The 72,089-nt window shown below is 48.7% G+C and overlaps 1 protein-coding gene across 1 annotated transcript; it reads right to left on the reverse strand.

The window, feature by feature from the left end:
• Positions 1-23,067: 23,067 nt before the first annotated feature.
• Positions 23,068-53,321, reverse strand: LOC144805864 (uncharacterized). The gene is made up of 3 exons (XM_078672343.1): positions 53,191-53,321; positions 34,824-35,008; positions 23,068-27,618 (listed from the first exon to the last, which is right to left on the reverse strand). The coding sequence occupies exon 3, from the start codon at positions 26,980-26,982 to the stop codon at positions 25,789-25,791; it is 1,194 nt and encodes a 397-aa protein (XP_078528469.1). The 5' UTR covers positions 26,983-27,618; positions 34,824-35,008; positions 53,191-53,321; the 3' UTR covers positions 23,068-25,788.
• Between the last annotated feature and the right edge of the window lie 18,768 nt (positions 53,322-72,089).

Below are 72,089 nucleotides of genomic sequence, written 5' to 3' on the forward strand. Positions count from 1 at the left end.
TCTGCAACTCTGGGCAATAGCTTGCTTAATCACCACAACGGCCCCTCGTGGTGGGATGCCTGGCTTTCACCTTGCGGATACCCTGCCGGGGTTATCTCACAGGGGAATACCAGGACGGGTTCCCTAAGCAAGCGCTTAGAAACCGCATGGTGATTTGCGCTATATAAATTCCTGTACATTTACATTTACATTTACATCAATGTGTGTGTTTTCCCGATGCACCACTGCGAATACCGTCTGTAGATGAACCGCTGTGGATTATGGATTTTTTTCTTTTTTTTAATATGGCGGGAGCCAATTTAGAATCGACAGGCTCAAGCTCCTTTGTCATAAAGTACCCAACTAACATATCCATGAATGCAGCCAAAAAATTCAAACACAACCTAATTTGAAAACACCCAGACACGCTGATCTCTGACCCCTACTTCAATCCAAACAAAGGCACAATTATTAATGACCTCATATTTTTCACCAGAAAAACCGCTAAATAAAGATGCTTACTGTTAAAAACACAAATAACATCCCTCATGGCACTAAATTTATGACCATTCCCTCACCAAGTCTAAGAGTGGATCTATGCATAACTATCTACAAGAAAGGCATTGTAGTATTACAAGCAACTAACAGCGAGCTAGAAAATCTCGACAACCTATTCTCAACGCTAAAAGAGTTTGTACATAACTCAAAACCCCCTAATTAACAACGGATCACACAAGAAGCCACACTATTCACCCACAACCATACCACCTTAGACGTTGCAACAATCAGAGACCCTATAGATCCATGAACGATTATGATACAAGGAGACACAACACTAACAGAAGGCTCATTAGAAGGAAGTAATACCAAGACAAGTGAAAATTCTACACCTTACGCGAATACAACCCTGACGCCACTTCAGTGAGAAGAATCAACGCCTATATCTTGGGATAAGACTTCTCCTCCGCGTAGGACAGCCAACGGGAATGTCCTCCCAGAAAGAAATGATTTAAAATCTAACACCCCTTTCATAACCCACTCAACAACATCTCAAAGTACGCCAAGGACCTTACGAAACTCATAGCATAAGACCAAGAGCCCAGGTCTCAGAAAGTGCATCCCACTTCATTATTAGAGGAGGCACTAAATCCCGAACCAAAGACAAAAATAGGAAAACTGAAGAAATCAAAGTTCTAATACATCGGGACACAAGCAAAACTCGCAATAGGCGTCGCATACTTCCAAAATATCTTCACAATCTCAGAAAGAAATCAAAACTCTTCAAACTAAAATAGGTAATATGTCAAAGGACATTTTAAACGCATTACAAACTTTGGACAAAACAATATAAATCACAGTAAGCACCCACGCCAAAGTCGGAGCCGTCCAAAAATTGGTGCATAACTCCCAAGAAAAGGGTAGAGAGTCAATTATACAATTATCAAATCGGCTTAACCGACTGGGCAGAGATCTTAAATACCTATTAGACGATGAAACCTTAATCCTAATACGATCATATGAGCCGGAAACTAGCAGCAGAGGGGAGGAAATTAAGTCAGTCCAGATCAATGCCAATAGAAAATCCTGGCCTAAGAATAGGAAACCCAACCATAACAACCTACAACAAGTCCAAATAACCGCCAATACTGTAGAAATGAACTCTAGTAGCGCAGGGAAACAACTACTGTGCCTACTACTCAACTGTTGGTCCGCAGCAAAACATGCCTCAGACATCGCTGCCCTCATCGTTAATCAGGAAATAGACATAACAATCCTAACAGAAACATGGCTTACGGAATCATCTTCCCCGATCATGGATCTTCTGGTGCCCCCTCACTATAAAATTATTAGATTAAACAGACAAAAAAAGACAGGTGGCGGTATAGCATGCATACACCGATCGGATATAGACATCAACCAAATACAATCCGACCCTCTCGAATCTTGTGAATACCTAGGACTCAACATAAGAACAGCAAGCAATCAAAGATGCAACCACCCGCCAGGTAACAATGCTACTTTCAGAGAACAGCTAATGGAGATCATCCCGGCTAACTCTAACAGTCACACTAATAACATATTTCTAGGCGACTTCAATTTACACTGGGATGACAATATTGACAAACAGATCAATGCATTGAAAGACTTTCTAAGCGATACCAAAGGGGATGATGGAGGGAGCGTCTGACCAAATCAAACACTCCAGTCTAGGGAGGACCTGGCTTGGCAGTTCGGCCTGGACTGTTACCATGGGGCAGAGGGTCAACACTGATTTTCATATGGCTGGGTTCAAACTGGAATGGCATGGTGAGCAAAAAAACGATGGATTTAGGCCCGGATCTCTGTACTGGGGTGAATGTATGACATTGTTCTGCATTCTGTCCATCAACTGTTGTTTTTGCATTTGAAAGACGTACTGGCAGATCTAAACCTTATTCAAGCCTGCACACAGCCAACCCACTCGCAAGGGGCAACCTTAGATTGGGTAATAGCTAGGAGTAAAGATGTTTCAGTCCAATCAATTGTTCCTTGTGATTGGTCAGATCACTACAACATAACCTTCCTGATACCCACAATAATAAAGAGAAAAAACGCGCAGCCTGTCAAACTGAAAAACTGGTCCAGGGACATTAAAGAGCCTAATATGGAACTGCTTATAGCAAGATGTGAGAAGGAACTAAATCCGCCTAACAGCTTGCTAAACGCCAACAAACTCACTGAACACTACACTAAGTCAATGACGAATATAGTCAACTCCACTGTGCCACTAAACTTAAAAAGAATAACTGAGAAGGATAAAAACCCATGGTGTAATGAGACACTGAATGAAGATAGGCGTAAATTAAGACTGGCCAGGAAGAAAGAAGATGGAGACAGCACCCATCATCCCCCCAGCTTAAAACATTCAGAAAGATCAGAAACGAGACTTTAGGAACTGGTTGAGAGCCCTCAGATCCAGAATGGGTCGCCAATCTCCGTTCTTCTTGAGTATGAGGAAAAAACGAGAGTAAAAACCCTTCCCTCTTAGATGTTTTGGGACCACTTCGACTGCTCCTTTTAACACAAGAAGACGGACCTGATGGTAAAGCTCCTCGAGATGTGGAGAAGGAGGACCACGAGGTGGGGTGCAAGGAGGAATCTCTGTGAACTCCAGGGTATGCCCCCGTTTGACAATGTCCAAAACCCAGCGGTCCGAGGTGATCGAGGACCACTGGGAATAAAACAGAGAGATTCGACCTCCAACACGTTGAGAGTGGCAAAAGTCATTGTCGTTTCTGATTTGCGCCACGATAGGATGACTTTCCTCTGAATGTTTTGGCGGGTTGTTGGCGAGACTGCTGATTGGGCGTGTAACGTTGGCCGTTCTGATTGTATGAACGGTATTGCTGACCACCCCGAAAGTTGGAAGAAGTACCGCGTCCGCGGGCACCTCGAAAGGACTGCTTACGAAATTGTAGCGTGCCTAAGGACTTCGCCGTATCGGTGTCCTTCTTGATGGATTCAAGGGCATCATCAATATGGGATCCGAATAACGATTCTCCATCGTATGGCATATCCAGTATTCTGGCTTGGACTTCCTGCCGGAAGGAGGTCGACTTTAGCCAACCTGACGTCGAAGTGCAGCCGCACTTGCCAGGAGGCGGAAACCTGTATTTGCAATATCCACTGCACAATCGATGATTTCTTCCGCTGCTCTTTGTCCATCGCGGAGAATCTGCTGTGCATCAGCCTTGGAAGCAGCAGGGATGAGTGCCATGTAATCTGCAATGTCTGACCACATCTGCCGGTCATAACGACCCAAAATGGCCAAAGCATTAGCTGCTCGGACAGATGTGGAGGCCATGGTCGAGAACTTGCGGCCAATTGCATCCAAGCGTTGACCCTCTCTATCCGGAGGGGCTGTGATTTGGGACGCCGGATTACGTGCTCTACGTTGTGCTGCCTGAGTCACGACAGAATCCGGTTTGGGATGGGAAATCAGGCAAGCTGGAGAACCTGTACTCATACTTGTACTTCTTTTCAAGGCGCGGAATTTGAGCAGGTAAGCAGTTCGGAGCATTCATCAGTTTAATACCCTCTTTCCATACAAATTCAATTATAGGGATTGTGTGCACCTGCTTGAGAGGTTTGTCTTTAAAATCGTATAGAAAACAATCCTCCTCCCGTTGGGAACGGGGGAGTTTGAAACGTTGAGCCGCTTTATCCATTAAAAGATGGAAGCTGGCGATATATACTGGCGGAGACTAACTCGAGGTACCAGGTTGAGGAGAGGGCGTCTGCGCCCGATAATCATCCCATTCGGCCATATCCTGGTCGCCTGCGTCATCATCCGTGTTGTCAGGGACTTCACCTTCCTCGCGTTCCGCATCCGCCTCCTCCTCATCCGCATCTTGCGGGTATATAGTGGTATGGATGCTTATAGACCGATGAACCTGAGAAGGTGCAGGTGGTACTATAGACGGCAATGCAGGCGGAGGTTGAGCCACAGGAGTGGGAGACAGCGCAGGTGTAGTCTGCGGTGTTGCAGGAAAACGGCGATTATAATCGTCCAGCATATGTTGGAGATTAGATATCAAGGCCAAAGGAATGGTAGCCACAGGAGCTTGAGTGAACTGTTCTCCCTGTTGAAATTCTGGGCCATTGCCATCATCAGAATCTGTGTCTTGACATTTAATTATCAAGTCAGAGGGACTACGTGCTGCCCCAAACGTGTCCTCATCTTGCTCCGAATCAGTGTCTTGCTCCGTACTAGTTGCAAACATTGGAGATGGTGGTTGAGCCTCCGGATGAGAGATCTGTTGACAGGGTACCTTAGTGCGAGGGTGTGAAGATTTGGCAGTCTTCAATGGCACTAACGGTAATGACGCAAACGAATTTGGTTCCGCCGTCGACGGAGCCGTCGTCGGTAGCGTCGACGAGGCGGATTTTGGCAATAGTAAGTTTGAAGAAATCTTCGTCGACGGAGTGGTCGTTGACGGGGTCGTCGACGGTAACACCGTCGACGGGCGATCAACTGGAGCTGTAGTTGTCGACGGGGACGTTGTCGACGTGGCGACCGTCGATACTGGTATCGACTCCATAGACGGAGTCTTCGTCGACGTCGACCAAGGTTCCGTCGACGAGATCTTCTTCGTCGACGGAACCTTGGTCGACGATGGCTTCGTCGACGAGGCTTTAGCGTCTTCGGGCCTTTCGTCGATGAGGACTCACTTTTCTTCGTCGACGAGATGGGGATCGTCAACGGGACAGGTGTAGACGACGATGAAACCCTCGTCGACGTCGAGGCTGTCGACGAAACCGTCGTCGACGATGAAAATGCTGATGTGGTAGTCAGCGTAGTCGTCGAAAATGCAGGCAATGCTGCTCTCGCGTCGGAGCGCTCGTCGACGCTCCCGTCGACGGTGGCACTTGAAGATGTGTGAAAACATCTCGAGAGGTAGCCACATACGCCTGAGAGCAAGGTCTCGTGGGCGTAGAGGTGGTAGGAGTGGCAGAAGACATCACAGGAGCCATAGGCAAAGCCAATTTAGGTTTCTTGAGGAAAGGTGAAGGAACCTCATGAACACTACCACGTTTTGAGGCTGCTGAAGAGAAACCAGAATGTAAACCTTCTGCGTCGGACACCACAGAGTCCTTGTCCTTAAGACGCTGCAGCCAAAGGAGAAGACGGCCTTCCCTGTCCTTCAAAGTTTTAGTAGAAAAAGTTCTACAGTACTTGCAGTTGGCAGCCACATGATCAGGATATAAACAGTAAATACACTTCTGGTGGGGGTCCTTCTCAAAAAGGCGCAGCTTCCCACAAGAAGAGCAGGGTCTAAATAAAGACTTCTTACTTGACATGCTGAAGAAATTGCTGGAAGTAGAGATTTTGAGACAAAAAACTGAGCAGAGCTCAGGGAGACTCCCTTCACACGACGTGCGGTATAAAATCTGAGGGCTTGAGCTTCTGAGGAGAAGGTTCTAGAGGGTGCTGGCGCCTGATTGGCTTCAGTTTGGACTAACATAATGACACTAATGTGTTACAAATGGTTTTTTCTCTTTGCCTTGCATTCCTATGTAGGAATGGTTTTAGAGGATTTCAGTGTATTTCCTTTCTTTTCTGGTATTATGTTTATGTATATATATATATATATTTAGCATTTATTGCTATTTTATTTACCGTGGGACTCCCACTTCGACGACGGGGAATATTCAAGCATGTGAATCTATGAAAGACACCCCTAATACTGGAGAAGTTAAAGTAACAATCAAATATGTTGGCCAAATCTGCACAAGAAACTACTAAAACTCAACTGAGCTGTGAAGAATTCTCTACATTCTTCACTGACAAGGCTAACACGCTAGAAAGAGAGCTCATGTTGGCAGCCAATAACCTGCCTAGATACCTACCAATTCAAAACAATGACACCACAACAAACAATCACGATAGATTGAAAAACAATGCACATTGGGCAACCTTCAAGCTATATGACCAGAATTCCATTGACAAAACTCTCTCAAATATCAAACCCAACAACCACTACAATGACCCCCTCACATCTAAATACTTAAAAAGAATCAATCATATCATCGTCCCAGTATGGACAAAGATAATAAATGCCTCACTTTCTCAAGGGAACCTACCAGAATGCCTAAAAACAGGTCAAGTCCTCCCCATCATCAAAAAAACCTACAGCGGACTCAGCAGAGCCGAATAACTTTCGCCCAGTATCCAATATCCCAATACTTGCCAAACTAATTGAGAAATGTGTATAAAATCAACTGAGGAACCACAAGCAGCTGGACGACTGCCAATCCGGATTCAGACCTGGCCACAGTACGGAATCAGCAATCCTACACATAATGGATGATGCGCTGCAGGCCCTAGGCCACAATCAAACATGCCTATTAGTACTTCTTGACCTGTCGTCTGCCTTTGACATGGTAAACCATGAAATATTGCTAGCCAGGCTTCAAGGCAGGATGGGACTATCTGGAGTTGTTCTGAAATGGTTTGAATCATTCCTCCAGAACAGAACTCAAAGAGTCCTAGTCAACCAGACACTTTCCCCATCATGCCCAAATTCAATTGGAGTCCCACAAGGTTCAAGAATATCCCCTTCACTATTCAACCTATATGTCGAACCCCTCACAGAAATTCTCCGAGACGCATGCATATCTTATCACATGTACGCTGATGACACTCAGATATACATCAAGATAACATCACTGGAAGACATAAAGAAAATGAATGAGGCCTTAAAGATGTCATTACATTGGCTAACTAGTAATCATCTGAAACCAACCGCACAAAAAACAGAATTTCTATTAATATCACCACCGAAGAAACCCACAGAAGTAAAAGAATGGACCAAAATTATCACAGCACTAATCTGCATCCCTACACTAGTTGAATCTGCAAAATCTCTGGGAACCACGCTTGATAAGAACCTAGACATGAAAGCACACATCAAATCAATGACAAAAAGTGCCCGGTTTCACCTGAACTATATTAGAAAAATGAAACCTCTCATCGCCACGGCAGACCTCAAACTAGCAGTCCAGCCCTTAGTTATTTCAAGAATTGAATATGGATGGACAACTCTAGCAGGTCTCCCAAAAATGTCCACAGCTCCACTAAAAGCGAGTCTAAATGCGGCAGCAAGACTCATTACTGGGTCCAGAAAATATGACCATACCTCACCTCATCTGCAAGCATTAAACTGGTTACCTTACGAAGCCAGAATTCAATTCAAACTGGCATGTACTACTCACAGAGCGCTCCACTACAAAACTCCAAGGTACCTAGCTCAGAAAATAGAGCTTTCATGAAGAAGCAGACCAGCTCGGAGCGCCAGAGAACTGCTGCTTAAACCACCCATCTTTCGGAAGAAGAAAACATATGACAGAGCTTTCTCCGGAGCAGCCCCCAGAATCTGGAACTCACTCCCTCCAAACATTAGAAAAATTCCAAACATAGCAACATTCAAGAAGGAAGCGAAGAGCTCGCTAATGAGCAAATTCCTTCCATAAGGCTAGATTGCTCTTTAGCATTTTAATACCAAACGTCGATCATGAACCAGTCCTGTGGTAGAACTCACAGAAAGCACTACAGAACCTTGTATACAAAATACTGTTACTTTGCTGAAACGGATAAGAATGTCTTGTACAGGAATATTTTATATAGTAATGCTCCTGTTTTTGCTGAAATTGATGAGAAAATATTGTACAGGATTTTCTTATGTAGCCAATCGCACTGTATCACAAATGTTCCATATGTAACTGTGAAGAGCTCTGATACCCAAGGATCAAGTCCACGCTATATAAAACTCTACAAATAAATTTTAAAAAAATGTGGGACAAATTCCAACTGTACGGGGGAGACTATTTTCTCTAGTAGGAGGGATAGCCGAGTCGATTCACCTCAGGCAAGAATTTATTATCACTGATAAGTAGTGACAGAGGGCGATAAGAGGTACAATTAGCCGGGTCTGTTAAAGGCTTGGGGAGCGCTGATATGATTGCGTCACTTATAGACGGCAGCGACACACCACCCTTCAATGCCTCGGCAAACACGCCTAGCAGAAGTGGGACCGGTATTTGTTTCTAAGCTTTGTAAAACTCTACACCTGACCTTCAGATCCCGGAGTCTTTCCCCCTCCTAGGGCGTCTATAGCTGCAACGATCTGTTGCCCAGAGATCGATGGCTTACGACTGGATGTCTGAGCCAATTTATATAGCGCTGCACAGTTAGTTCAGGATAGATGAGTCCTGGCACTAGTATAATCAAATAAGTATCAAAATCACACAGCCCCTGAACACGAACAGAAAGGTTTTGAGTTGTTTCCAGGTATCTGCAGTCTCCACCGGCAGAGAGCAGCATCTATTTGGATTTTCCTAAACTTAAAAGACTTTACGCAGAAAAGCACAGTGGGATCTCAGCCCTCGGCCAGCTAATACCAGGTAAAAATCAAAGACATATATGAATGAATCCCCTGACTGTAGAGCGTTTATGACATCAAGTGCTATAAATTGACATCTTTTCAGTACAGGAAGCCGGTGCAATTCGGCCAGTCTGTTAGAGATCGGCATTGATTTTTTTAAGCCCAGAACCAGCCCAGATGCTGTGTTTGTAGCGCTGATCCCTGGTCGAAATGTAGTGTGCCAATTGCATATATTGCAATAAAGACTCGCAAATTCTTTATAACACTAAGAGCATCAGCCGAACGCTGGGGCCAAACCCACAGGAATCTAGAGCATGAATCTACTGCCACCAAGATGTCCTTGGAAGCCCGTCTGAGTATAAGGACCCATAGTGATCCAAATATACACATGGGAGAGGTTTGTCTGAGATCAGTAAATGTGTTTCTGGTGGACGTTCTATGGTGGAGCCCTTCATCTGCCGGTAGAGGTCACATTTGAGGACAAAGTCATTGGTCTCCGCATAGTAAGACCCAGCCACAAATAGCACTGCTTTAATAGTGAAACTGTAGTAATGATCCCTGCATGGGCTGAACTCAGACCCTCATGTGCAGCTAGTATCAATCCCAATCTGTGATCAGTGTTTGTTATTACTCTATCCCCCACTCCTGGAATTTGAGAATATGGAATATTCTGTTCATCTAACTTGTTGGAGTAGTTGAGTGGAAAGCCTTTCGGAAGTGTCGAGCTCTTGTGTGTGGAATCGACAGCTATCATAGTTGCTCCATCTATCCTTGTACTAGAGCAAATTATTGCAGTAACTGCAGCAATACGAAGTGTTGCCTTGGTGGCCTTATCCACCATTGAATTCCCTTCAATGTGAATGCCAGCACGTTGATGACTCAAAGTATGAATAACATGAGCCTGTGGCAGGCCTTCTTTCAGCTTTGCCACTTGTACCCAGAGCATCTAGTACTTTAATGCACAACCTTTGGAATCCCTAAATCTATTCTGCCCCAATAATGTAAATATTAGTTATGAAACTTGACACAATACGTTGAGTCACACACTATAAGTGTGGGTAATTCAGGATCCATATTTTATAATGCCAGTATTAGGGCTTTTAGTTCAGCCAGCTGTGCCGTACAGTCTCCTAGAGACCGTGTGAGTGTTTTCCCAGAAAGAAATTTCCATCTTGCATGTGTCTTTTCACAACTGCACATGCCGCAGAATATTGCTGTTTCATTTCTAAGGCTGCATGGGCAGATCCCTCGGTACAAATGTTATATTTATATCTGTCTAGAGGCATTATTTTATTTGGCAGGGGATATTCTAGTTTGTACTGCAGGAATATGTTTGTAATGTTGAATCGAATCTGTAATCTATGTCTATTGCACTGAGAGAGTTAGCTCATTTAATCCATCTAGGATGTAATGCTTTAGCATTTGGGATGTTTGCCTTTGTAATGACCTCTAGGGTCGGAACCAGGGTCAAGACAACTATGTTTCCCCTGCGCTAGTGCTCTCTCTCTCTCTATCTCTCTCTTATCTCTCTCTCTCACTACAGTAGTTTGTTCTGCTATGAGTATTTTTTCAGTGGGTGTAAAACGCATTTCAGCTTTCGTGTACAAATGTGATTTGTATGCTAAAAGGACTGTATCACCTTCACTAAAAGTGATGTAGGTGTACCCGGTAAACAATGTATATAACAAGGACCCCCTGAACAACAGTTAGTTAAATTCCTAGGTCAGGGACACTTATTTATGAGAAGAAACACACCTAGGCAATTGTATTTTCTTGTCTACACAATGATACATGGGAGAACTAACACATCGAAAAATTGAGTTCTGTCTTTAATATCAAGATTTTAATGGTTCTAAAAAACACTTTTTGCTGTACATATATCAATTAAAAAATTGTATCAACATACAGTATGAAACAAATCAAACACAATATTATAACAAACAGTTCATTAAAAACAAGATCACGGGGCGTGGCCAAGATGGCGGCTTAGCCAGACGTGTTCTTTGGAGGCTCCCCGTCCCCGTTCCCCGTGCCGTGTCTAATTAGCAGACCATTTCGCTGCCGGGCCCGGTGTCGGTAGCCAGGGGTGAGAGAGTCACCAGCTGGGTGATTTGGGGCCCCGGCGAGATCCAGACACGGAGAAGTGAGCCGGAGGCGACGGCTGGGCCGCATTGAGGCGCGAAGAACGGCGATCCGGCTCCCGCTGTGAACGGAGTATGCGGGGCCTACGTCACTGTTGCCAGACTGGGGAGCTGCGCCGGAGGAGCCCCCCGGACGCTGCGGAGGTCCGGAGGAGAAGTACGCCGGAAGGAGGTGCCAGGGGAACCGGCGCGAAGAAGCAAGTGAGGCCCCGGCTTGGGCCTAGCCGGTGGAGGCGCGTCGGCCTCGGACTGCATACATAGGTGAGGGCGGCGGAGGCGGAGGCGGACTTGGAGCGCGCCACCTCAGGAAGCGTGCGCTCGAGCATACATCGCCCGTAGAGCCAGTGAGGAGACGCAAAGGCACAGGGAACTGTGGACAGGTTCTCTGCATTGGCGCAGGGTGGTCTGCTGCCGCAGGGCCGCCAACGGAGGCGGCTGAGCCTCTTATGTGAGAGCGCAGGGAAACCAGGCCCAGAACAGGCACAGGAGATCGGGGGCACTAATCGAGCCCCCAGCAGCGGTTACCAGTGGGCCTTGGCGCCGATCGCGCGAACCGCACACTGCCACTACTGCCTGCGGTCAGAGACTTGAATGAGAGGAGGGCAGGAGGGCTGAACCCGAGGTGCACAGAGAGGGGCTGGGGGGCAGTGGCCGTGTCCCCGGGGACCCCCAGCAGGACCATCGCACAAGGGAACTTTACCTTGGAGGAGGTGGGTACCTCACCAGCGCAGCACGAGGCAGAGCGGGCCGAGTCCCCGGACAGGAAGGGCACCTGGGGTGGAGAGAAGAAGCCGAGCTACCAGAGACACGGATGGCCGCTGGCCCTGAAGGATCGTGAACAGCAAAGCCAGAACGAGATCAATAGGCACGCGCCCATTGCAGAGAGGTAACGCGAAACAGGCGCGCCAATTATCCTCGCCCCACTGCACGCCCGCCACCATCTGACTGCGACCTCGTCTAGCAGGCGAACCGACTGGAGGGGAGAGGATGGCTTCCTCCAACCGCAAAGGGAACCGCACCATAACAGACATGCTGTCCAAAGGGGGTTCAAAGACCGAAAAAAGCCCGGACACATCCGGCTCAGGGTCCCCCCCCAAAGGGACAGACCACGAGGGGGAGAAGCCCCGGCAACCAAGACATTCATGGAGGCCCTCTTCACCTCCCTTAAGGAAGATATCCAATCCCTTAGACAAGAAATGGCGGGGGACGATAAGGAGCTTCGCCGAGACGTCAACGACCTGGGGGAGCGGGTGGCCGCGAATGAACTCTCGGGCCAAGCCAGAAACGAAGAAATCGAGTACCTCCGACAAGAAATCACTCGGCTGCATGAGCAACAGACTGATCTCCAATCCCATACGGAAGACCTCGAAAATCGCTCAAGGCGAAACAACATTCGGGTCCGCAATGTGCCACCCAGAGCGGAGGGGGACGATATCACAGGCTATCTACAAGCCCTATTCAGGACAGTACTCGATGAGGATGAGGAATTTGAGATCCCTATCGATAGAGCGCACCGGGTGGGGCTGACCCGCCGATCCCAGGGTCCCCCCTCCCCCGACATATTGGCTTTTTTGCCCGACTACCCCCTCAAGGAGCGCATACTAAAGTCGGCACGTCTCAAACAGCCCCTTCAATATCAGGGCCATGCTGTGGAACTCTTCCAGGACCTATCGGCAATCACCCTACAAAAGAGGAGATCGTTTAAAATAGCCACCACCTTCCTCCGCAACGAAGGGATCCCTTACTTCTGGGGACACCCCTTTAGGTTAATCTTCAAATGGAACGGAACCCTACACCAATTGCGTTCCTTGAGGGACACCTGCTCCCTACTGGGTATTCCACAAGAGGAGGACCGACCGGGCGACGAAGAAGGGGGAGGTTCGGCGAGAACTCCGCTCTGGTCTTCCCAAGCGACAGGTGACGGATGGCAGAAGGTGAGGCGCGGACGCTCTTCCAGGAAAACCCACAAGCCGAATCTAGAGACAGTGGCACAAGAAAAAGCGGCAGCAATTCAGGAGGTTTCCAAGGACACAGGTGCCGGATCCTGAGAGCTTTCTTGATGGTCGCACTTAGATAAGTATGGCAACAGGGTTGGCGGACGGGGCGGGGGGTCTCGAGCCGTCGAGCCGCCACTGCCAAATAACCCACACAAGTACTCATATACTACAAGTTTGAACTGACGTTACAGTGACCTGGGTCTAAATTCGACAAATGGATTTCATGTTTGGAGCTGTTCTTGCATTGATCTGTTGGGGTGTATTGGGGAAGGGAGGGATTGGTGGTAATGTTACAGTGCGAATCCTCACCGTAATTCATTTGAGAGATATATTATGGTCTGGCTGGGGGTGGCGCTGGAAGGGGGGCTCTGGCATGAATGGGGGCTGTGGTGGCCTCATCACCGTGGGCGGGGGACTTCATCAACACGGGCAGGGAAGGATGGGAGGTGGGCATGCTCAGCTCAGGAGGACAGGGCGGAGGATGGCTTCTATAGAGGGAACATTAGGATTGCCTTAGAATGCCACTCACTATAGGAACCTGGAATGTCAAGGGGCTCAACTCCCCGCAGAAACGCCAAAAGGTCTGGGAATATATTTCAGATCAGCATTTGGATATAGTGGCTCTACAGGAAACTGAAGACCACCGCCTTAAACATAAGTCATATCCCCTTATCTATAAAGCCTCAGCATCCACTAAGCAGAAGGGGGTGGCGCTTATCTTCAGCACAGCCGCTCGGTTTCAACCTATGGGCAAAGAGGGGAGATGGCTGATGGTCAAAGGCCGTATGAAGGGTAAGATGTGCACTTTTGCGTCAATTTAAGCCCCCAATACAGGCCAAAAGACTTTCTTACTTTCACTGTTGGGAAAGGTGAATGATTTTGCAGAGGGCCCTTTAATTCTCCTGGGGGATTTTAACCTGGTCTGGCACCCAACACTTAATAGCACGCACACACGCCGATTAGACATAGGTACTTTCTCCGACTCTGTACAGACTTGCATGGGGAACATGGGACTTTTGGACAAATGGCGGGTCTTACACCCACTTACCCAAGATTACTCCTTCTTTTCACATGTGCACCAGTCTTATTCGCGACTGGATTACATTTTTTGAAGTCAGTCCCTACAGGGTAACCTACAGGATGCTAAGATACTCCCCATCTCGGTGTCTGATCATGGGATGTATACGGTGTGTCTTACTTGGCTTGGCAATGCCCCGAAACCTGCCCGGTGGTACTTCCCAGAAGCCTTGTCGAGGGATAAGGAATCGACTGCGCAGCTGAGGGAGACTATCAAAGACTTCTTCTCCTTTAACGACCCAGACGAGACCTCTGACTATAACACCTGGGACACTTTTAAAGCAGTTCTGCGAGGTAAATACATAGCGCTCAATTCAGCCCTGAATAAACAGCGAGCTAAAGAAAGGGAAGACATAGAGGTAGAACTAACGACTGCTGAGAGGGCCCATAAACATGCTCCCACTAGACAGACGCTCCGCACACTCACGGCACTCAGAGGCAAGTTGCGGGCCATCTATAATAACAGGGCAGAGTTCACCCTCCTCAAGCTGCGCAACCTATCCTATACTCAGGGTAATAAGATAGGGAAACACTTGGCCAGACAACTGAAGGACAAACGAGAAAGAGAATATATAGGGGGTATCCAAGACATGTCAGGGACTCTGATTCAATAAAGACGAGGACAAGGTGGATCTATTTGGGTCCTTTTACAAATCCCTGTATGCGACTGATACCCTTGACACAGCCCATCAACAAGCCTTCCTGCAGGACTTGCCGATCCCACAGGTCGCCCCGGAATGGAATGAGGCTCTCACTGCTCCAATCACTCTCGAGGAAGTTCAAGCAGCTATCAAAGCACTGAAACCCCACAAGGCGCCTGGCACTGATGGGTATACCGCGGTCTTTTACAAGACTTTTGCGGCTGACATTAGTCTTCACCTAGTCCGGCTTTTTAACCGGATGGCCACGGACGGCGACACCGCGGACTCCATGGCCGAGGCGGTGATCTCCGTGATCCCCAAACCAGGCAAGGACCCCACTCGTTGCGCCTCCTACAGGCCCATTGCACTCCTAAACATTGATGCAAAGCTGTACTCCTCCATACTAGCCAAAAGAATGTAGGACCTCATGCCACTTCTTATCCATCCCGACCAGTCGGGCTTCATTAAGGGACGTCAAACACATGACGACACCCGACGTATCGTCCACTTAATCGAGAAAGCCAACAAATTTGATATTCCTGTGTTCCTGGTCGGCCTAGATGCTGAAAAGGCATTTGACCGAGTGGACTGGCGTTTCCTGTGGGCCACACTCGCGAAATTTGGCTTCTCCCCTCAGTTTATAACAATGATACGGGCCAACTATAGACACCCAAAATCTAGAGTCTCGGTCAACGGGGTGCAATCTACCTCATTTTACCACTCCAGGGGGACTAGACAGGGTTGCCCCCTCTCCCCTCTACTCTTCGCCCTTAGTATAGAGCCCCTAGCTATAGCGATAAGGGAACACCAGGGGATAGAGGGCCTCCCTTTTACGGGTGAAACCCACAAAATCTCCCTCTTTGCGGATGATGTCCTCCTCTCCTTGTCTAACCCGCTGGGTTCACTCCCTTGTTTACAGGAAGTGCTTAGCTCCTTCGAAAGAGCGGCGGGCTTCAAGGTCAACCTGGATAAGTCCTACATTCTTAATCTTACTCTCTCGCACACGGAGTCCTTACAACTCCGAACGCTAACGCCTCTGGAGTGGGCGTCCTCTTCCATACAATATCTGGGGGTACAGCTGACGCCTAAGGTTGAGCAACTATATGCAGCCAATTTTTCCCCAATCCTCTCCCGCACTCAAAAGGATCTGGCAGGTTGGAAGCCGCTCTTTCTCTCCTGGCTGGGGCGCATCCATGCTATAAAGATGACTCTCCTCCCCAAACTGCTTTACCTATTTCAGGCGCTCCCCATAGAACTGGAAGAGGATTTTTTTAAACGCCTGAAGACAATGATCCTGAAGTTTGTTTGGCAGGGAGGGCGGGCACGCTTTTCCTTTTTCATGCTCCGTCGACCACAGAGGGAGGGGGGTGCTGGACTCCCTGATCTTAGACTCTATTACAAGGCGGCCCAACTGCGCATTCTGGTCGAGTGGTCACAAAAGGAATCAGAGAAGCACTGGCTCCACATGGACCGCAGTGTAGCAGGCAGGATGATCTGGGACTTGATCTGGCGCAATAAAAAGGACAGACCCCCAAATGCATACATCAGCACCCCAACGCGCACTACTCTTAGGGTGTGGGACTCCGTGGCGGAGCAGGAGGGTTGGACGTCCTTCCCGTCACCATTCACACCAATTCACTTCACCTCTTCATTCCCCCCAGCGCTTCGGGAGGGGACGTTTGATGCCTGGAGGGAGGGTGGATGCCTCGCACTAACGCATCTATTTCACAACCATGACCCCCTCACCTTCGAGAATTGCAAACGGGACTATGGGGTAGGGGACCACGAGCGATACCATCACGCACAGCTGCTGCACTGGGCTCTTGACCCCCGTATTAGGACGGGTGCCACCAGACCCATCACCAGGTTCGAATCATTCCTCATTAAAGCTAAATCCATGAAGGGGGCTATCTCTGCGCTGTATAAACTCCTTCTCTCTACGGAAATCGCCCCACGTCCCCGCTTCATGTCCTGGTGGGAGGGGATGGCCCAACGGGACTTCTCGGAAGAAGAGTGGTCCCACCTGTGGACGGATATCTTTAAGTTCAATCAATCCACAGCTTTAAGAGAAGCCCATCTGAAGGTAATGATGGATTGGTACTTATACCCATCTAAGCTAGCAAGAATATTTCCAGGTAAATCTGATAGATGTTGGAGGGGTTGTGGCCTTTTGGGAGACTTCCAACACATCTGGTGGGACTGCCCCTCCATCAGGCCATCTTGGGAGGAGATTCTGGCTCAGATGAAGACCATCCTGGGATACCGCGTCCCGACTTCAATGGCAGAGGCTCTGCTTAGTATTAGAGACCCATTACTAGAACACCAAACCAGGGCTGATAAGAGAATTATGTGGCTCTGTTTAGGAGCTGCCAAACTGGCTGTAGCGGCTGCATGGAAGAAGAGGGAAGCGCCGGCGATGTCACTATGGCATTCCCGCCTATGGCAGCTGCTAAGCTTGGAACGCATGTCTGATATCTCCCGAGAAGACTTTAAGAACTTTGAGTTCCGATGGGGACCTTTGGTTTCCTTCCTCTCGAAGGGCCTGCCGTCAGCGGTCTGCCCTTCCACACTCAGAGCCCTGCATATGTTCCAGCTCTGAGGGTCACCACACGGTTGGCACGCTCCTGTATAGCAATTCCACCACTGGGGAGAGGGGTGGGAAAGGGAGTTCGGGGGGAGAAGGGCGTGTTGGGGATTTTAAATTTTTGTTCCTGGTATAGTATCCACTTTTCGATTCTCGTTGAGCCCTGGAGAGACAATACTAGTTGGGCACACACGCTGACAACTGGTTGGTCTGGAGAGCATAGAGAGAGCACACAGCGCAACGACATTCACTGAGGCGTCACTGCTCTCAGCAATTATCCTTAATGGTAGACGTTAGGACTGTGCCTCATCTTCTTAGATGCTGAACTCTACAGATACGTTGCAGATGGGCCTGGGGTACATTGCGATCATGGGAAGCTCCGACCCTCCCATTTGTCTGTGGTGTAAACAGTATGCTTTGAATTTTGAAATGCCCCTGCGTGGGCTTATTGGCGGATTGTGCCTTGAATATTTGTTGTGCAAAAAATCAATAAAAATGTGTTTGAAAAAAAAAACCACAAGATCACAGGTATAAATAAAATATAAAACAAAAAAGAGGAAATGTGGCACAATAATAATCTCGACGCGCGTTTCGGCGAACCAGCGCTTTCTTCAGGAATAGCCACTAATTGCCTAAGAAAAAAGTATATAGTAAAATACCTTTATTAGAATAATGTTACATTCAATGTATCACATAATAACCATAATACTCTCTATTAAAAAGATGCATGTTCTATTAAATCAGTTATAACAACATATCAACAGAACTCATAATTTGACAAACCAAAATTATATTCTCCCAACAATGGACAAGAAAGACTTATAAACAAATCAAGTCTATATATGTGGTGTACTGCAATGCTCATCTAGATCCGTAACCAAATATTACTAACATGGACAAAGGGTCAGGTTGCTACCAATTTTTACTCTGAGCATAGATAATACCCTATCTGGATTATAGGGATAATTAATACAATACTTACTTATGAGACAATTTTGATAATTCAACAAAAAACGATTAAGATTTGCAGGTCACACTCATGATTAAATTATCTGAAATAAAGAAAAAAATGTTTTTTTCAAAAATAAACCAAAAGAGAAAACAAAAAGATATATTCGGTAACCATAGGAGGATTTCGATTTTTACTTACTAGAAATGTTTCAGATTTATTTTTGTTCTAGTGGCATTACTCTGTTGTGAATTGCTGTCTAATTCGTGATGTCGAATGTGACAGAACAGAAGAGGAAATATTGTTCACGTATTCCTTATATATTAAAAAGAATTAAATATAATTCAGAAATTAGTTTTTAGTAATTTTTGTTCGTGATGAATAATAATTACTTGTTACGGCTAATACTAAAGGATATAATCAGGTTGAAAAACGCCAAAAATAATAAATTTTAATATACTCTAATTGATTAGTGTAGATCAGATATCCACATCATAAGTATACTATATTGTTAAACAGTAGAAATGCCATGGATTTAGCAAACGCAAATTTATTGTGGGCATTGAAGACTTGTAAAGTTCAATTAAAAGACTAAACTGTCTATAATTCATATTGGGCGAAAACCTGAAACATTTCAATATTCCAAAACATTCGTCCACAGAATCATGGAAATAAGGCATTAAAAAATACCTTATTATTGAAAATGTACGAAAATCGCATGTTAACCAAAAACTGGATACGTAAAACGGGCAGTGAATAGCGTATTAGACTCGTACCGTAGGAGAGTAATACAGTTGGACATCCAAATAAAGAAAATATATACCTCGCATTGATACAAGTAAACAATAAAGGCTTGTTACATTTGATCCGAGAGACTAAGCTGGTTTAAAATGCAACACTGAAACATGCATAACCAATGGATAATACTCATTACGGAAGTACCTTTAGAATTTCAATGTTGCGACACAGTCGTCTATACGATTATGCAAATAAAATGTAAAGATGTGCCTTTTTATAGATTCTCGCAAACATGGCCTGATAACGGAATCTAAAAAGAAAAAAACTTGTATATTTAGAGATACATAGTAAAGACGCAATACAATTAGACACCCAAATGTAGACAAAGAGCCACGCTTTATTATAGGTGTCATTACCTAGCGGGCCTTGACGACGAGCATAGCCTTCGATTTTTGAATGATAAAACTCGAAGCTGTAGAGAGGCAAAGAGGGAATATTTAGGCAAAATGGTTGACAAACGGTCAAACTATCAATCTAACCCACTAATTAGTTACATATACAAGAATCAGAGGAAGCCAGTTCAAACGAGGCCCACCTGTACCCGGTAAGTCCAGTGACTATGCAAATAACCAAGTTAGTCGTGTTGACGTGTGTGTAAATGTCAGCGTATACAGAACATAGGATATCAGTATGTTTCTGTGTCCAATGGTGCACTGACAAATCAGATATAATTAAGTCATAGAAAGGTTCTAACCTTTCTGCATAATCCAAAATGTATGTCCTGTCAAAATTCAGGAATCCTAAAATGGATTGTAGTCTTCTCAGAGTTGTAAGAGGCTGGAGTAGGGCACATATGTCTGAAGATTTTACCACCAGGCTTTTTTTTTTTCACTTGACAATTCGTACCCTACAAATAGGACACTGACGTGGGCAATTTTTTATTTTTTTGATTCAAGAATTTTTGGGTTTACCCTAGACAAGTGTTCCATTCATTCATTATCCAGCAGATATATTTCATCTACATAAGAAAAGCCTCCTTATTAAAATTTTGAAGTAACTCTGTTTTCCTGGCTGCGAACAACCCAGGGCTATTCTTATACACCTAGGGTAATCAACAAAATTGACAGTGAGAGCCTAGCGCTGAGAATACTGTCAAATATCTGCCTCCAGGGCTATGTTTTGGCAGAAAAATCCATTTGAGATATCTAGAGTTTTTCGACACAATGTTATTCATTGGTGCGGCATTGTGTGCATTTCGTACTGTAACTATGTGTGTACGTGTTTTAATGTTTGTAATCTAAGACTAAATAATATGAATTATCGGGTTTCATTACAGAAGCAAGGGATTATTCATCACAAGTTGATCTAAGATCTCCCTAAGATACAAGATCTCCCTAACTTGTTTCTTTACCTCATGTTTAAATGGGTATTGTCTCTGCGGTTAAGGAATTGATTTTAATGGGATTTCATGATGCAGTGACTCACCATCCCACCCAACATGATTGCAGTCAAATGCAGGAGCCAGATCTAACGCCAACTCCTGTGCTAAGAATTTTTAACTGATTCTGGTACGAGGCCAGAGAAGGCAGGTAAAGTAACTTATTCTCCCATTGGGCAATCAATTGCGAACTCAGGTCGCCAACCCTTTTCAGCCAAATGATTGTCATAACCATAGGTCAGGTTCTCCCAAACCAGACCCTTTATTTTCCTAGGTATGACCTCCTCCATCTGGACCGTTATTTCATATAAACGATATGGACATGTATTCTTGTATCAGGTGTTTCCACCATGATATGCTCACTCAGTGCTACTACCCCCAGAAAGTCCATCAGGTTCTGGCGAGCTATGGTGACTACTGAAACACTGCCCATTCCCTGTTATGAAGCAGAGTCCTCAGTAGCCTGGGAATTTGTCATTTTAATCTTGACCACCTTCTTCTTTTTAAATTGAGGTTTGACGTCTTTTGCTTGTCTTTCTGTTTAATGATGTAGCCCAAAGTGCAATGTGTCTTCCTTTTCAGCTTGACTCGCTCTTCCAATCTGTACTCTGACTGTCCGGCTTTCTCCTAATGCTTTTCGGATGTCTCCTGAAAGAAACGAGATGAACTTGTATCAGTATCCTGATAGCTATCAAACGTTCTAATATTGTCACGGTTTCTCAAATTGCAAATAGTTTTTTCGTTCGGTGTGGTCCTGTGACTGTGTTTTGTTTTATTTTTTTATTATCCCATTACTACTTTGAAGAATCAGGTGCTTGCTTAGAGTTATCTTTTGCAGAACTACTCTTAGCTATTGGTTTCCCATGTTTGGCTCCCAGATTATCTTTGCTTAGAGAGGCATATTTATTTTAGATAATCTCGGGCAATTCGTGCTCCCGCTGTGCAGGAGTAAATTTCCTCAGGCGTTGGCGTAGAGCCACCACTGCTGCCTGCCCTTTTATGTTACTCAAAATAATTGCTGATACCTGGGCAAAATTGTCCATGAGTTTCAGCCCTACATCTAAGGAAGGCTCTGCCTGATACTCATTCTGAATCTGTTTCAGTACATCTGGTATAACTGCTATTGAATGGGTACTATGTGTTCTGGTTTATACGGCAGAGTAAATTGTACCCCAAGTGGCACAATCTTCTAACTGGGGAGCCATCCCCATTGGCAAGCAAATTGTCAATATTCTGTGTTTTTCCTGCGAGCCTGTGTGGGGAAAAACTGCTTCAAGCTGTGCTGTTTTTTGTGCTATCTAGAATGGGATTTTCTCCTGGGGTGGGAACTTTTCCCATAATGGCATTTAGTGTTTGTGGGCTAATACCCGTGGTAGCCATGTGTGGATGTGTAGCCAGAGCAGCCCGCGGGTTGGACTGTCAATGTTCTCATTATGTATTGTGTTCAATTTCTGTATATTTTTACTAAATCTCTGTAAAGTTTGCACATTCCTGCTAATGGTAAAGCATCAATGTCTGGATGGGGTGTGTATGAAGCTATGACCAGCCAGGTCGCTCCTTCTCTGCTGAGCGGACCAAGTCTCGAATGTTTTGTGGTATGGGGTTGGGTGCCTTTAAACCAATTAATGTGCTCTTGGTAAGTTAATAGGACTTCTAAGTCCCCATATGGGAACTACTCATCAGGTGGTTCATCTTCAATGTATTCATGAAACAACCATTTGCGTGCATCTGCAGGTGGGAATTTAACCCAAGAACAGAATACCTCTGTTCGGTAAGCTTTGTGTGCCTCAACCAGTAAGATAACATCTCCATTTGTCGCCGGGAGGCCATAAGTAACTGCCTGTCTGCAATTTTCTGAAATATATAGTCCAACTATCTGTTCTTCAATGTTTTCATCCTGTTCAGTCATTGTCACAGCATTAGTATTTAACTGATATTTTATAGAGATTGTTGTTTCACAATGCGGGAACTTTAAATCCTCTAAGCTTGATTGAACCTACAGTCAATACATAGGGTATACCTACTCAGCTGAGACGGATATGTTTCCCTTTCCACTACGGGCGAATCCGGTTAAAATGTGAGTAGGGATCTCTGAGAAAGCGCGACAGAACTAATCAGATTTGACCATTAAATAAGAGCCTAACTGATGTAGGTGGTGCCATTTTGTGTAGTTCCTACCAATCTGTAGGACCCGCGTATTGTTTGGACAACATGAACTAAGAGTAAGTTGTCAAGACTGATTCCGGACACCCCCACAGGACTTGTTTGACTATAGACCAGCTAGCTCACAGTGCCACGCAAGCCTCCCTAACCTTACCAAAGAGCGAATGGTTTCTGGTAACCACTGAACATGACAACCCTGACTCCTCAGGGATCATGGAAAGAGTACAATACCTTAAACTCAGTCACTGTTGCTTACTTGTTCTCCGAGAAACATACAGAAAATACACAGTTTGACATTTTCAATAATATTTATTGAACCAACGTTATTCTTGCATAAAATATGTGTGCTGCAATGATTATGAGACAGAAGTAGATAAACGTTATTACAAGAACCAAAGGAGAAAATAGTAGATATAGTTCTACCATGGTGCTAAACAATTGTATATATGCACGAATATAAAAAAGGCAGTAAACTAGCATACTCCTACTATGTGAACACTACTCTAAATGTACCTAAAGTGTGTGTAGGTCTAGAGCCAAGACTCCCCCAAGGGATTATCCAACCCATTACCTGAGGGGATAAGGTGAAGGACCCCATGGGGGCGTGGCTTGTCGCCAAACATGCGGTAGTACTGTAGCAGAGCTCCCAGCCGGGACTTGAGTCATCGTTGACCCTGGGAGTCTCCCTGCTGCAGAAGCTGTCTGCCAGCTTGCGGAATCCACTTGGGTCTCCTACCTGTAACGACGGGGCTGCAAATCCCCGGGACGGGTGAGATCTCCATTTTGGACGTTGCCAGCTGCCATCACTGCCTGCCCTGAAGGCAACCGAGGACATGCGCCCGGACTCACATTGCAACAGCGGGGGATACGGATCGGCATTGGACGACTGGGGGCCCCGGAGGCAGAGGGCCCCAGCTTCCATATGAGGGCCTTCTGATTTGCGGAGTGCCGACTGCCCTGCTTGCGAGTCTTTCTGGAGAGGTTGGTGCGGCGTGGGATGCCTTGCTGTGCGGCCTCCGCGTCTGCCTTCTGCGAGGGTGCTGTGCCCTGGGCCCCAACTGCTGGCCGGCCGGGTGTGTGGCAGCCGCGCTGCTTGTTGGCTGCGTCACTGGGAGTGGCTGCCCTGGGGCTGCTGTTGGTGCTCCCAAGGCTGCGTGGCTGGAGCCACTCTACAACGTGCTGAAAAACCCCTTTGACCCTGGACGAGGGGAGGGGCCCGCCAGCTGGACTGGGGCTATAGGTGGGGTGAGCAGGCTCTGTGGTCTGATGGTGGACTAAATGCACGCACAGCCGGACGGCCGTAATTGAGGACACGTGTTGTGCTGAATGTGACCCGGACCCCACGCTTGTCCCCCTGCATGGACGCGGACCCACAAACTGGGACTGGTCACAGAGAGTACTGCTAGCGCTCTCCCTGAGGTCTGGTTTTGCTCTTGGCTGGAGTACATCTCCTCCCCTGTTTGCGGCCTACAGACTGCTTCCACGCGGGCTGCCCACTTGCCCGGTTGTACATAGACTTCTTGTTGTGCTGGGTGCACGACTGCTGCCGACGCCTGTGTGTCCTCTCACTTCCTCTTCTCGCCATTGTGCTCTTTGCCAAGGGGTGCCAGCGGGGGAAGCAACTGGAGGGGCCCGGCACTGAGGATCCACTTCAGGGGACTGCAGACTAGGCCTCCCAGGCTTCCTCGATCAGCTGCTTATTTTTAGGTGAATACAAATCACCTGCCGTTCCCCCTCCTTCCATCTATCTTTTTCTCCCCCTTTCTTTGTCTCTCTCGCTCTCTTTATCTCTCCCCCTCTCTATCTCCCACACATTCCTGTTATTTTCAGCTTCATGAATGTCACTGCCACTTCTGGCATTCATACGACAAATCCTTCCGAACAATTGGGGACAAGGGACAATCAGTGTGAAAGACGAGTTGCTGGGAGTGCAACTGATTGTCCTAGTCCATATATGCCTCTGATGTGGGATTTCACTATTTCACCACATTCTTCAAACAGAGTCTGCTGCTTACAGTGGCTCAATCCTGGTAAAAAGAAGAGTTTGACAAGGCACAAAATGAATAGGGGGAGTCAAGTTGGAGAGGAGCCACAGGTCACACTTCGTTATAAGGTCCGAGGCACAAGCTGATCCATTAACCAAACACAGTCTGCAAAAGATGCAGCAAATGTTACTTAAAAACAATGTATATACTTTTTCATATCTAAAAATAGGTTATTTCTTGAATACCTGTGCTTCGCTTTAGTTCATTACATATGCTGCAGTGGCATTTGTTAATAGTAATACATACATTTTACCAATGAAGCTTCCATCTCCAGAGCCGTGACAACATATCCACTCTGGGTGTGTTGGGTTTGTAGGTTTTATCAAAAATCCGACAAGTTAGCTGAAAGTACTGTTGTTAGTCCCAGTATTGTTCAGTGTTGCTTTTAGTGGTAGTGTGATCAGGTACGACAGAGTGTTTTTCTTTGTATTTCTTCTTCACCAAATAAAAATCAAGAATGTTTCTTTTCTTTTAATCCACATTGTGCTAGTCTCCCACTGTGTATCCTGGTGCATCATGTCGATTTGCTATGTGTACAGAAGTGAACAATCACTGGAAACAAACACTTCTATAATTCTGCAAATACTGTTATCTGGTTTTCTTCTTTACTGCTAGTCCGGTCTTCTATCATCTGGTATTTCAATGTCCCACATAATTAGAATTTTATCTTTTTCCGTAATTCATTCCTCTCACAATAACTGCACTGTTCTGCTCTTGTCTATGTCCTCACAGGGGTTAATATCATTTTTGATGTTCTTAAGATCTCTCCGGAGTCTCTGCATCTCTAGGATTATTTCGATGTGAGTTGAATGAAGGAGTGTATTGACTGAGGGCTGTGTGGGATCGAAAATCGACAAAAGTCCTTCATACACTTAGTGCCCCTATATATTTTCCCCATGTGTGTTCGCTGATGATTTTGTAGCTTTGATAATTGACTAAAGCTCTTCCCACATTCACTGCACTTGAATGGCTTTTTTTCCCCGTGTGTGTTTGTTGATGTCTTCGTAGGTTTGACAACAGACTAAAGCTCTTCCAACATTCACAGCAATCTCAAATGGTTTTTCCCCTGTGTGTATTCGCTGATGTATTTGGAGGTTTGATAACTGACTAAATCACTTTGCACATTTACTGCCCTTGAATGTTTTTTCCCTTGTGTGTGTTTGAGTATGCGTTTGAAGGCGAATTAACTGACTAAAGCACTTTGCACATTCACTGCACTTGAATGGTTTTTCCCCTGTATGTATTCGCTGATGTGTTTGCAGGTTTGATAAGTGACTAAAGCACTTTGGACATTCACTGCACTGGTATGGTTTTTCCCCTGTGTGTATTCGCTGATGTCTTTGTAGGTTTTCTAATCGACTACAGCTCTTCCCACATTCACTGCACTGGTATGGTTTTTCCTCAGTGTGTGTTCGCTGATGTCTTTGTAAGTGATATAATCGACTAAAGCTATTCACACATTCACTGCACTTGAATGGTTTTTCTCCTGTGTGAGTTCGCTGATGACTTTGTAGGTCTGATAACCTACTAAAGCTCTTCACACATTCACTGCACTTGAATGGTTTTTCCCCTGTGTGTATCCGCTGATGTGTTTGGAGGCTTGATAACCCACTAAAGCTCTTCACACATTCACTGCACTTGAATGGTTTTTCCCCTGTGTGTATTCGCTGATGTGTTTGAAGATTTGCTAAGTGACTAAAGCACTTTGCACGTTCACTGCACTTGAATGTTTTTTCGCCTGTGTGTATTTGCTGATGTATTTGGAGGTTTGATAACCTACTAAAGCTCCTCACACATTCACTGCACTTGAATGGTTTTTCCCCTGTGTGTATTCGCTGATGAGTTTGAAGATTTGATAAGTGACTAAAGCACTTTGCACATTCACTGCACTTGAATGTTTTTTCCCCTGTGTGTATTTGCTGGAGTCTGCGTAGGTTTGATAACCTATTAAAGCTCTTCACACATTCACTGCACTTGAATGGTTTTTCCCCTGTGTGTATTCGCTGATGAGTTTGAAGATTTGATAAGTGACTAAAGCACTTTGCACATTCACTGCACTTAAATGTTTTTTCCCCTGTGTGTATTTGCTGGTGTCTTCGTAGGTTTGATAACCTATTAAAGCTCTTCCTACATTCACTGCACTTGAATGGTTTTTGTCCTGTGTACGGGTGCTGATTAACCTTGAGTAGTGATGACAAACTAAAGCTCGTGCTGCATGTGTATGATTCTTCTTTCTTGGTTAGTGTCTGCGGGTCGGGTACATATTTGTCTACATCCCATGACTGTATTTCCTGATGGGCCAACATGGCCCATCACTGTGCGCAGTATTTTGCACGTTTGATTTCTTTTTTAACAATACATTGCAATTGCCACCAAATATTTGCCACACTATAAGGTGTCTTTGTAGGTGATTGTGCCTTTAGATTGGATTATGGCTATGCACGCAAATTGGGGCAGTCTATTGTATTGTAGATAGAAGAAGTCCTCTTTACCCGTCAGTTGTCCGGCTCCGCTCTGTTGTGCTCTTCTCTGGTTACTGTGGTCTGGCCAGAAAGAGTTTACAATTCACCTAGAGCACTGAATGATGGCTTGTCATCATTTTAGAAAACAGCACTGCGGTAATCACACCATACAAATCCCATGATCAAAGTTGGTATTGGACACATGTTTATACAGGAGGCGGTTTGTTATTGTTGTTGCCTTAATTTTCCTAAGGTCATTTCTTCGTCTTGTGGCGTGGAGGTGCACAGCTCAGCCTCTTGCAATCACTGGACTGCCCTTGAGGCTTCATCCGGGATCTGTCAGTTTGTGTGCAGGTTCCTCTGTCACCGACTGCGCTGATGTTTTCCTGAACACTGTAGCTCATTATTTCTGCTAATATTGAAGATTTACAGCATTCGCTTCATTATTGATGGTCATTTCACACATTCAAGGCTTGTTTTCTGTTGGATGTAAAGATATTTAACATTAATAAATTGAAACATAATGGAATGAGAATTCACAATGTTTAATTGGTTATAAAAGACATTTCGGGGGAGATTCACCAAATTTCCACGCAATGCAGCTTGAGGCTGCACTGCGTTGCGCGACAGGGAGGGAGCAGGAGAGCACCATATTTTCAAAGATATGGCTCTATCCTTCCCTTCCCCTTGCGCTGGCACTGATTACAGCAGCCCTGCGCCATGCACACTCCTTAGCACCAGAGCGCTAGGGTGTGTGTGTGTGAATTCAGCATAGGTTTTGTACAGGAAGGACACCCATCCTGTACTAACTACTATGCCTAGGCACGAGGGAAAGCTTTTCCCACTTTGTATGCATGTTGCACATTGCAGCAAGCATGCAAAGTCAGAAAAGGAAGGAGAAATTAAAGCTTTTCTCTTTCCTTGCACCTAGTTTAAAAGGGTGCAGTTTTCTCACGCTAAACCCAATCTACTGTATTTGGTAAATTGGGTTTAGCGTGAGAAGCCTTGGGTTGTTGCACGGGAACACCCATGTACCACCCTTGCCAGGCCCTCATGGCACAAAGTAATGCGACGCAGTGCTATGCAATACTTCACATTACTTTTACATTATTTGCTTGAAAGTAAATTAGGAAAAACTGATTTTGCACTGTTTTGTGCCACTTTTGTGACGCAAATATAGCGCACAATCTTAGTATATCTCCCCCTTCTTCTTTACAGCCTTTGAAACTTAGCAAGGAATTTTTCATCATACACAGATATTTAACTAAAAGTTCTGTTGATCAGGTGATATCTTATTAATGTCTGAAAAGGAGGTGATTTACAAGTGTTCACAGAGTAACTTAGCAAAGTAAGGGCGCTCACGGAACACTCAAGTGCTTAGAGGTATAGCTTAAGACAGACGCATATGGTCAAGATTTAATTTAAACAACAATAGATTCGAGAAAAAGCGATAGATCAGGTTGGGCTGCAACATTTCCAGTAACTCTTTACGAAGTATACAACAAAAGTAACTCCAGTCACACACTTCTTCTCGTTCCTTTCCTATTCACTTAAGATCATCTCAAATACCAACTCCTGTCTTTACCTCGCTGTTCATAAGTCACCTTTGACACTTTCAACAGCTCCCTTGGTTCAAGCATTTCTGGTTTCTTTGTACCTGGAAGACGAACATTATTGTGAGTTGAGGGGGGCTTCCTATCGCCATAACAACTGTCCATCTCCCTGAAACTAGTGCAGCTTACAGCACCCGGTTCTGGCCCGAAAAACAACTTTAAAAAGCAAGTCTTTAGTTCTTCCTAAAGTAGATACAGTTCTGTAAGTTGCAGCTCCTTCCGGGGCTTTTGCGTAAAACAGAACGAGGGGTTCCCTGGAAGGCCCGTCCTATACATTATAAGCGCAGATAAGGCAAACAAACGTTGATTCATATAATTTAATATTCAACAATATCAGTCATTTTGTACTTATAGAGAATCCATCACAACCAATAATTTACCTGACATATCCCCGCAGCAGATGTGTGCATATTACTCTTTTTCCCCCCTTTTTCCACCATTACATGTCATCTGGCATAATGTTGTCCGTTTGGTGCCCTGGATGCCACTTTGTGAGTGGATGGGCATTTGGAAGATCGGGAGGAGGTGTCAGTTATCCACAGGTGATGCAGCATTTCTATCTTTCCATAATTCTAATATTCAAGTTTACTAATTTCCTGTCCTTCGCACCCCTACTGCCCGGTGGCTGCCCACTAACTCTGTGGGGTTCATCAGAAGTCAGATAATGGCCTGATAGTCACAAGGCCATGAATCTCACTTCTTCTACAACACTTATTGCAGACATAGGGCCCAGTTAGGAGTTTGTCCAACAGATTATTGCCTCAAAACTAGGGGTGGTGGAAGAATTCCACTCTGCCGGGGGAGCTTGCGATGTTTTAGCCACAGGTGCGGAGTTCCAAAAACCTCCACAAAGTGATGCAGAACTGTGTTTTATGTCTCAAGCGGTTCACCAACGGTAAGGTGGCGAGCGCTTGTGAGAAAATATAATGCGCTAGACGTCCTCCTGGCGAGATTGCTCATTGCGGTAGGTCGCGACCACTTGAGTGTAAAATCTGCTATTCTCGTTGATGAAGCGGCCACTCAATTAGAATGTTAATTCGAGCTGCAGAAAGCAGCAGCGCCCTGTGGCATGACGCGTAGTGCCGTTCATGCTGATTTTACAATGCGGGACAAACTCCTGGCACTAAAGATCAGTGAGAGCAGTGCAATTTAACAAACTCTGCCACTTGCGGAAGTCCGCAGAGTGTGGAGTTTCGTGGAGTTCTGCAAGAGTAAAACTCTGTGAACTACTCCAAGGCATTATAAAAACGTGACATATATCCTGTCTGCTTTATTATGATTGCCACAGGATGTAATGCATTTTTAATGGGGCGGGCAGGATACCTGTCACATTTGTGATGGAATAAACCATCCGCTGAAATCTAAATCAGGCCTTTGATGTACATTGCGCCCAGTGTGGCTAGCTGGGCTCGAAGGATCTTGTGGTTTGTGGGTCTCTCACTACTTTGAGGTCACCGCCAGGAAGAACTTCTGTCAGCAGCGCCTTGTGCAGATCTTCCTTTCCAGGCAGCCCTTCTGTCAGCTGCCCCTTGTGCAGATTTCCTTTCTAGGCAGAACTTCTGTCAGCCGCGTCTTGTGCAGATCTTCCTTCCAGGCAGGGGCTTCTGTCAGCTGCGCCTTGTGCATATCTTTCTCCCAGGCCAGACTTCTGTCAGCTGTGCCTTGTGCAGATCTTCCTCCCTGGCTAGACTTCTGTCAGCTGCGCCTTGTGCGGATCTTCCTTCCAGGGTGGACTTCAATCAGCTGTGCCTTGTGCAGATCTTCCTCCCAGGCCGCACTTCTGTCAGCTGCGCCTTGTGCGGATCTTCCTTCCAGGCAGGGGCTTCTCTCAGCGGCACCTTGTGCAAATCTTCCTTCCAGGCAGGGGGTTCTGTCAGCTGCACCTTGTACAGATCTTCCTTCCAGGCAGGACTTCTGTCAGCTGCGCCTTGTGCAGATCTTCCTCCGAGGACGCACTTCTGTCAGCTGCGCCTTGTGCGGATCTTCCTTCCAGGCAGGGGGTTCTGTCAGCTGCGCCTTGTGCGAATCTTCCTTCCAGGCAGGACTTCCGTCAGCTGCACCTTGTACAGATCTTCCTTCCAAGCAGGACTTCTGTCAGCTGTGCCTTGTGCGGATCTTCTTTTGATGTAGGGGCTTCTGTCAGCTGCGTCCTGTGCAGATCTTCCTTCCAGGCAGGGCTTCTGTCAGCTGCTCCTTGTGCAGATCTTCCTTCCAGGCAGGGGCTTCTGTCAGCTGCACCTTGTGTGAATCTTCCTTCCAGGCAGGACATCTGTCAGCTGCACCTTGTGCAGATCTTCCTTCCAGGCAGGACTTCTGTCCGCTGTGCCTTGTGCAGATCTTACTTCCAGGCAGGACGTCTGTCAGCTGTGCCTTGTGCAGATCTTCCTTCCAGGCAGGGGCTTGTGTCAGCTGCACCTTGTGCAGATCTTCCTTCCAGGCAGGGTCTTCTGTCAGCTGCACCTTGTGCATATCTTCCTCTCAGGCAGGACTTCTGTCAGCTGTGCCTTATGCAGATCTTCCTTCCTGGCAGGGGCTTCTGTCAGCTGAGTCTCGTGCAGATCTTTCTCCCAGGCAGGGTCTTCTGTCAGCTGTGCCTTATGCGGATCTTCCTTCCAGGCAGGGCTTCTGTCAGCTGAGCCTTGTGCAGATCTTCCTTCCTGGCTGGTCATCTATCAGCTGTGCCTTGTGCAGATCTTTCTCCCACGCAAGGTCTTCTATTAGCTGTGCCTTGTGTAGATCTGCTTTCCAGGCAAGGGCTTCTTTCCTCAATGATCAGTTCAAAGGTCGGGCGAGGTAGAACTGGTCTAGGTCATCTTCTTTATTGCAGTTCTACTGGTCATGCCACAGAGCTCGAGCTCTGAGATGAAGGAGAGTCTGGATTTGTAGAGTCTGTAGAGCATTGAGACAGTTCTACCGCATTCAGCACACACGACAAGTCTCCAGAAGTCAACACTACAAGTGCTGTTCCAAGGTTTAATTCAACCACTGAATCTGAACATCCCTTGCAGGACGCTTTTCAAAACTAGAGGTACCTGGGCTTTCTCTCAGTGGCGGCAGGTGACATTTGAAAGTGGTGAGGCATAAAACAATTGTTGTACTTCACTGTGGCGACCGAGCGAGACTGAACCACCTACGTAGGGTGCAAATGGTGCATTTTCAAGCAAATTTGAGAGTGTAATCCCACTATTCGGACTCCTGCCTCATATTCATCATTCCTACTGATGCCCTGCACCAAAACACGGACAGACCACACCCACCCTACATTAGGATAAGGTCTTCTGCTGCTACCACACGCTACACAGAGACAGATCCCACATACTACATCACAACAAGTGATACCCGTAGAGTCCATTTTCATGGCTTCCTGCGTGCATAGACAAGCATGGGGGCAAATTCAAAGACAGAGCCATATCAAACAAAAGAAAATATTTTAAAAACATGATTTTAAAAAAACAAGGCCTGACAGTTTCCATTCACTCACCTTTTAGATGAGCCTCGGTGTGAGGAAACAAAATCGTAGCCAATGAATGAATAGTTTTTCTGATGAATTGGTGTTATTCCCGACGTCATTGCGAGGCAGTTACAAACACACGTTTTATATTTCACAGACCAAAGTTGAATACATCAACCACTCGAAAGAAGTTAATAATTAATGAACTAAGAACTGCTTAAACAATTGCAGACAATGGTTGTTTCTGGTTTGGTAACGCCTGTTACAATGCAGCCCCGATTTAAAAAAAATGAACTCGTCACATTGTGTACAACACAATAGCAGATCAAAATGATGTTTAATAAAACAAACACTTATGATTCTTATGTACGTACGCAGCCTGTGGTGTGATTCTTTTAAGCACGCAGCCAGCTCCAATACATGTCTGTTGAAAGAAGGGCGAATGCCAAGAGTAATGAGGTAGCTAGGTTAAAAAAAAAGGGCCAGATGTAGGTAGCCTAATGGTCGGTAATGGCCGAAATTACAGAATTTCGTCCGTTACCGACCGGTATTAGGCTTTTCAGATGTAGGGGCCTAATTTAAGGATTCGATAATTTACCGAATCGGTAATTTAAGGAATCGGTGAATTACCGAATTCTTAAATACCGATTTGGTAAATTAACGAAACCTTAATGTAGGGAGCGCTCAAATGAGTGCTTTTCCCATTTTAGGATTTGTTATTTACCACCAACTACAAGTTGGTGGTAAATATCAAAAACCCAAAAGAAGCAATTTTTTGCAAATTATTACAGTGCCATGTGGCAGACATAAATGCCCTTAGGGCATGTATGTGTGCCACATATGCACCCATACACTATTCAGGGGTGCAACAGGATGTCAAAGTGACACCCTGCCACCCTTCAATGTGTTCCCCCTTTTACCGAATCAGTATTGTATTTACCGAATCTTACCGATCCGGTAATACTTACCAAATGAATACCAACATCCCATTTACCGATTCTAAAATTCCGAATCGGTAAAATTCGGTATTTTAGAATCGGTAAATCTGGATTACCTACATCTGGCCCTAAGTCTTGAACTGACCCACCCACTGGCACTTTGCACGAGATGGGGAGTGAAAACACTCGTATTCATGACTAACCTTCACGATTCCCACTGCTTTCGTACATTTCCTGCTGCGACTACACCTGGAAACAGCCAAGATAAAAGTGGCCTGACCCCATGGTTATGTGTTCCTCTTCGGGAAGCCCCGCAGAGGACTTCTGGTGCCTCTGCAGCCTCTGTGAATGAGAGTTTAGCCACACAGCTTGTTAGCAGGAAAAGAATAATAAAGTTCACTATCGTAAAGATTAAGAACTGAGCCACACATAACAGGCAGTGAGAGTGTGAGATGCCTCCTGCTTGTCTGGCATCTGGTCGACAACACTGCAGGGAAGACAATCCGTGGTCCACAGATACGGCCCTGGCAGGGTGGACTGGAGGACGGGTCATTTAGATCGTATTCCCAAGCAGGGGAGGCTATTAAGATATTATCAACATAAACATGGCAGCATCTTTGAAACGGCAGATAATATATTGTGTCAGGAGAGATGCCGATTTCCAAGCAGGAACACAAGCAGATCGGCGGGAAGCAGAAAACAGGCAGAGAGTTCTTGCAGGCCAGGCCAGGCACTTCAGCACTCATCCCTCCTATGACTCCTAAAAAGCCTGTCATCAGAATGGAACAGCGTTTGCAGGACACAACAGATCAGTAAATATGCACATGCTATGTATATTGTATTCAAGTTTGATTTGTTTTGCTCGGTTTTACAGTGCAGAGACTGCGGGATTTAGGATGCTAACGGTTATCCACAGTTGAGAGCTTAGTAAAGAACGTTGTTGATGCAGATAACTGCACTAGACATTGATACAACCGTATCGTCTACCCTGGGTGGGCGGCTTTATGTGCACCGGGTTTGAGTCTCACAGACTATCTTTATTAACCAATACTCCACTTGGGAAAACGCCATCTTCTTTTTATCCCAGTGTCTTTTTCAGCTCAACTGTTACGTGGCTATACGGTTATGAAAGTTCCTGAATAGTTAGCAAAGACACAAGCCCAGGGACGTAACACAGGCCCCCACATCCCCCGCAGCCCCCTCAGTACTGTACTCACGCCGGAGAGCTCCAGATTAAACCTGGAGGGGGGCCCCTCGGTGAACCTTGCCCCTTCAACTTTCGTTACGCCACTGCACAAGCCTTCTCTACAAAATGCGTTGGAGGATAAGGTACGCTGGAAAACCGTGATAGCATCTTGCTTGTTAACAGAGAACGCTTTTGGTTTTGTCGGCCTGAGAAACGATGGTGACACTATGCGTAAGAACCTTGACATATTAATACGCAAATTTATGCAAACAGTGCTACCATGCACTGTCAATCAAAGAGGACCCCTGCTGTTGATCTATAGCCTAATTGTTTTCAATGATAGGGTTCCATAATTTTAGGAAGATGAAGCATTTATGGTAGGAACATTTAATCGGATCCCATGCGGTCATGTAAACAGTCGCGGACGGCAAAGCGGGTGAGTTCACGCCGGGGGGTAATCTATCAGTATCTTATCTATATAAAATAAAAAAACGTACCTGCTTCCTCCGGGACCGCATCACGCGCCTCCGCCTCAGCTCCTGCTTGCTCCGGAGTCCTGGCGCCCTTTTAGGCAGCCTCCTTCTTCCTTCTCCCCTAATCCAATCACAACGCTTTGTGATTGGTTAGGCGCAGCGGAGAGCGCCCCGGCAGGGCCATTTTCTCTATGTAGGCTGCATGCAACCTAAAAAAAAGGTCAACACTAGCTACAGTATGATTGCAGATACTAAAAATTTAACATCTGATAGCACAGTAAGCATTTACACGTTCTACCTTTTTGCAAATAAAGCGCAACTGATCTTATACTCTCTCCAGCCCATCCTATAATTTGTGTAGCGTATTTTATATTTTGTTTAATTCTTTCTTTAAACTATTGGCTTTCCTATTCAAAGTGCTGTCTCTCACAGGCAGGGCTGTCATAGCACTGTAAATATACAAGTCACTATTCCCTAGTGCACCAACCAGGATTCAAATTAGCGACCCTTCAGTTTGAGATGAAGGCATCAGAAATTGTAACACTACGCAACTGACCACTTCATACAGAATAGTTTAACTTGCATTTTCTTTTCATTTTAGATGTGTACATTATATTACAATTCCTCCCACTCCTCCCTGATTGGTAGGACCCTCATACAGCTCAAAGTTCTGCTGCATTTTTTTGTAATTTTATAAATGAAGGTTAACATAAATAAATGAAATATCAGAGGCTAATTATATTAGGGGAAGACAACAATATAGACTGGCTAAGCCCTGCTTGGTCACCCTTTCCCCCACCTCGGCCAAAGCCAGTGCACCCTTGCCTTGAGAGACGGAACTGCAAGTGACTCTGGTATCCTGATTTCATTTTGGCCTCAGCAGGCAGAAGATACTTTGATTGCACTGCATGAATAGGCCCAAAATTGACCCGAAGACCCAGAGCCTGGCTCTGGGGACATTGACGGACACTACAACCACTCTGTTGGTGGGGCAAAGACTACGGTCTGTGTCCCTGGCTATGTACAGTGAGTAGTGGTAGCAGTGTACCATGTTCTTAGAGGTCACCAGCTGAACTGGTCACTTTACTTGTCAGAGGGCGGCTGCGATGCATACAGGGCATTGGGTAAAGTTCCATTCACGTGTCATGACCAGACCTCGCATTGGCATCCCCGTTTGAATTTCGAGACGTGTATTTATAATATAAGGTAGCAGGGCTCTATAGTGTTTCAAATGGGTAAGTATATTGTTACCAGTTACATCCATGTTCGATTGACCATCATCTAACATGGCACAAGATGGGCAATATTGTCAGCAATCCAGACGAGAAGGGTGTAACTATGGACACAAGGGTGGAGGGATGGAGTCAGGACCGCCTTTTAGAAGGTTCACACTTTCTGTGCTCATGTTGTAAGTATTCCCACATGGAGGCATCATCATCACTACCTGCTGTGAGCAGCAATCACCCTGCACAAAGTCCTTGTTTGTGCAGCAGAAGAAAATGGATGATGAAATGCAACCAGGGAAACCAGTAAACCCAGACAGGGAATAAGCATTCAGGGTCTGAAAATACTACAGAAAAGTGGGTCGCAATCATATGGGCTTTGTTGTAACTCAAGTTGCTTTACTGCCCGACATGAAGAGCTGCTGTTTCAAGATAAGTATCACTGATAGTGACTCCCCCGTAGGCGAGGGCACATTGCCTGGTTTCTGCAAGTCTTCCGGGATGAAACTATTGCCTGAGCAGTGGCCCTGTGAGCTGCCTGTCTGATGAGAGGGAGGAGGAGAGAGCTTTGTCTGGAAGAAGTCTCCCTGCCCTTTGAGGAGGACCAGCAGCAGAGCACGTTGTGAGGGACGGCCCCGAAGGAACAGAGGAAATGTGGCAGAGTGCCGAGAAGTCCTGTGAAGTGCCCGGGGTCCCCCAGTCTCCCTGACGGAGCAAGTCTGTGTAGAGGTTGTGTCTCACTTGCCAGTGTCAACTGCTAAATAAAAAAAGCTGATTCGGAGACCGCAGAGGGGAAGATGCAGACAACCACTGCTGACTCTACCGTTGTTGCACTTCTGCGATAACACCAGCACCTCAGACCCAAGAAGGAGATCCTTCCCCCGCGACTACTCGACCTTCCGCCATGACTTCTGGGGCAGACATCTCAATGTGTCTTCATGGAGACACTGTCACACCAGTGAGCTGCCCATGGAGAGGAAATGAAAGGGACAGCGATGGTCTGTCCCTTTGCCCCAGAGCTGGCCGTGTTATTCATGGCCAAATTTCAGGAGAAATTTACCTATGATAGCAATCCATTTGTGCATCATATCCACAAATGGTTTCGGTTTATTGATCACATTTTTTGCATTTGGGATGGACAAGATGATATTTTGAATGTGTTTATTGAATGCTTGAATGCCAGATTAGTAGATATACAATTCTGTGTGTCCAGTAGCCAGTCATCTATCAAATCTTTAGATGTAGCAGTCTTTGGCCACAATGGCCGATTATGAACTACATTGTTTACCAAATCAAGGGTTAGGAACAATGCCCTGCATTACACTATTCATCATCTACGCAGTTTACGTGACAAGTTGCCTTAGCGCCAATTTCTCCGAATAAGAGGGAATTGCTCAGGTAAAAGTGATTATTTCATGAATGCAGAAATTCTTGTGCACAAATTAAAGGAACGCGCATACCCAAACAAGTTGCTGAAAATACGATGAAACGTGCTTGGTGGAGTCCAAGAGAGACCCTTCTGGAAAATAGACCAGCAAATGACAAGTTAGAACGCATGGTATGCATCTCCACATTTTGTTCAAAGACTACCTGTAGGAAAGGGGGTTTCTGTTATAGTAACCCCCCCACTTTTTTCCAGACCACTGATGCAATTTGACTTGATGTGCCCTGGTACCCTGCCAATCAGGTTCCCAGGGCCTGTGTTATTTCCCCAAAACTAACCCAATTGGCATCTCTGGCCACATGTCAGCCCCTGGTAAATGGTACCACAGGTACCCAAGGCACTGTGACCAGAGAAGGACTCAAAGGGCTGCAGCACTTATTGTGCCACCCTTAGAGGCCCGGTACCTCTAGACACACACACACTGCCTTTGCAGGCTGCGTGTTTTGATGCAGAACAAAGTGAAGAGTCAACATGGCACACATCCCTGTGAGCCATGCCTACAAAACACTGCCCTGGCCTAGATCAGCCACCCCTCCAGCTAGGTGTACTATACCAGTGGTGAGGGTACAGGTGAATGAGCCCTGCACCCCTCCAGCTAGGTGTACTATACCAGTGGGGAGGGTACAGGTGAATGGGCCCTGTACCCCTCCAGCTAGGTGTACTATACCAGTGGTGAGGGTACAGGTGAATGAGCCCTGCACCCCTCCAGCTAGGTGTACTATACCAGTGGTAAGGGTACAGGTGAATGAGCCCTGTACCCCTCCAGCTAGGTGTACTATGCCAGTGGTGAGGGTACAGGTGAATGGGCCCTGTACCCCTCCAGCTAGGTGTACTATACCAGTGGTGAGGGTACAGGTGAATGAGCCCTGCACCCCTCCAGCTAGGTGTACTATGCCAGTGGTGAGGGTACAGGTGAATGAGCCCTGCACCCCTCCAGCTAGGTGTACTATACCAGTGGTGAGGGTACGGGTGAATGAGCCCTGCACCCCTCCAGCTAGGTGTACTATACCAGTGGTGAGGGTACAGGTGAATGAGCCCTGCACCCCTCCAGCTAGGTGTACTATACCAGTGGTGAGGGTACAGGTGAATGAGCCCTGCACCCCTCCAGCTAGGTGTACTATACCAGTGGTGAGGGTACAGGTGAATGGGCCCTGTACCCCTCCAGCTAGGTGTACTATACCAGTGGTGAGGGTACAGGTGAATGAGCCCTGCACCCCTCCAGCTAGGTGTACTATACCAGTGGTGAGGGTACAGGTGAATGAGCCCTGCACCCCTCCAGCTAGGTGTACTATACCAGTGGTGAGGGTACAGGTGAATGGGCCCTGTACCCCTCCTGCTAGGTGTACTATACCAGTGGTGAGGATACGGGTGAATGAGCCCTGTACCCCTCCAGCTAGGTGTACTATGCCAGTGGCGAGGGTACGGGTGAATGAGCCCTGTACCCCTCCAGCTAGGTGTACTATACCAGTGGCGAGGGTACAGGTGAATGAGCCCTGCACCCCTCCGGCTAGGTGTACTGTACCAGTGGTGAGGGTACAGGTGAATGAGCCCTGCACCCCTTCAGCTAGGTGTACTGTGCCAGTGGTGAGGGTACAGGTGAATGAGCCCTGCACCCCTTCAGCTAGGTGTACTATACCAGTGGTGAGGGTACAGGTGAATGAGCCCTGCACCCCTCCAGCTAGGTGTACTATACCAGTTGTGAGGGTACAGGTGAATGGGCCCTGTACCCCTTCAGCTAGGTGTACTATACCAGTGGTGAGGGTAAGGTGAATGAGCCCTGCACCCCTCCAGCTAGGTGTACTATACCAGTGGTGAGGGTACAGGTGAATGAGCCCTGCACCCCTCCAGCTAGGAGTACTATACCAGTGGTGAGGGTACAGGTGAATGAGACCTGCACCCCTCCAGCTAGGTGTACTATGCCAGTGGTGAGGGTACAGGTGAATGAGCCCTGCACCCCTCCAGCTAGGTGTACTATGCCAGTGGTCAGGGTACAGGTGAATGAGCCCTGTACCCCTCCAGCTAGGTGTACTATGCCAGTGGTGAGGGTACAGGTGAATGAGCCCTGCACCCCTCCAGCTAGGTGTACTGTGCCAGTGGTCAGGGTACAGGTGAATGAGCCCTGTACCCCTCCAGCTAGGTGTACTGTACCAGTGGTGAGGGTACAGGTGAATGAGCCCTGCACCCCTCCAGCTAGGTGTACTGTACCAGTGGTGAGGGTACAGGTGAATGAGCCCTGCACCCCTCCAGCTAGGTGTACTATACCAGTGATGAGGGTACAGGTGAATGAGCCCTGCACCCCTCCAGCTAGGTGTACTATACCAGTGGTGAGGGTACAGGTGAATGAGCCCTGCACCCCTCCAGCTAGGTGTACTATACCAGTGGTGAGGGTACAGGTGAATGAGCCCTGCACCCCTCCAGCTAGGTGTACTATACCAGTGGTGAGGGTACAGGTGAATGAGCCCTGCACCCCTCCAGCTAGGTGTACTATGCCAGTGGTCAGGGTACAGGTGAATGAGCCCTGTACCCCTCCAGCTAGGTGTACTGTACCAGTGGTGAGGGTACAGGTGAATGAGCCCTGTACCCCTCCAGCTAGGTGTACTATACCAGTGGTGAGGGTACAGGCGAATGAGCCCTGCACCCCTCCAGCTAGGTGTACCATGCCAGTGGTGAGGGTACAGGTGAATGAGCCCTGTACCCCTCCAGCTAGGTGTACTATACCAGTTGTGAGGGTACAGGTGAATGGGCCCTGTACCCCTCCAGCTAGGTGTACTGTACCAGTGGTGAGGGTACAGGTGAATGAGCCCTGCACCCCTCCAGCTAGGTGTACTATACCAGTGGTGAGGGTACAGGTGAATGAGCCCTGCACCCCTCCAGCTAGGTGTACTATACCAGTTGTAAGGGTACAGATGAATGGGCCCTGTACCCCTCCAGCTAGGTGTACTATACCAGTGGTGAGGGTACAGGTGAATGAGCCCTGCACCCCTCCAGCTAGGTGTACTATACCAGTGGTGAGGGTACAGGTGAATGAGCCCTGCACCTCTCCAGCTAGGTGTACTGTACCAGTGGTGAGGGTACAGGTGAATGAGCCCTGCACCCCTCCAGCTAGGTGTACTGTACCAGTGGTGAGGGTACGGGTTAATGAGCCCTGCACCCCTCCAGCTAGGTGTACTGTACCAGTGGTGAGGGTACAGGTGAATGAGCCCTGCACCCCTCCAGCTAGGTGTACTATACCAGTGGTGAGGGTACAGGTGAATGAGCCCTGCACCCCTCCAGCTAGGTGTACTATACCAGTGGTGAGGGTACGGGTGAATGAGCCCTGTACCCCTCCAGCTAGGTGTACTATACTAGTGGTGAGGGTACAGGTGAATGAGCCCTGCACCCCTCCAGCTAGGTGTACTATACCAGTGGTGAGGGTACAGGTGAATGAGCCCTGCACCCCTCCAGCTAGGTGTACTATGCCAGTGGTCAGGGTACAGGTGAATGAGCCCTGTACCCCTCCAGCTAGGTGTACTATACCAGTGGTGAGGGTACAGGTGAATGAGCCCTGCACCCCTCCAGCTAGGTGTACTATACCAGTGGTGAGGGTACAGGTGAATGGGCCCTGTACCCCTCCAGCTAGGTGTACTATGCCAGTGGTGAGGGTACAGGTGAATGGGCCCTGTACCCCTCCAGCTAGGTGTACTATACCAGTGGTGAGGGTACAGGTGAATGAGCCCTGCACCCCTCCAGCTAGGTGTACTATACCAGTGGTGCGGGTACAGGTGAATGAGCCCTGCACCCCTCCAGCTAGGTGTACTGTACCAGTGGTGAGGGTACAGGTGAATGAGCCCTGCACCCCTCCAGCTAGGTGTACTGTACCAGTGGTGAGGGTACAGGTGAATGAGCCCTGCACCCCTCCAGCTAGGTGTACTATACCAGTGGTGAGGGTACGGGTGAATGAGCCCTGCACCCCTCCAGCTAGGTGTACTATGCCAGTGGTGAGGGTACAGGTGAATGAGCCCTGCACCCCTCCAGCTAAGTGTACTATGCCAGTGGTGAGGGTACAGGTGAATCAGCCCTGCACCCCTCCAGCTAGGTGTACTATACAGTGGTGAGGGTACAGGTGAATGAGCCCTGCACCCCTCCAGCTAGGTGTACCATGCCAGTGGTGAGGGTACAGGTGAATGAGCCCTGTACCCCTACAGTGGCCAAGTCCATTCTTAGGCATTGAAATTACAGTGCTGACATTAAGAGTATATGGTGCTGGGAGATTGTCATTACGAACTCCACACCATAATGGCTACACTGAAACCTGGGAAGTTTGGTATCAAACTTCTCAGCACATTAACCCCGCACTGATGCCAGTACCTCATGTATTTTTATCTGAAGTGTTTTAGTGCGCCAAATTATATTTTGTACTGGGGGATTAAAATTAGAACTGTTTATAGGGAGTCACATATATAATCTACTTTTTAAGTAAAAACACAATAACATGAGTTGTATTTTTTTATATTAAAGCTATTATGTGGAATTTGTTTCTTGGTGGTATATATGTGTAATTAACGGATCTTGTGTAGATGTGATTGAGTAGAGTGGATTGAATGGTGGCTATACCTATTTGGTGATATTTTTGACTCCAAGAGGACATTTTATTTTCTACTCTTCAATAAAGATCAGATCTCCAGAGGACTGTGGACCTGTCCAGAAAACCTTTAACTTTAAGGATTTCGAACAATTGAACTTTGAAGTTCCGTCGTCTGACCTTCACAACTCTCAACGCACATCCAGGCCTGGCCACTGTGACTATAAACCTGTCAATTTATAAAGACATGTTTTCTTTTTGGTTTCAGTTTCTAAAAGGTCTCCGCCCAGTGTGGGTAGGGTATGCCTCTCCTGGAGTTCACGGGCCTAAGGGTTCATTCCTGGTATAAAGAACGGGTGACAGGGGGCGCTCCAGCCCAGTGCCCCAGGCCATCTGAATGGCGTCTGAGTTGAGCCCGTTTACGTAAACTCAGGCCATAGGCTGTGTCTCCATCAGCTTCCTATGTGATCTCAAACTCCCTGACATACCAAGGCGCCTAAACGTCTCGATCATAAAAGACTGTTCCAGGGAGTCAAATGCCTTATCGGCATCACCAGCCTTCATGTGTGCGTTTTCCCGATGCAGCACTGCGAATACCGCCCTTAGATGAACCGCTGTGGATTTATGTGGGACAAATCCCAACTGTACCAGGGAGACTATTCTCTCTCGTAGGAGGGATAGCCGAGTTGCATCACCTCAGGCAGGAATTTATTGTCACAGTGAAGCAGTGACAGAGAGCGATAAGAGATACACTTAGCCCGGTCTGTCCCAAGCTTGGGGAGCGCTGATATGATTGTGTCACTTATAGACAGCAGCGTCACAGCACCCTTTAATGCCTCGGTGTTAGAAATGGGAATTTCTGGTTGGCTAAGGCTTGCGCCAAAGCCAGGCAAAAACCACCATTCTAGTCAGGGCAAGGAAGTCACCCGCCAAGATAACCCCTGCTCACCCCCTTGGTAGCATGGCACGAGCAGTCAGACTTATCTCAGAGGCGATGTGTAAAGCATTTGCGCACTCACCCACCAGTAACAACATCCCAGGCCCCCCACAAAAGGAACTCCACATAAGGTTATATAAAAATAGCCTTTGTATTATCAGAACACATCAGAATCATAATCACAGGATGTAAATTGTGCCAACTAGCACCGGCAATATTTACAAGGGATTATATACATGGGACAGGGCCACATGGACCACTGTCAGGAATAAGCACTTTTAGAACTAGCATTTGTAGAATTAGCACTTTGTAGAAGTAACACTTTTAGAACATAGCACTTAGAACCTAGAACGCTTGTAGCACCAAATAGTAAATGTAGCACACAACCAGTAACTACTGGTAAAAGGTAAGTACCACCTACGCAACCCTGACTACCTTAGGAAAGTATCACGCAGGGCACCATGAACTCACTAGCATAACGATACTAGATAAAACAACCACCTAAGCATGAAAATACATTTAGGGGTATAGGCCAGAAGCTTCACACATGATGCATAAAAACACATTCAGAGGTGTCAGAACACAGGGTGCGCAAAACATACTACACACAGCACATTTCCTAACACCCAAAGCATTAGCGCATGAATCATAATAGCATATAAATCACATTTAGCGCAGAAATCACATGTAGCACATAACTCACATCAAAGTCCAGGTTGCACCACTGCGCCAGAACCTAAACGTAGCAGCTGCCCACTACTTGCTGGGCAGCTGGGGACAAGAGCAGGGCCTAAATGCTGCAGCTGGCACTAAGTGCTGCACAGCTGAGGAAGGCCAAAGTAGGGGAAAGGAGTGGGCCTCACTCCTCAGTCAAGAGAACACATGTCCCTAGGAAGGAAAGAGCCTAAACGGTGCAGCTGCCCACTACTTGCTGGGCAGCTGGGGAACGAACTGCGGCATGGGCTCTCACTAGCCCTCCGGAACCAAAACTGCCCAAAGGCTGGAGCCCTCTAGGCTCCAAGCCAACACTTGCCCATCGGTGGAGGCCTCTACGCTCTAAAACAATGTGCCCCCAGGAGCCCTCTAGGCTCTGAAAAATAATGGGGCCTCGTGGGAGCCATCTGGGCTCGGGGACCTTCATGCTGACTGGGGGGAGCAGCCCGCTGCCAGCCGGGGCCGCTCTACCTCCCGTAATGCCCAGAGACGTTGGAGCCCGAAGGCTCGAACTAACAATGCCCCCAAGGTGGTACAGCCTCCTGGGCTCGAGGTACAAAATGCCCCCAGGAGCCTTCTAGGCTCTAACTACCAACATGCGGGAGAACAGTTGAGCGGCCCGCTGTTATCCGGGGCCGCTCTACCACTGACAGGGGGGGCCCACCGAGACATTTGCACTCACCGGTTGCTCAAGGAGGCAGCGTCTCCGTGGGGCTTCTCTGCTCTTCTTTAAGGGTGGCCGGCAGGGCTCTCTATCACCAGGGCTCCCTCCTCTGCACGGGAGCCCCGCAACACTGGTGCGGCATTGCTGGTGGCCCCGGGGCTCTCCCTCACTCCTGGGAGCCCTGGGCCGCGGGGAGGCCATGACTTGGCCGGCTTTTCTTCCTTCTTCTCAGCAGCGGCCCCGGGCAGCTAATTTTAGTGCGGCAGCGGGCGGGACTTCCTTGAAGCAAGTGAAAGTCCCACACCGCTTCGGGCGCCCGGCTGCCTGACTTCCGGTTTGGGAGGCATTTTCCTTCCCGGTGCCGCGGAGGTGAAACTAAGGGGCATAAAATGAGGGGTGGGCACCCTCGGTGAAGGAAATAAACGTAGAAGCGGGGTAGGCACCCGCTAAGGCGCATCTGAAAAGGGGAGGCACCCTTATTAAAAAAATATTGCAACGGGCATAATGCAGGGTGGGCACCTGCGATGAAGGGGCTACAGGGGGAATCCCTACGCTCGGGATTCCCTCACACAGGGCCACAGGGGAAAGGAGCCCAGCGCTCCCAGGGCGCCAACAGGTAACATCAAGTCCTGGGGCAATGGCAACAGCAAGGAAAAAGGTCCTGGAGGTCAGGGGGGCATGTAGGTCCCAGGGGCCAGCACACAGGGCACTCCAGCAAGGAGACAGCCCCCATGGCGGTCCCTCCTGGGCCCCACTATCAGCCAGGACCCCTCTGTCAGGATTCAGGAAGTAGAAGGGTCCTCCAGGCATCCAGGGGCTGGGCAGGGCCCAGGAGGGCAAGCATTCCCCAGGGCCCCAGCAGCAGCACGCCCCTGGTAGATTCAAGTTGAGCACAAGAACCTTTTACAAGAGGACACCGCCCCTTTTTATACAGAGAAATCCCTTTGTCTGTGTCTGTAGGGTGGGGGAAAAACCAGTCGCAGCTGGTTTTGGAGCACTTTGTTTTTCTCAGCCCCTCTCCCTATTCACTGGCCAGGCTAGGATCATCAGTCGCACCACTGGGGGCGGAGCCAGCATTGTGTGGGGAAGCCCAGCCCTATTCAGGTCCCAGGTGCACTCCTCCCTCACATCAGCATGCTAATCTCTCCACTCACCACTGGGGCAGACCCATCCTGACTCCTGGAGCCAGGCTCACCAGCCAGCTCCAGCCAATCACACGCCAGACATAAATTACACAGGTATGCCAAGTTCTAGAAGTGGCACTTCCACACTAGACACATTTATGCCACACACATCCTCGCGCAGCATTTAATCACACGAGTCCGCACAAACCAAACTCGCACCTGCACTCCCCACGCATCAGGAACTAACATGGACACATACATTCCCCATGCATTCCTATGGGAGGGCAGGTCAACCTCACACACGCACTCAGAGAGCGCACGCACTTTACACTGTGCCACAGTGCTAAAGTGCGCAAAGACCAGAAATCATTATAATTATGTAACACTAAAAGGCAAAAAGTTCAGGGGTAAACCTGCCAGAAGGGCCAAGTCCAACACTCGGCATACATATCCAGCAGATATGCATCCAGTATTTATTTCTAAGATTTGTAAAACTCCACACCTGACCTTCAGATCCCAAAGCCTTTCGTCCTCCTAGGGTGTCTATAGCTGCAACAATCTGTTGCCCAGAGATCGATGGCTTATGACTGGATGTGAGAGCAAATTAATATAGCTCTGAGCAACTAGTTCGGGAAAGAAGTGTCCTAGTGCTAGTATAAGCACATAAGTATCAAAATCCCACAGCCCCTGAACATGAACAGAAAGGTTTGATTTGTTTCCTGAAAGAACTCATGTTTTCTTGGGCGCACAGGGCAGGTGGGAGGGCATTTCATTCCAGATACCTGCAGTCACCACAGGCAGAGAGCAGCCATCTATTCTGATTTTTATAAACTTAGAGACTTTACGCAGCAAAGCATGATTGGCTCTCACCACTTGGCCAGCTGATACCAGGCAAAAGGCGAGGACATATAAGAATGAATCCCCTGATTGAAGAGCATTCATGACATACAGTCCTTTATATTGACATCTTTTCAGGACAGGAAGCGGTTGCAATTTGACCAGTTTGTTGGAGATCGACCTTGATTTTATAAACCTCAGAACAAGCCCAACTGCTGTCTTTGTAGCAGCAACAATCTATGTAGGCAATATTCAGATATGCCTACGTATAAGGTGATGCAGGAATTCATTCTCAATAGGATCAGAACCATTACCAGGTCCCTCCTAGATAAAGCAGGGATTAATAGAAGTATTTTTCTGATAACTTTCAGCAGTCAGAAGCCTGTAGAGCAGGTGATTTTAATGTATCCTTTTAGGAACAGATGCGAATCCACCCAAACTCCCAGTTTGCTGACCTGATGGAATGGGGTAGACAGAGCTCCCAAAGACACCGGCTGCCACCCTTGTGCCATGAGGCTCCGGTCCCAAATACCACTATTTCCGTTTTTCCACTGTTTAGCGCCAAAGAGTTTGAGCTCATCCAATCAGCGACTTCCTGGCGGCAGCTCCTGAACTTAGTGAGCATTTTATCTGTATTTAATTCTAAACCAATGATTTGTGTATTTTCGAGTAGAGGTGATATTGAATGGCTCCATCAGGCGTATTTTCTTCTAATCTAATGATTTGTATATCATCGAGTAGAGGTGATATCATTTATCAAATGACTCGATCAGGTGTATTTTCTTCTAATCTAATGATCTGTGTATCATCGAGTAGAGGTGATACTGAATGACTCGATCAGGCTGGCCAAGTGGGCCATGTAAAGATTGAAAAGATTGGGGCTCAAAACCAGCCGGGGGAGGGGGAATTGTCTTAGGGGTTGACCTGAAGTTAGCTGATGCCACCGCTTGGGTCTTGGCATCTTTCAAAAAGGATAAGAACCAAGCAGGCACTTTACCCAAAGACCCACCATCTGCAATCTCTGTAGTAATGTGGAGTGGGAGATGGTGTCATAGGCTTCTGATAGATCTAATCAGATCAGAGCCCCACCTCCCCACCCCCATACATAATGTCTCTAATATCCCACGTGGCTTTAGCTCTGTTGGAGCCCTGGATGGACTTTGTGCAGAAGTTGGTGGGACTCAAGGTATTTGGTGAGTTGCTTGTTCACGGTGGCCTCAGTTACTTCTGTGAACATCGGGAGCCGAGTGACAGGCCGATCCTTAGAGTTAGAACTGCTGTGACTACTGGAGCAGACATCTGGAAGTAATGTTGTCTAAAACACTCTGATTGGCTGCACGCTGGGGTGCAACGGAGGGCAAGAACAAGAAGGTTGGGCTTGGATGTGTCCCAGAGTAATTACCAGAGACCGGAATGAACTCAAACATCCCACCCATCATTTTGCTTATTCATAAATACGCCAGGTGTGCCCATGTGTGTGTTCCGTGCTCGCTGCACTGCTGGAATCAAGTCGCACCATACAGTCAGAGCCCAGATGTGGGTCCCGTGCTCGCTGCACCACTGGAGTGAAGCCGCACCCTACAGTCAAGGTCCAGATAGGCTGAAACCGGTCTTGGGTTGATTGTGTTCCGGTTCAGAAAGGATCTGGATTGGCTCTTCAGGCTGGACTGCCCTATTGGAAGAGGTCTAAAGCTGATTTGCATATGTCTGCTTCCTGTTTGAGGTGGCATTGTGGGCCAACAACCAATTGATCTCCCTCTCCGGCTTGGCCTGGTGAGGACCTGGACGTGAGATGGAGTCTAGTGAGGAAGAGGATGTGATCAGGGCCTGTTGAGGACCAGGACGTGAGTCAGGGGCTTGTGAGGACCAGGACGTGAGCCGGGGCCTTGTGAGGACCAGGACATGAGCCGGGGCCATGGGAGGACCAGGACATGAGCCGGGGCCTTGGGAGGACCGGGACGTAATCCAGGGCCTTGTGAGGACCAGGACATGTGTCGGAGCCTGGTGAGGACCAGGACGTGAGCCGGAGTCTAGTGAGTACAAGGATGTGAGCCGGAGTCTGATGAGGACCTGGATGTGAGACAGAGTCTAGTGAGGATGAGGATGTGATCAGGGCCTGGTGAAGACCAAGATGTGACCCGGGGCCTTGTGAGGACCAGGACGTGGGCTGGGGCCTTGTAAAGACCAGAAAATGAGCCTGGGCCTTGTGAGGATGAGGATATGTGCCAGGGCCTGGTGGACAGGACGTGAGCCAGGACCTTGTGAGGATCAGGACGTGAGCCTTGGCCTGGTATGGACCAGTACGTGAGCCGGGGCATGGTGGACCAGGACGTGAGGCGGGGCCTTGTGAGGACCAGGACGTGAGCCAAGGCCTTGTGAGGACCAGGATGTGAGCCAATGCCATGGGAGGACCAGGACATGAGCCGGGGCCTTGGGAGGACCGGGACGTAATCCAGGGCCTTGTGAGGATGAGGATGTGTGCAGGGGTCTGGTGGACCAGGACGTGAGCCAGTGTCTTGTGAGGACCAGGACATGAGCCATTGCCTTGTGAGGACCAAAACTTGAGCCAGGGCCTTGTGAGGACCAGGACTTGAGCCAGGGCCTTGTGAGAACCAGGACGTGAGTCTGAGCCTGGTATGGACCAGCACGTGAACCAGGGCCTTGTGAGGACCAGGACGTGAGCCAGGGCCTTGTGAGGACCAGGACGTGAGCTGGGGTCTAGTGAGGACCAGGACATGAGCCAGGGCCTTGTGAGGACCATGACGTGAGCCAGGGCCTTGTGAGGACCAGGACGTGAGCCAGGGCCTTGTGAGGACCAGGATGTGAGCCGGGGCCTGACGGACCAGGATGTGAGCCGGTGCCTTGTGAAGACCAGGACGTGAGCTGGGGCCTTGTGAGGACCAGGAAGTGAGCTGGGGCCTTGTGAGGACCAGGATGTGAGCTGGGACCTTGTGAGGACCAGGACGTGAGCCAGGGCCTTGTGTGGACCAGGACATGAGCCGGGGCCTGTTGGAACAGGATGTGAGCTGGAGCCTGGTGGACCAGGACGCGAGCCGGGCCTTGTGAAGACCAGGACATAAGCATGGGCCTGGTAGACCGGGACGTGAGCCAGGGTCTGGTGGACCACGACATGACCCAGGGCCTTGTGAGGACCAGGACATGAGCCGGGGCCTTGTGAGGACCAGGACGTGAGCTGGAGCCTGGTAAACCAGGACGTGAGCTGGGGCCTGGTGGACCAGGATGTGAGCCAGGGCCTTGTGAGGACCAGGACGTGAACCGAGGCCTGGAGGACCAGGATATGAGCCGGGGCCTTGTGAGGACCAGGACGTGAGCGTGGGCCTGGTAGACCAGGACCTGAGCTGGGGTCTGGTGGACCAGGACGTGGCCCGTGACCTTGTGAGGACCAGGACGTGAGCCAGGGCCTTATGAGGACCAGGACATGAGCTGGGGCCTTGTGAGGACCAGGACGTGAGCCGGAGCCTTGTGAGGACCAGGACGTGAGCCATGGCCTTGTGAGGACCAGGACATGAGGCAGGGCCTTGTGAGGACCAGGATGTGAGCCGAGGCCTTGTGAGGATCAGGACATGAGTCAGGGCCTTGTGAGGACCAGGAAGTGAGCCATGGCCTTGTGAGGACCAGAACGTGAGCCAGGGCCTTGTGAGGACCAGGATGTGAGCCAGGGCCTTGTGTGAACCAGAACGTGAGCCGGGGGCCTTGTGAAGACCAGGACGTGAGCCGGGGGCCTTGTGAAGACCAGGACGTGAGCCAGGGCCTTGTGAAGGTCAGGACGTGAGCCGGGGCCTTGTGAGGACCAGGACGTGAGCCATGGCCTTGTGAGGACCAGGACATGAGGCAGGGCCTTGTGAGGGCCAGGACGTGAGCCATGGCCTTGTGAGGACCAGAACGTGAGCCGGGGCCTTGTGAGGACCAGGATGTGAGCCAGGGCCTTGTGTGAACCAGAACATGAGCCGGGGGCCTTGTGAAGACCAGGACGTGAGCCGGGGGCCTTGTGAAGACCAGGACCTGAGCCAGGGCCTTGTGAAGGCCAGGCGATGAGCCGGGGCCTTGTGAGGACCAGGATGTGAGCCATGGCCTTGTGAGGACCAGGACGTGAGCCGGGGCCTTGTGTGGACCAGGACGTGAGCCAGGGCCTTGTGAGGACCAGGACATGAGGCAGGGCCTTGTGAGGGCCAGGACGTGAGCCAGGTCCTTGTGAGGACCAGGATGTGAGCCAGGGCCTTGTGTGAACCAGAACGTGAGCCGGGGGCCTTGTGAAGACCAGGACGTGAGCCGGGGCCTTGTGAAGACCAGGACGTGAGCCAGGGCCTTGTGAGGGCCAGGACGTGAGCTGAGGCCTTGTGAGGACCAGGACGTGAGCCGGGGCCTTGTGAGGACCAGGGCATGAGCCGGGCCTTGTGAGGACCAGGATGGGAGACGGGACCTGCTGGACCAGGATACAGAGCCAGCTCTCGCTCCCATTGAGAGGCCAGACTAAACACATGGTTTGTCATCTCTTGCAGGACCAGGGAAGGGTCAGTCCAGAGATCCAAAGATACCAGAGACTGAGGCGCCCCCTGTTTTTCATTGTATTTCTCCCTGAAATAGATAAAACTGTGTGAAATCTCCTTGAGAGAGATTCATATTATCACAGATCTCACTGGACTCACAATCTGCAGAAAGAGGCTGAGAATGAACGTCCTTGCACATGAACTGTTCTACTCTTCTCTGCCACGATGTCCTGGGAAGTACCAAATATTTCCGTAGAGTGATCCCCTGAATATTCATGCCTGTACTTTCATGTAATACGTAAGTGCATTCTGGGGGTTGTAGTCTTGGTTACTTTACTAAAGACAGTGGTTTAAAAAATAAACTCCATGCTTGGAGGAGATGTGTGCCTTTGTCAGAAGCCATCTGAGGCTCTCTGGTAACTCTGGATACTTTTCAAAAACTCGAATTATGAGCTCTTAAAATAAAATGATATGTCTGGAAAGGAGCCTCTCTGGGCGGTGAGAGCAGCAGCAGAGGCGGTCCACATTCTTCATACCAAGAGAACAGGACAGGCCTCACCTCCTACCCCTACAGGGCATGTTTCATACCAGAAGACGACACACCTCCACTCCTCTGCATCCTCCTGGACACGCCTCAACGACTCTGCACCCCCAGCGCAGGAGAGGTACCACCTCCTCTGCACTCCTGGGCAGGCCTCACTTGGACAGGACATGCTTCACCTCCTCTGTTCCCCGGACAGGCCTCGCCGCCTTTGCTCCCCCTGGACAGGCTTCACCTCCTCAGCCCCCCTGGACAGACCTCTCCTCCTCTGCGCCCCTGGACATGACTCTCCTCTTCTGCACCCCTGGACAGGCCTCTCCTCCTCTGCACCCCCACAGAACAGGCCTCAACTCTTCTGCACCAGCTTCACAGGCCTCATCACCTCTGCACCCCTGGACAGGTGTCACCTTCTTTGCAACCCCCCCTGAATAGGACATGCCTCACCTCCTTTGCACCCTTTGGCAAGCCTCACCTCCTCTGTACCACCCTGGACAGGCCTCACCTCCTCTGCACCCCTGGACAGGCCTCACCTCCTCTGCACCCCTGAACAGGCCTCACCTCCTCTATACCCCTGGACAGGTCTCATCTCCTCTGCACCCCTGGACAGGCCTGACCTCCTCTGCACCCCTGGACAGGCCTCTCTTCCTCTGTACCCCTGGACAGGCCTCTCCTCCTCTGCACCCCTGGACAGGCCTCACCTCCTCTCCACCCCTGGACAGGCCTTACCTCCTTTGTACCCCTGGACAGGCCTCACCTCCTCTGCACCCCTGGACAGGCCTCACCTCCTCTGCACCCCTGGACCGGCCTCTCTTCCTCTGTATCCCTGGACAGGCCTCACCCCCTCTGCACCCCTGGACAGGCCTCACCTCCTCTGCACCCCTGGACAGGCCTCACCTCCTCTGCACCCCTGGACAGGCCTCACCTCCTCTGCACCCCTGGACCGGCCTCTCTTCCTCTGCATCCCTGGACAGGCCTCTCCTCCTCTGCACCCCTGGACAGGCCTTACCTCCTTTGTACCCCTGGACAGGCCTCACCTCCTCTGCACCCCTGGACAGGCCTCACCTCCTCTGCACCCCTGGACCGGCCTCTCTTCCTCTGCATCCCTGGACAGGCCTCACCCCCTCTGCATCCCTGGACAGGCCTCGCCTCCTCTGCACCCCTGGACAGGCCTCTCCTCCTCTGCACCCCTGGACAGGCCTCACCTCTGCACCCCTGGACAGGCCTCTCCTCCTCCACTACCCTGGACAGGCCTCTCCTCCTCTGCACCCCTGGACAGGCCTTACCTCCTTTGTACCCCTGGACAGGCCTCGCCTCCTCTGCACCCCTGGACAGGCCTCTCTTCCTCTGCATCCCTGGACAGGCCTCGCCTCCTCTGCACCCCTGGACAGGCCTCTCCTCCTCTGCACCCCTGGACAGACCTCGCCTCCTCCGCACTCCTGGACAGGCCTCTCCTCCTCTGCACCCCTGGACAGGCCTTACCTCCTTTGTACCCCTGGACAGGCCTCGCCTCCTCTGCACCCCTGGACAGGCCTCTCCTCCTCTGCACCCCTGGACATTCCTCTCCTCCTCTGCACCCCTGGACAGGCCTCACCTCTGCACCCCTGGACAGGCCTCACCTCCTCTGACCCCTGGACAGGCTTTGCCTCCTATGCACCCCCCTGGACAGGCCTCTCCTCCTCCGCACCCCTGGAAAGGCCTCCCCTCCTCCGCTCCCCACTCAGGCTCAGCAGGAGGAAGAGCTGGGGTCTCCTGATGTCACCGTGAGTGCCAGGGGGGGGGGGTGGGGTCTGATCCATGGATTAATAAATTGCAGCCAAGTGAGTTGGCAGCTCTCCTACCTGAGCAGAAACCTGTCGGGCTCTCTCCTCCTCCTGGGGACCTGAGGGGGGCAGATCTGGGGTCTGGGGGGTCTGAAGATGAAGGTAACTGCCCACCAGACAGGGCTCCTTCCTCCTCTGCAGCAGGCTGCACACACCAGGAGAGGCCGGAAGTGATGTCAGCACAGCTGCTGGTGCTGTCTCTGCCGCCGCTGACCCGGAAGAGGAAACCCTTCTCCCTTTCAGCCAATGTGTAGCTCAGTGGTTTCATCAGCAGTCGAGGACCGCCCTCTGGTGGCCGCTGACAGAACCGCTGCCTCCAGGCTCCAGGAGTGAATACATTTCACACAAACAAGCATTTATACCTGTAAAGACATGGGATTTCAGATGTCACAGACGGGAATGGTTTAAAGGGTCAGACAGTTCAAGTGCAGGGCCTCACACTTGGCTGCTGCTGTAGAAAAATATTTATAGCTTCACTTCAGGTGAGCATCTTCCAAAACACTGATGTAAAGGACTTGAGAGTGTTTACAGAAAGGTGACAACTGGAAGTGGCAATCTGTACTTCAATGAATATATCTGTATTTCAATGAATATATCTGTATTTCAATGAATATATCGGTATTTTAATGAATATATGAGTATTTCAGTCAGTTTTGCAATTAAACTGGGCAGCTTATTTATTCTTTTAAATAATTTATTTGCAGTTTTTCAAATCCACAACGTGCTAGATAGCAAAGTAAATAGAGGTAAATACCATGGAGTTTTATACACCAGATCAGTGACAGTGCGGCATAGGTTATGTGTCAAAGCGATAATTGAAGGAGCTTATTTCTAATTTTCCTGTGCCTGTGGCTTATTCCTTATATTTAATACGGTTTTATATCCTCGAACAAGACTGAAATGTAGGCCCTAATTAGGTTTTGAGTTTCTGGTTTAAGAGCACAACCTAAAATATTAAGACACCGGCCTCTTCCAGGCTTTGTTGTTTTGTTTACAGTAACCACCATCCTCTCTCAACAAAGATTCACTGACAAAAAATAAAGCAATTTATCTTTCAATTAATTAATTCCTAAGATAGGGCAACCAAGTATGAACCAGAAATTTCTCACACAGTATACATTGTATCATAGAAATGAGTGGGTGTTCCTGGTCTGAAGAACAGGGGAGGGGCCTTTCATTACTCGAAAATATTCTACTCCTTCACATAGGCCCCTATATCATAGTACTCTCGTCATCAATACACCATTGATTAGTGAGTGCCTCAACTCTTTGTAGCATTGTCATACAAGCAGCCTTGAGTGCCTCGACAGTGACATTAATTCGGAGGTGCATACATCAGAGCCCTCAAGCCTCACTCATCACGAGTGACACTAGCACATTTGGAGGTCGGTCTGAAGTCTCACTCAAACCAGGCCCTTTCTTCAAAACTATGGGGATTAACTAGAACTTCACAAGTGACTACTCGGCACAGAGCAGGCCCTCTGTCCCACATTTGGTGGCAAAACCTTTCTCATATTTCACCATGAGTACTGCACACAGTTCAGTAGAATGTTACATTGAATGTCTATTTTAGTGAGACTTGCTTGTAATTTTATCACTTTACATGTGCTCTGATAATGTCTATAAATTTAGTAAAGTCTCTTCCTTTGGTATTGTCAAAGTCAAATGTTAAGTGACACCACTCTCTGTGTCTTTTTTTTATACCTCAATTCTCTATTGATTTTTAATATACAATGAGCATATAAAAGGGATGGAAGTTTATCGATTCAGCAAGATACTGTGTAAACTAGAACTTGTGAGAAGACATTGAAAACAGGAAAAACAATAAATGAAATAAACCCTCTAGATAGAGGTGATGTGGCTCAGAAGATCCCGCAGATGATCAGGGGAGGAGGATGAGGGGGAACACAAGGGAAAGATACATGGGAACAGGAAAAAAAAATGTCAGGGTGCCGGGCCCCATGGTCGCCACCAAAAAGCCAACTCCCACCATGAAGGCCGTAGCCAGCTAACTCTTACAGTGGTGTGTTAAATCCTGGAATACTGACATTTTGTGAAGCAAGGTCAGACGGGCCATCAATTGCGGTGCCACCCCTAGGTTGGTCATCAAGGTATCCCAAACGGAGCCCAGTAGCACAAAGTACTGTTCAGTCCGCAGGAAATGCCAAATGTCACAGGCCGGTGTGCCGCACCTCCAGCACTTGGAATCCTCCACCATATGTGCTTTATAGACTCCGGCGTCCAGTGCCAGTGGTGTAGGAACTTGAAATAACTGAATTTCAACCTGACCACCTGGAGGAATCTGCCATGGTCTTTCCAAAGGTCGTGTCCGTCCTGCTCAGACAGTGAGAGGCACAGCCTCTGCTCCCACAAACAGCATAATGTGTGGCAGTGGTGCTCGAAAAAAGGCTGTCCATAGTGGTAACATACAATTCCACCATAGTGTCCTTGAATCCTTTCCACATCAGGATATAATGCAACATTGGGTCAGACTCAAGATCGTAAGAGGGAGCATCCAGCATGTGTGGCAGGCTCTGCATGAGCTGTCGGTACCGTCAGTGATGCGATTGTGGCAGCCCATAATCATGCATGAGAGTAGCAAAGGGGGCCAACTCACCGCCCCCTACTATATCGTCCACAGAGTGTATCCCTCTGGCCCTCCACTGTGTAATCGGAGTTCAGATCATACTTGGCTCCAAGCAGCTCCTTGAGAAGAGCAGGTGTCAGCAATGCATTATACGTCTGAGCCAGGTGAAGCATGAGGTCAGTCAACCAACACTATTATGCTTCACAGTGTCACTTATAGGCAGCCAAATCGTTCATCGGCCTTCCTGCCCGCTCACAGCACCTGTGCAGAGGACGTGGACCCAATGTTCTCCTCAAAGTACTGGCTCAGATATTGGCACCGTCTGTACTTGTCTTCAGGGGCTTTATACTGTGCTGTATACATACGCCAATGGGCCTGAGGGGTTTGCAACAGTCTAAGATTATGGTTGAGTAGCAGAAGATCATGATCAGAGGTACTGTTTCGGAGGATCAAGGCGTAAACGTTTACAATGGACGCAGGAGGTGAAAGTATAGTCCGCGTCCTTCAGGTGCGTCAATCACCATGGATCCATCAAGGCATGATCATCAATAATGTCAGAGAGGATGAACCGGTCTCGGGGCTGCCTGGTCGTTTGGTTTCTGGACTTGTCAAGGTGCCATATTCCAGGACCCCCCTCATGAATACCCTGGCTGTCCAAAGAGAGCAGGAGTTTGGTCAGCCGCCGGGGCATAGATAGAGCCCACACACAAAGATTCAATGGGTATCTGAACCTTGACAACATTTTATATCTGCCAATGGGGTCCCGCAATGTTCGCAGTATGCAAACCCCCAGCGATTTGTGAAATAAGATGTCCAACCCACTCTCCCTATGTTCCAAAGGAGTAGATGGCTGTGTAAGGGTAGTCTGGATCCTGCTGGCATGTAGTACCGTACTCATCCAATCCCTTCTGAGTTTATCATGTTCAATAGGTGACAGGTGTGTGTCCTGGAGCGATGCTTCATTAAGGAGGTGTATCTTCTGAAATGAGAGGATTTTCTGCCTCTTGATAAAATAGGTTAGGCTGGTGACATTAAGGGCATATTTACAAGCAATTGGGGGGGAGTATGGCATTAGCCCCTTTGGCTTAACCCCGCCCTCTCCACTTCTGAAATGCAGGGGTGCACCGTATTTACAAGAATATAGTGCAGCCCTGCATTTCTCCCTGTGCTGGTGATGAATTTAGCTGCTGAGCACCAACGCAGGTAGACTTGCACCATAGTGCAAGGGTGCCTGCGTTGAGGGGAATAGGCCTGTCAAGTACCACGCATCACAGGTGAGACTAACGCATTTCAATGTGGTGGTCCACATCACCGTACTGAAATGCAGGACTACACCGTATTTATAAGAATACGGTGCAGCCCTGCATTTCTCCCTGTGCTGGTGCTGAATTTAGCTGCCTAGCGCCAATGCAGGCAGCCTTGCACCATAGTGCAAGGGTGCCTGCATTGAGGGGAGCAGGCCTGTTAGACTAACGCATTTCAATGTGGTGGTCCGCATCACCGTACTGACATGCAAAGTCACACATTTTTATGGCTTCCTGAGCTGTCAAGTGCTGGAGCGATGCTATAATAATTAGAAGTCAAACTGAGCAAAGCTGGCAACACACATTTAGGGGTTCTAGTTCAGTTACATTCAGTCATGGCACTCCAATCCGTCACGTGAGATTGCAATGATTTGCCCAATGCTGAGCTGTTTGCCAGGGCCGGTTTCGGTTTCCAGTCGGGCCGTGGCTGGCTCTGTCACAATAGTGCCTGCCACAACTGGTATTTATGTCCTACAGCCCCAATCCTGGGGAGGGGGCGCTTGCATTATGTTGTCGATTTTACTCTGGTCTGGGTTCTAGCACAGGCAAAATAAATCCAAAAAAATGAGTCAGCCCATGTCTTATCGGCATGCGTAGCTGCTCCTCAAATGTTGATAACATAACTGCCATCACCTGCAGACAGCCCAAGGCACACGTGTATCCATAAGGCTGCGCCTTGCCTGCTGATATGTTCTGGCAAGGCTTGCTATGCGTATTCAGAATTGCAGCGAGGCAGACATTCCAACATATCCCCAAAAAGCCACCAGCTTTTCAGCAGGCAGCAGCAGTGAATGTACTCTTTCCTGGTGTGCTCGAGCCTGCCATAGTCAGGTCAAGAGACCATGTGGTCTGCTGCATCCTAGCGCCAGATATCAGAGTAACCACTCGGACGACTTTATGTCTGCAGCCAGCAGACTCTCATGCAGGGGGACTTACAGCAGCCCTGAGCCGGGGCCTCAGCACAAGCACCACTGCCACGTCACCAGTGAAGCGCTCAGATGGGCAGACACACTCCCCCACGCACTTGTGAACTGGCAGCCTGGGGGAGGCCCGCACTTAGGGCCCGATTCTCAAAGGTAAACTGAGACGAAAGTCTAACTTTGCAACTTTTGGAATTCACAAAGGGCATTTACGTGTAGTAAAGTTAGACTTTTGTATCAGTTTAATTTAAGTTTTGGTCTTAAGTCTAACTGAGTGCAAACTTAAGTTAAACTGAGAAAAAGTGTACCTTTACTACTCGTAAATGCCCTTTGTGAATACCGAAAGTCGTAAAGTTAGACTTTCGTCTCAGTTTACCTTTGTGAATCAGGCCCTGAGTCTGTACTGAAGTTCACTCTGACCGCTGCAGGCATATGTTTTAACAGTCGTAGGCCGTAATTCCAATTAGTTTAATCAATCAATCAATCAACGCATTTATATAGCGCGCTACTCACCCGGAGGGTCTCAAGGCGCTGGGGGGAGGGGGTCCGCTACTGCTCGAACAGCCAGGTCTTGAGCTGCTTCCTGAAGGCGAGGTGGTCCTGGGTCAGGCGGAGGTGGGTCGGAAGGGAGTTCCAAGTCTTGGCGGCCAGGTGGGAGAAGGACCTTCCTCCTGTGGTGGATCTTCGGATGCGGGGGACGGCGGCGAGGGCGTGGTTGGTCGATCGAAGCTGGCGTTTGGGAACGTAGAAGTTGAGGCGGCTGTTGAGGTATCCTGGGCCTTGGTTGTGTAGGGCTTTGTGTGCGTGGGTGAGGAGCCGGAAGGTGATTCTTTTGTTGACCGGGAGCCAGTGCAGGTCTCTCAGGTGTCCGGAGATGTGGCTGAGCCGGGGGTTGTCCAGGATGAGTCGTGCTGAGGTGTTCTGGATCCGCTGGAGTCTCTTCTGGAGTTTGGCGGTGGTTCCGGCGTAGAGGGAGTTGCCGTAGTCCAGACGGCTGGTGACGAGGGCCTGGGTGACCGTCTTCCTGGTCTCGGTGGGGATCCATCGGAAGATCTTACGTAGCATGCGCAGGATGTTGAAGCACGACGAGGAGACGGCGTTGACTTGTCTGGTCATGGAGAGGGAGGAGTCCAGGATGAAGCCCAGGTTGCGTGCGTGGTCTGTGGGTTTGGGTGCGCTGCCCAGGGCGGGGGGCCACCAGGAGTCGTCCCAGGTGGAGGGTGAAGATCCCAGGATGAGGACTTCCGTCTTGTCCGAGTTCAGTTTCAGGCGACTGTTCATCATCCACTTGGCAACGTCTGTCATCCCTTCGTGTAGGTTGGCTCTGGCGGTGGCGGGGTCGTTGGTGAGGGAGAGGATCAGCTGGGTGTCGTCGGCGTAGGAGATGATGTTGAGGTTGTGCAGGCGTGCGATGGCTGCGAGGGGGCTCATGTAGATGTTGAAGAGTGTTGGGCTGAGCGAGGAGCCTTGAGGGACGCTGCAGATGACTTCGGTGGCCTCCGATCTGAACGGGGGGAGGCGGACTCTCTGTGTCCTTCCGGCGAGGAAGGAGATGATCCACTCTAGTGCCTTCTCCTGGATTCCGACGTTGCTGAGGCGCTGTACTAGGGTACGGTGGCAGACAGTGTCGAAGGCCGCGGATAGGTCCAGGAGGATGAGGGCCGCTGTTTCTCCGTTGTCGAGCAGGGCTCGGATGTCATCAGTAGCTGCGATCAGGGCGGTCTCGGTGCTGTGGTTGGCCCGGAAGCCAGACTGCGAGAGGTCGAGGGAGCCGTTCGTCTCGAGGAAGGCGGCCAGTTGCTTGTTGACTGTCTTCTCGATGACTTTTGCCGGAAACGGGAGCAGCGAGATGGGGCGGTAGTTCTTGAGGTCGGTGGGGTCGGCTGATGGCTTCTTAAGTAGGGCGCTGAGTTCGGCGTGCTTCCAGCTCTCCGGGAAGGTCGCGTGTCGAAGGAGGTGTTGAAGATGTCCCGCAGGTGGGGTGCGATGACAGCGTCGGCCTTGTTGAAGACGTGGTGAGGGCAGGGGTCTGTCGGAGATCCGGAGTGGATGGAGTTCATCGTGTGGACGGTGTCTTCGGTGCTGATCGGGGTCCAGGCGCGGAGGGTGGTTGTGGGGGGCGGTGGTTCGGTCGTGGCGTGCGTCGGTTGAGTCCTGAAGCTGTTGTGTATGTCCGCGATCTTGTTGTGGAAGTAGGAGGCGAGGGAGTTGCAGAGGTCTTGCGAAGGGGTGATGTCGTTGTTTCCGGCGTTGGGGATGGAGAGCTCTTTCACGATGTTGAAGAGTTCCTTGCTGTTGTGTGCGTTGTTGTCCAGTCGTTCCTTGAATGCAGTTTTCTTGGTGGTGTGGATCAGTTGGTGGTGTTTTCGGGTGGCAAACTTGAGGGCAGTCATGTTGTCCGGTGTTGGGTCTCTGCGCCAGGTTTTCTCGAGTGCTCTGCAGTTCTTCTTGGAGCTCTTGAGTTCATCGTTAAACCATGCTGCTTTCTTGCTGCCGGGTCGGCTCGGCGGGGTCTTCAGAGGGGCGAGGTCGTCTGCGCAGTCGCTGATCCATTTCGTGAGGTTGGTGGCCGCTTGGCTGGGGTTCGTTGTGCTGGTGGGAGGGTTCTTGCTCAGGGAAGCAGCGAGCTGGTCTGCAGTGATCTTGTTCCAGCTTCTGCGGGGAACCTGTTGCTGGTGATGGTGGAACGTGGTCCTTCTGAAGCTGAAGTGGACGCAGCTGTGATCCGTCCAGTGGAGTCCCGTGGCGTGGCTGAAGGCGATGTCCTTGCTGGTAGAGAAGACCGGGTCGAGTGTGTGTCCGGCGTAGTGGGTGGGGGTGGTCACCAGTTGCTTGAGTCCGAGGGTGGCGAGGTTGTCCAGCAGGGTGGTGGTGTTGCGGTCGTTGTTGTTCTCCAGGTGGAAGTTGAGGTCCCCGAGGAGGATGTAGTCGGCGGAGAGGAGGGCGTGCGGGCTGATGAAGTCGGCGATGTCTTCGCTGAATTGTGTGCGTGGTCCCGGGGGTCTGTAGATGAGGGTGCCTCTGAGGGTGGTCTTGGGGTTGACGTGGATCTGGAAGTGCAGGTGTTCGGCGGGTGTGAGGGTATCGTCGGTGTCACCAAAATGAGACATAGTCATAGTTTTCCTAATTTATATCTGAATCATTTGAAACGGACACAAATGTTATGCATAGAGGTGAACTTGTTCCACCCACAAAAAGGGAATGAAACATTCATGAAAAAATATGAGATGAATGTTGTGTCTTCAGTGACTTTCTCATTGCTCGAATGGGTGTAATTTCTGATATTTATGTTCCCTATATGTTTCATTGCTTGATTTTCCTTGCGTAAAAGTGTCACTCATAGTCCTTGAAATGTCACTCATAATTACACTGAAATTATGAAAATGTCGCACATAGCAATCTGAAACCTTGGCAGCTCTGGGATGTTTTCAAGATATGCGCATTCAAGTGCAGGCCTCACACTTGGTTGCTGCTGTAGAAAAGTATTTATAGCTTCACTTCACGTGAGCATCTTCCAAAACCTGATATCGAGAACTAAAAGTATTTACAGAAAGTTGACAACTGTAAGTGACAAATTGTATTTCATGGAATAAAAGAGAATATTGGTCAGTTGTGCAATTTTTAAGAACTTTATCAGGTTTTTCAAATGCACAGTGTGGTACATAGCAAAGCAAACAGAGAAAAATACCACACAGTTTTATGCACCAGATCAAATAAAGTGTGTGGCATAGTTCATATGTCAAAGCAAACATTTTAAGGAAAGCTTGCGCGTTTTCCTATGTCTGTGGGACATTTCTTATATTTAATATGGTTTTACATCTCCGAACAAGATTGAAATTGGGGCCCAAATTAGGTGTAGAGTTTCTGGTTTAAGAGCACAATGGCCTCTTAAAATATTAAGGGGTCGATTAGGATGGGGGACGGACAAAGTCCGTCTGCCATCCTGCCTGGGGCAGGTACCGTCCGCCACAAGGGCGGAGGAACCGTGCCCCCAATTAGGATGCACCCGCCACAGTGGCGGGTGCATCCCGCATTTTTAACATTGCGGCCCCCCCAATTACCACAGGTACCCCCCATGTGCACCCCCCCACCCCCTTCACCCTGGGGGCCCACAACGGGCCCCCAAAGCAAGAACCGCATGCCTTTTCGTGGTGGCATTGCCGCCACGGAAAGGCATTCCCCTCAGCCCATCCTAATATGGCTGGCGGTGTCTGATAGACACCGCCACCTTATTAGACCTTTTCCTTGCGACCGCGGCGGTAAAGCAGCGGACGGTCTTACCGACCACCACGGTCCCCCCCGCCATTGTAATACGGGAGGAAATAGGTGGCGAACGGGCAAGGATGGCGGACGGATCGCCACCGCCTGCATGGCGGTGGCGATCCATCCGCCATCCTAATCGGCCCCTAAGTTAGCGGCCTATATCAGGCATTGATACTTGGGACTGTCTCTTTGTTTGTTGCTTTGTTGACCACCTCCCTCTCTCTATCAATTCAATACTTTATTTTGCATAAGTGCATAAAACATTTACAATAATTTAATAAAAAGACATTAAATAGGAAATGGTGCCAGTATAGGGATAAAAATATCTTACAACACTACCAAGCTTGTTTTAGATCAGTTAGTTATCCCACAACGAATTGACTTAAAAAAAATCATAAAAAGGCAATGCGTCATAAGTAAACTGAATAATCTATTGTGTTTCCCTCCAGATGGTCAATAATCCTCTATTTCCACCATAACCACTTCATCTATCACTGGACACTCATCAACACCAATAATAGTCGACCAAAAAAAACAAAACCTCCCTCTCTCACGTATGATTCACTTAAAAAAAATAAACAAGCAATGGCGTAGCCAATAGGTCTCGCCGACGGGACCTGATAGGTGTTTAGCCATGCAGGAGAATAGGGTTTGGCGCAGGGGTGGGTTTGCTTAGACTAGCACTAATCTTTGAAGCTACTGTTTATGGGGTCATGCCGCTGCAATACAAATCAACCACCAACAGAACCAAGCAGATCCAGGCACACGTACAAGCATACACACTCGTGTAAGCAGGCAATGAAGAGGGAGCATGCGGGCACCTGATCTGCCAGCCAGAGTCTGTGCCCAGCTCCTCGTGGCTGCCCAAGCAGAGCCCCCCGCACACTGCGCCAGATGCCTTAGGAACGTCTCTTTTATTAACCGGAGTGACTAAATCGATGATATCATGGATAATGAGACAGCAAGCACTGTGGCACTGTTAATTGTTAATTGGCAGATCGCCTTTTCTTTTTTTAAATGAATGTCGCCATTGCTAAACTGGCAGCCAGTGCCCATGCCGGGGAGAGATGGCCATGCCAGGCACACCATGGGAAGGCTTTTACAGCAAAGGTGACAAATCTCCCTTAAGGGAAGAAAGAGATAGATGGGTCCTGGAGAAGGGGCAGCGATTTCGGACATCCCTTTTCCCAGTCATTCCCCTCCCCCTCCTTCTCCTCACTGGATCCGTTACCCCAACACTGACGCCCCTCGTGTATCGGCTTGGCAGACAAGCATTGGCAAAGCCTTTTGGCTTTGCCTTTGGTTTTTGCTGACTCTGTTCAGCCTTTTAATAAACAGTGGTGTGCCGCGGGCGGGCAAGGACGGGGGAGCACCTCACGGGCCGCCGCAAGTGAAGAGGCAGTCGGAAACAAAAAAAAAATTCAGACAACGGGAGCATGTTCAACACAGACAAAGGAGGGGGGCAGGAGCAAAGGGTATGCGGACAGAGGGGGGCGATAGCCTGGTGAACACGGACAAAGGGTGGGGGATGGGAGCAAAGCAACAGGAATTTAAACAAGAGCGCCGCTAAAGTGAAAGTGACTGCACTGTGTTTAATTAGTAACCTGATCCAAAATGAGGAATGCAGCTGCCACCCTGCGCGCCGCTGCTCGCTCCCGAGAGCAAAATGAGGTGGGAGTGAACCTTTGAGAAGAGGTGGGACATGCACCCGCCTTTGGCCGTTTGCGAGCTTCCATTATTTAAAGACACACACAAAGGCCAATTCAATGTGTGGGAGGAGCCAGACCCATACAGAGAAGTTTAGAGTGCTCACACGAAGCCTCCCATAGAGCTAGGCTCGACCTAAAAAAGATATTGTTGAAACAAGAATTCCTAAGAGAGAGCAAAAGTAAGAGACACCGCTTGCCTTCCGCACCGCGTTTTTAAGCTCTTTAATACACTTTACATTTTACCTTTCTCATTTTAAAAAAACCTTACTCATTTGTACATTGCTTATTTGTACTTACATGTCACGGGCGATGTTGTCATACAAGTTTGGGGTAGCTTTTAGTTTTTAAATTTACTGGGGGGTATACAATTCAAATTTGCTTGAATACGATTTGGATTTGCTTGAATTTGAATCTGCTTGAATCACTTTTACCTGCATTCAAATGGCGGCGGTGAAACTCCACTGCGAAGCCTTCGCTTCCCCACTCCAGTGTTTGGCAGTGGGCGGGGCAGCTTACTCTTTTCTCTTCTAACGCTTCTTAAGATGTTAAAAGTGCAGATGTGCCACTGGTGTACTGAAGGCGAGCCTAAGGCAAGCCCATCTGCGCCCGTCATGATCCCGGAAGTAACCAGATTCTAGCACATCAGAAAACGTCAATGGGAATAGCAATTGCTCTTGCTGCAGATAATGTCTTACCAATGCCCAGTGCTTCGGGGGCAAAGAAATGCATGTGACAAGAGAGATCACTTATGAAAGGTCTGCAGGTTAAACCTTTCAGCACAATCTAAAGCACCTGAAAGAGAAAGGAATCTAGACTATTCATGAAATACACATCAACGGCAAGAGGAATACCGACTGAGAAGGGCTCCTCCCCATGGTCAGGACCGCATATTTTCTATTCACTACAGATTTGTTACTAAAGATGACTGCATCAAAGAGCTGGTACTGGACGTCATTACTGATACAATTGTTTTTCTAGGTTGATACAGTCCCCATGTTTTGTCTGCAGCCCACCGTGGTCCAGTTTGATATCGCTGTTTGCCGATTACCTGGTCTTCTGAAGTACTTCCTTTGCCCGTTGTTGCTGCCGCCTAGAGCCTCCTGAGATTTGCGGGCTCAATCCTTACATCAAGCCATCCACGCGCTTTCCTCGCAGACTGCGGACTGCCGGGGAACTACATACCCCATAAGGCAGTGCGGTCTCGCGGGAAGAGCCAGAGAGGACCCGCGTCACCACCACATAAATCTGCCAGGGAGACCCCGCGGGACGCTGTTTGCCGATTACCTGGTCTTCTGAAGTACTTCCTTTGCCCGTTATTGCTGCCGCCTAGAGCCTCTTGAGATTTGCAGGCTCAATCCTTACATCAAGCCATCCACGCGCTTTCCTCGTGGACCACGGACTGCCGTGGAACTACATCCCCCAGAAGGCAGTGCGGTCTCGCGGGAAGAGGCGCGAGAGGACCCACGTCACCACCACATAAATCTGCCAGGGAGACCCCGCGGCGCGGGACGCTGTTTGCAGATTACCTGGTCTTCTGAAGTACTTCCTTTGCCCGTTATTGCTGCCGCCTAGAGCCTCTTGAGATTTGCGGGCACAATCCTTACATCAAGCCATCCACGCGCTTTCCTCGCGGACCGCGGACTGCCGGGGAACTACATCCCCCAGAAGGCAGTGCGGTCTCGCGGATAGAGGCACGAGAGGACCCACGTCGCCACCACATAAATCTGCCAGGGAGACCCCGCGGCGCGGGACGCTGTTTGCAGATTACCTGGTCTTCTGAAGTACTTCCTTTGCCCGTTATTGCTGCCGCCTAGAGCCTCTTGAGATTTGCGGGCTCAATCCTTACATCAAGCAATCCACGCGCTTTCCTCGCGGACCGCGGACTGCCGGGGAACTACATCCCCCAGAAGGCAGTGCGGTCTCGCGGGAAGAGGCACGAGAGGACCCGCGTCACCACCACATAAATCTGCCAGGGAGACCCCGCGGTGCGGGACGTGCGTGGGCTCGCCCAGGCCAAGGGCGGGCCTGTCTGTGCCCGTCCGGGATCGTTCGAGGCCGGGCAGGGCCACCCCCCTGATATTTCCATTCCAAGGACAGCTGGACCCTGCAGCAGTGAGTGGGGTGTATTTTTTTAAAGTACCTATTGAATGTCTGGGGTAAAACACACCATGGGCAAAAAAATCCAACCGCCACAGCTCGTAATGCTACGTCTGTAGATACTATGTTGGAAAGGGCAATGGACATAGTCAGTACTGAGATCGAACTGACAGAGAGACCTTTATCCCTGGGTCTCACAAAACCCCAACCTGCAGTACAAGTTGAGAACACTGATATAAGTGACCCTCAAATAATGGTATACAATGAGGCTGACCACTGTCCACACCCATTAATTGGAGATAACTTACTGAACGTGGAAGGCTCTGACCATATAGGTGCAATAGTGGACTCTTTATCTAGGAGCTGCCCAATTGACATTACAGTTTTGGTTAATTCGGACATATCCCCTAAACCTGAGGTATGCGGAGCGAAAAGGAAGAGGAAGGCGGCGAAACCAGTTTGCTCCAAACGGAAACAACCTCCACGCTTGAACTCAAAATGCACAACATTGAATACATGGATTAAAGGCCTGAAGGCCATAGTAGACCCAATCCCTAGTAGTGACTCAATTGATTTAGTTTCATTGGATGTTTTAAGTAACTCTGTATACACACAGACGGAGTCCACACAGACTGCTTTTTCTAATTTTACACTTGGGGACACTGCCATAGATATTATTATAGACACACTGTATGAACTTGGTAAAGGGATTGTGGATAAAAGCTTTGCAAAACGATGGAAGCGTCTAGATCGCCTGGAATCCTTAACCACTAAGGCAAAATCTCCCTGTAGGGAACCTAATCAGCAGCCTGAAAAGGCCGGTCCCCAGGGGAATTTAGCCCATAGTGGGCAATATGTACCTCAAACTGCAAAGTCGTTATCTGCCCCCTGTGATATTAACAGTAAAATTAATGATTCTGCAGCTTTAAAAACAGGCATTGGACCTGCTAATATTCAAAACATGAGTGTCATTTGTGCTCATGACGGCCCGACAGTCCGCTCGAATACTGTCGATATTAATATCGGCAAACATGTTGAGCCAAACAAGGATGTTTTAAATCTTTTTAAATCTACCTCCAGCATCTTGCCCGTATGCTTTGATTCTTGCAGGGATACCTCTATTAGAGAAAAACAAATTAGAGTCCTGGGAACAACTTCGGAACAAAAGTGTGGATTTGCTGGCTAAATACAAAGGGTACAGGAGGTGGGATATACATTATATTCTAATGGTACGAAGGGTAGGCTGGGTGGGACCAGCAGAAAAAACTATTAGGGGTGATTGTACTGTCATCAACTTTCGCCGACCAGGTATTGTTAGATCTATACTAGTTGTTAGAGAGACTAATTGCCCCCTACCCACAAACATATGTACACTACCCCTCGGCTTCTTTTATAGACCACCACCGACACAATGCTCATTCATTAGCCGATTTCCCCAATCGGTAAATAGGTTCTCTCCCATCTCTGACCTAGACACTCTTGATTGACCTTTTTCTAAATCTCAACCGACTGTTTCGGTATTCGCGGCACCAATGGAGACTCCTAAAATTAATATTGACACTGAGGTGGAAACTTTCTCCAAATGATCATTCCGACTCATTACTACTGGGATGGAATGTGGCTGGTCTGGCTCCTAAACTAGACTTTGAAGAATGGGTTAATATGGTAAATAAATTTGATATCCTTATGTTCCAGGAGACCTGGGCAACTAAAGAATTATACCAAGAAGGATATGTGTGCTGTAATATTATACCCCCTCACCCCAAACACGGTAGACCCTCTGGCGGTTTCTCAATATGGGTCAGTATCGCATCAGGTGGCAGCCCGAAATGAATTCCCATTAGAAACGCTAACTTTCAAGTACTGATTTATACACGGGGGTTTCTATTTGTTTTATTAATTTTTATAATAATGACTTCTTAACCACACCTAACGTTAATTTTGTTAATCTTTTTAACTTTATTTCAGACATGGCTAATCTACTGGGAAAGCATAAACCGGTAGGGATATGTTTGGGAGGTGACTTTAATGCGAAGATAGCAGGGGGAAATACTGCGAGTCCCACCCAGCATATCTCAGTTAATCCATGTAAAAGAGGACACGAATTAATAAACCACCTATCAAATAGCAGCCTTTTAAATGTTATGGCTATTGTTTCGGTAAATAATGGGGAAGATTCAACACCGACTTATAGAGGTTTTGGTCGAGCCTCAACTATAGACTATTTTTTTATATCTGCACCATTAGAAGATCATCTGGTTTTGGCAGAGGTTAGGGCATTGACTTTTGGGGATCGCAATCCCATCTTAGTCTCTTTCTGGGCAGCCCCGAGACCCAAAACTAGAAAGGAGCCAGGGGCTGGCAATTTAGACATTTCCACTGATAACCTAAGAGTTAAATGGAAAGCATTGGACTGCACGAAGGTGTTCCAAAAGATGGTATAAAACTATCCATCGCTCTGTGAGACTTGTCTAACACTGGCTAACCCTAACCCAGAGGCAGTCTCTGCTTTTATCTTACTATGCGCAGGTATTAAAGAACTAATCTCCAGACCCGCAGCTACACCTATACCCGACCCTAGGTGGTTTGATAACATTTGCTCCAGGGCTAACAGAGAACTCAGAGCTGCCCTATCAGCTTCCCCTAGAGATCCTAACCTCATTAGAGTACTAAGGCACACTTATAAAAGTGCAGTAAAGCACAGGCGAGATGTGGTTTTAAAAGAGCTCAGCCCAGGGGCCCCCCGATAGAAGAGCCCAGCTCAGCCCCAGGGGCCCTGGATATAAGTGCCCAGCTCAGCCCTGGGGCCCCCGGATAGAAGAGCCCAGCTCAGCCCAGGGGCCCAGGATAGAAGAGCTGAGCTCAGCCCCCGGGGCCCAGGATAGAAGAGCCCAGCTCAGCTCCCCAGGGGCCCCTGGATAGAAGAGCCCAGCTCAGCCCCAGGGGCCCCGGATAGAAGAGCCCAGCTCAGCCCAGGGGCCCCGGATAAAAGAGCCCAGCTCAGCCCAGGGGCCCCGGATAGAAGAGCCCAGCTCAGCCCGGGGGCCCAGGATAGAAGAGCCCAGCTCAGCCTCACAGGCCCCCAGATAGAAGAGCCCAGCTCAGCCCCCGGGGCCCGTGGATAGTAGAGCCCAGCTCAGCCCCAGGGGCCCCCAGATAGAAGAGCCCAGCTCAGTCCCAGGGGCCCCATGATAGAAGAGCCCAGCTCAGTTCCAGGGGCCCCAGATAGAAGCGCCCAGCTCAGCCCCAGGGCCCCAGATAGAAGAGCCCAGCTCAGTCCCAGGGGCCCCAGATAGAAGAGCCCAGCTCAGCCCAGGGGCCCCCAGATAGAAGAGCCCAGCTCAGTCCCAGGGGCCCCAGATAGAAGAGCCCAGCTCAGCCCCAGGGGCCCCAGATAGAAAAGCCCAGCTCAGCCCCAGGGTCCCCGGATAGAAGAGCCAAGCTCAGCCCCAGCGGCCCCCAGATAGAAGAGCCCAGCTCAGCCCCAGGGGCCCCGGATAGAAGAGCCCAGCTCAGCCCCAGGGGCCGCGGATAGAAGAGCCCAGCTCAGCCACAGGGGCCCCGGATAGAAGAGCCCAGCTCAGCCACAGGGGCCCGGATAGAAGAGCCCAGCTCACCCCCAGGGTCCCCGGATAGACGAGCCCAGCTCAGCCCCAGGGCCCCCGGATAGAAGAGCCCAGCTCAGCCCCAGGACCCCCGGATAGAAGGGCCCAGCTCAGCCCCAGGGGCCCCGGATAGAAAAGCCCAGCTCAGCCCGGCTCCTGCAGAGATTCCCTCCAGGTTTATTCAGTCTATTTCTTCAAACACAGCAGAAGGTGCTGACAATCTCCTACCTGAGCAGAGACGTGTGCAGACGTGTCCAGGTACTCTCCTCCTCCTGGGCGGCTGATGGGGGGGGCAGATCTGGACTCTGAGGGGGGACAGGGGCAGATCTGGGGTCTGAGGGGGGGGTCTGTGAGGGTCTGAAGATGAAGGTATCTGCCCACCAGACAGGGCTCCTTCCTCCTCTGCAGCAGGCTGGACACACCAGGAGAAGGAGGAAGTGATGTCACCACCGCTGCTGGTGCTGTCTCTGCCGCCGCTGACCCGGAAGAGGAAACCCTTCTATCTTTCATCCAATGAGCAGCTCAGTGGTTTCATCAGTAGGCGAGGGGCGCCCTCTGGTGGCCGCTGATGGAACCGCCACCTCCAGGCTCCAGCAGTGAATACATTTCACACAAACAAGCATTTATACCTGTAAAGACCTGGGATTTCAGATGTCACAGACCTGAAGGTTTTTAAGGGTCAGACAGTTCAAGTACAGGGCCTCACACTTGGCTGCTGTAAAAAAAGTATTTGTAGCTTTACTTCAGATGAGCATCTTCGAAACACTGATGTAAAGGACTTAAGAGTATTTACAGAAAGGTGACAACTGGAAGTGATAGTCCGTATTTCAATGAATATATCTGTATTTCAATGAATATATCTGTATTTCAATGAATATATCAGTATTTCAATGAATATATAAGTATTTTGGTTAGTTTTGCAATTAAACTGGACAGCGTATACATTTTTTTAAATTATTTATTTGCAGTTTTTTTCAAATCCACAGCGTGGGACGTAGTAAAGTAAACAGTGGAAAATACCATGGAGGTTTAAACACCAGATCAGTGACAATGCAGCATAGGTCATGTGACAATTAAAGAACATAGCTGCCAAGGTTTCATATTGCTATGTGTGACATTTTCATAATTTCAGTGTGATTATGAGTGACATTTCAATGACAATGAGTGACACTTTTTTCGCGAGAAAAAATCAAGCAATGAAGACGAGGGAAACATATTTAATTAAATTAAATTTGAGCAACAACAAAATCTTTAAACTTCTGCAAAGCACTTGAAACGCATTAAGCCTCAGGCTGAGGCGCAGAGAAGTCTCAAGCATAGCCAACAGCTAGTGCGCTGTAGTGTTTATAATTTTATAAATGAGTCTCCATTAACATTTACACAGTTGCTTCGAAGTATTTCAAGGAATGGCTCATTCAACTCGAGGCAGCTCAGCACGAATTAGTAAATATACAAAATAAACTACCTGTTCTATTTTCCATTCACATGCTCAAATAATTGGTGTATTTTTGCTGCACTTTAGTTTAGCTAGCATTCATGTACCACACGTATACGGGTATGAGCTGCCTCACAAACATGGGCACTACCTTCGAGAGACACCTACCAGCCTCTTGAGAGTGCTGAATTTAATTTTCTATCATCACCCAAGTAAAGCACAATTTTGCTGTTGGCTCACCAGTATAAAGTCAAGTGAAAACTAAGGGGGGGCAGACTGGAGCAGTAGCACGCATCCCAGGCATTTTGGTCGAGGCAGCCTCAGGCTCTTTGAAGCACACACTTAGAGGCTCATTATGATGGCGGGAGGATCGCCACCTCCGGGACGGCGGTGGCGATCCTTCCGCCTTCAAATGTTGATTTACCCACCGGTGGGTACTGTGGTGGACGGAAATTACGTAAGCTGCATTTCTGCCGGTGGCAGTCTTCACAATTGTCTGGCAGACGGAGCAGGGGCACTAATATGGTGGCAGTGCCTTTCAGGCACCGTCCGCCATATTAGGGTGTGGGAAATTAAAGGCCTTGCCAACTAAAGGAAGGGAACCGGTCTGTTTGGTGTAATAGAAAGACCACAGATGTAAGAGCTACTACAGTTCACCAATGATACATAACTCGCACAATCTCAGGCTTGAGCATGGTTTCCATCAGCCCACCCATTTGGCGGAACTTCGTCATCTCGAAAACCAGGAGAGCGGGTCGCCACTAGCCAAAGATGATACTTGGGCATAGATGCTGGGCCTCTTGCTCTCAAAACAGTCTCAGCCTCTTTGTTTGTTCAAGATATGCGAGGACTGATGGAGTGCAGTGTAGGTGATCAACGTGAGTGTGAATAAAAATGACTAGAAGGACAAAAAATATGTTTATTAGGAATTGTCCTGATGCCATATGTTAAAAACCGCCTGATAGTATAAAATAATTTGGACTATCAATTGGCTACA

The sequence above is a fragment of the Lissotriton helveticus genome (assembly GCF_964261635.1).
Source record: "Lissotriton helveticus chromosome 1_1 unlocalized genomic scaffold, aLisHel1.1 SUPER_1_unloc_3, whole genome shotgun sequence".
Taxonomy (NCBI): Eukaryota; Metazoa; Chordata; class Amphibia; order Caudata; family Salamandridae; genus Lissotriton; species Lissotriton helveticus.

Excerpts from the sequence above, each read along its gene's own strand:
- LOC144805864 (XM_078672343.1), bottom strand. The coding sequence starts at position 26,982 with ATGTTGGCCCATCAGGAAATACAGTCATGGGATGTAGACAAATATGTA.